The sequence below is a fragment of the Vigna unguiculata genome, chromosome 3, assembly GCF_037176805.1.
Source record: "Vigna unguiculata cultivar grain cowpea cultivar isolate G323 ecotype 2 chromosome 3, ASM3717680v1, whole genome shotgun sequence".
Taxonomy (NCBI): domain Eukaryota; kingdom Viridiplantae; phylum Streptophyta; class Magnoliopsida; order Fabales; family Fabaceae; genus Vigna; species Vigna unguiculata.
In genome coordinates this window covers 52426817-52498905 of record NC_140794.1, presented here as the reverse complement: position 1 = coordinate 52498905, position 72089 = coordinate 52426817, and the positions used below count along the sequence as shown (strand labels likewise).

Here is a 72089-nt window from a genome sequence, read left to right as displayed (position 1 = left end):
TATTTATTTTCATGAAAATGTTTGACTCTTATTTTGTAGCTCTTCTTTTTGTTACTTTGGTTATACACTTTTTTACTCTCTTTTAATTGTTTGGCTTGTTCTTTAAGGTTTAAGCAGATCTTCAAGGTACTTTTCCTTTTATCATAATCTTAATTATACATTTTTTTTTTCCGTTATGTTATGTTCAAATGGATATTCTCAAATTTGGGTCACACATTTAATTATCTTTACTCCTTTATGATAATGAATCTGATGAAGAAGGTACATTATATTCTAGTAATTAAAATTTTCAATTTCAATTATTATATCATATCTAATTTTTCATTTTTTTTCTATGTGTAGGTGGATCGAATGCAAATGAAACCACTGATCATTTGTAAAATTAATAAATATTTTGGTTATTATAAAATTTTAGTAATGTGTAATTTTTTAGCTTTTATATAATTATTTGAATTTTATTTAGTTGTTATTTGATACTTTAATTTGAGATTTATACTATTATAATATTTTTCTTAATATTTGACATCATGAAAATCAAAAAGAGTATGTTATTTTAATATTGAATATTTTGATAGTATCATGATTCTGTTGGTGTGATTTTTAAATTTTTTTTATAAAAAATATTTAATTGATATATGGAACAATAAAAAAATGGGTATGGGTATGGGTATAAGAAAATACCCGTTACCCGGTGGGGATGGGGATGGGTCAAAAGTTGTATACCCGTTGGGTTTGGGGATGGGGATGGGGATGAATTTTTATTATGGGGATGGGGATGGGATCATGATACCCGTACCCGCCCCGCCCCGTTGTCATCCCTACTCATACCTATACCCATACCCGTTTTCTTACTACTTTAATATTAATTTTAATTAATTTTTATAAAAAATTACGGTAAAGGAAATATAATATTATTAAATATTCAATATTAGGAGTATGGTTGTTTCTTCGATATCAAATACTTTGAAATAAATTATAATTGTTTACATTTTAGATTATAATATCAAATAAAATTTGATGAGAACCAAAACATTTATTAAATTTGTAAATATTAATGAAACCTAGTTGATAAATTTTAAGAATATTTTTTAAAAAATATAAAAGGAAAAAAATATTTTTTTAAAAATATAAAAGGAAAAAAATATTTAAATTAAAATATATTTTAAATGTTTGTTTACTTCAATTTTTTAAATTATAATAAATCTATTTTTATACACTAATAAAAGTTATAATACATCACTTGATCAAAATGACGCAAAGAAAAAATAATAAACATAATAATAAAATTTTAACATAGATCTTGTATCTTTTGAACCACAATATATATTGGATGGTTGTAAAAAAAATTCATGGCAATTACATTAAATTTTTATATTGTAGTAAATAAAAATTATTTATACAACTATAGTGAAAAAAATAAAGTATGTATGTAATGAGTTAGAAAATAAAAAATAATTAGATAAAATTTATCGAAATAGTATTCTACGTGATGAAAATAAACAAAAAATAAAAATATTAAAAAATTAACAAATGTGTGTCTTATAAACAATTTGGAGACTATTGGAAGGAATCACACAAAGGAAAACAAATATATAATTAATGGTATGATAAGATGAAAAATATCTTAGAGATCTAAGAAAACTTTTCAAATATCAACATATATACTCAATGGTTGATAAAAAATGACGCAAAAAATAAATAATAAACATAATAAAATTTTATCATAGATTTTGTATCTTTTAAACTCCAATATGTTGGATGGTGATAAAAGAATATTCATGGCAATTATATTAAATTTTTATATTGTAGTAAATAAAAATTATTTATACAATTATAGTGAAAAAAATTAAAGTATGATTGTAGTGAGTTAGAAAATAAAAAATAATTAGATAAATTTTATCGAAATAATATTCTACATGATGAAAATACACGAAAATAAAAATATTAAAAAATTAACAAATGTGTGTCTTATAAACAATTTGAAGACTATTGGAAGGAATTGCACAAAGAAAAACAAATGTATAATTAAGGATATGATAAGACGAAAAATATCTTAGAGATCTAAGAAAACTTTTCAAATATCAACATATATACTCAATAGTTGAGAAATAACAAAAATTGTTTTAGCGAAATAAAAGAGTTCAAATAAAACAAAAATTAATAATAATAAGTAAATAATTTTTTTTATATTACCTAGTCAATGAAATGTTTATCCTATTAAACACTTAAATTGAAAGTATTAAACATTTTCATGTGAAAGGAAAATATACAATAAATAAAAATATTAAAAAATAATAGAAATATTCAAATGTTAGACATAACTTTTTTTTTAATTTATACATCATTTTAACATAATTACATAAAGGTTATGATAAGATAAAAAATATATTGGAGATGTGAATGAGTTTCATGACAAACCAAATATTTATAAGAAATAAAAAATAGAAAGAATATATATATATGGGTACTTAATTAATTGTGAATATTTTAATAATTTAAAAGAGGATGGAGATATGGCGGGGACGGGTATTATGGCGGGGATATATTCATCCCCATCCCCATCCCCATACCCAATCAAAAAAATCGGGGATTCCCTATACCCATACCCAGTCAATGCGGGGATTCCCCGTCAAAACAGGGACGGGTTCGGGCAATACCCACGGGGACGGATTTATTTGCCATTTCTAATTGGAATTTGTAACTGTGTCTATATTTCAGTTTGTACTATAAAATATATTATTTAGATGACTATAGTAAAAAATTTAGTAATTTAACATGTTCATTTATTTGTATTTGATTTCTTATTTTATTTTAAAAAAAGAAAATAAAAATAATATATATATATATATATATATATATATATATATATATATTATACACCATAATTTCATGTCTTTGAAGTCGTCAGAATTTGCAACTATGTGTCTATATTCCAGTTTATACTACAAAATATATTATTTAGATGACTATAGTAAAAGGTCTGGTAATTTGATACTTTAGTTTAGTAAAAAGTTTATACTAAACTATAGTAAAATTTTTAGTAAAAAGTTTGTACTACAAAATATATTATTCTCATTTTTGTTTTTCTTTCTTCTTGTACAAAATAGATGACAAATTAATATTAATAAATTATCTAATTACTAATTTTTTTATTATAGTCATTTAAATAATATATTTTATAATTACAAATTTGGACGACTTCAAAGATATAGAATTATGATTTGTATTTTTTGTTTTGAATGAACTAATTATTGGATCAAGAACACTTGCATCTAATTTTTGTCTTTAATCCTATTAATAAAAGACATAATTTTATAACTATTTTTTTATGTTAATGAAAAAAGTATACATTGAAATAAAATTATTGAAATTATTTTATTTCTTAAAATAAAATTGATAATAGAAACATATATTTTATTTAAAACTAATTAATAAATATATATTCTTATTTATTTTAGCTTCACACAAAGGAAACTTGTGTATATATAACTTTAATACGCATCGACATCCATATTTATGTAATTTTTACTTTTATATATATATATATATATATTAAAATACATAACTATGGACATATTTTTTCATAAAATTATAATATAAAAGATGAATAAATTAAAAAAAATGTAAATTGTAAAGTTTATATCCATGAAAGAAATGAGTGGGTTATTTAAAGAAAAAACAGAGAAAATGTAAGTGTCATTTAGAAGGAACTGGAAAAAGTGTGCAGAAATGTTCATACAAAATATTAAATAATTAACACTAAATGAATTATTACAAATAATTTAACTAATATAACCGTAAGAAATCGAAGAAAGAAAAGGATTAACTTTTAAAGAGAGTTGAAAGACCAATATATCCAATAACGCTGAACCAATAACGCTTAGCCAATCAGCAACCCTTTCTTTCTCTTTTTCTTTTTTATTTTTTTCATCAAAATCCAATTTATCTTCCGTCTTCCTCTTCACCCACTATCCCTCGATCCTCATCTCACCATTCTTTAATCAAGCTCCGATCTTGATCTTCTTTTTCCATACCCAATCCTTCGTATCCCTGCCCCTGTAATCACCTCCCTCTAAAAGTCCACAAAAACGCAGAAATTGACATGGGTTGCACCATGAGAGAAAAACACATCAGGGCTAATCGGAGACCGCGATCGGCGAAACCGGACCCGGATTCTTGCGACAAAGATGCGATATCCAAATCCATAGCCGAGTCTGGTCTCAAGCCCTTCAGATACCATACGGCTGCCAACGATTCTTCCCCGAGCCTAAATTCAAACCCTAATGTGGAGGAAACCGGGTGGGGTTACTGTACAGAGGAACAATTGGAAGAGATTCTGTTGAAAAACTTGGAGTTTATTTATAATGAAGCTGTCTCGAAGCTTGTTGCGTTGGGTTACGATGAGGATGTTGCTGTTAAGGCCATGCTGCGAAATGGGCATTGTTATGGTGGCATGGATGCCCTGACAAATATTTTGCACAATTCCTTAGCGTATTTAAATAGTAATAGTAATAGTCATAGTGATAGTAATAGTCATAGTGACGGTGGTGGTGGTGGTGGTGGTGGGAATATGAATGAAACTCAGCCTGTATTCTCTAATTTGAGGCAGTTAGAGGAGTACTCTGTGGCAGCTTTGGTGTGTTTGGTTCAACAGGTGAGGCCACATTTGAGCAAAGGTGATGCCATGTGGTGTTTGCTCATGAATGATCTTCATGTTGGGAGGGCTAGTTCTATGGATATTCCCGTGCCAGGTACTGGGAACACTGCTCCGGCTACCGGTGAGGCTGGTGGCAATTCGGTTGGTGTTATGGGGTCGGCTTTTTGTAGGTTTCACGGAGGGTGGGGATTTGGAAATGGGGGAGGCTTGGATTTTCCTGTGAATGGGGTATTCTCTTGTGGGACAGACATGAATTTGCAGCTACAAAGAGACATTGAGTTTCCGAAGAGGTTTAATCTTTCTCCTTCAATGAAGTCCTTATTGAAAAGAAATGTTGCAATGTTTGCTGCTGGTTTTAGGGCAAACTCCAAGCAGTTGCAGGCTCAGGCAAAGACCATTTCTGGACGGAGTACTGCACATAGTTTGGATTCTTTTGCTGCGACCGGGACAGGAGTCCCGGCTGAGCAGTCTGGAGTAGATTCACAGAATGGCGATAACCAAGATGCTGTGAATTCGGTGCTGAGTAAATTTCGTGATTTGAATCTTGACGAGAATTTGGAGCTTGTGGCGGAAGATCAGAAGGATGAGGTCATAGTCACTTTATTTCATCAGATTAAGGATCTTGAGAAGCAGGTCAATGAGCGAAAAGACTGGGCTCATCAGAAGGCAATGCAGGCAGCTAGAAAGCTAAGCAGTGATCTAACTGAGCTCAAGATGTTGCGGATGGAAAGAGAGGAGACTCAGAAATTGAAGAAAGGGAAACCGGCCCTTGAGGACACAACCATGAAGAGGCTCTCGGAGATGGAGAATGCATTGAGAAAGGCCAGTGGTCAACTGGACCTTGCGAATGCAGCTGTGAGGAGACTAGAAACTGAGAATGCAGAAATGAAAGCAGAGATGGAGGCTTCCAAATTAAGTGCATCAGAGTCAGTCACAGCTTGCTTAGAAGTTGCAAAAAGGGAGAAAAAATGTTTAAAAAAACTTCTAGCTTGGGAAAAACAGAAAGCTAAGCTGCAGCAAGAGATTTCTGGTGAAAAACAGAAGATATCAGAGACACAAGAAATGTTGGTTCAGATTAGACAGTGTCAAAAGGAGGCTGAGGTTTGCTCTTTATACCCCATTATTATGTTTAACATCGCCACATACAGTCCACCAAAAAGAAAAGAAAATATGGTTTTGAGCTTTTACCTATATTTGCATTGATTGGAATTGCGTTGCATCTCTGTCAGAATAAAAATAACGTACTTCAACCACAAAGTGTAGCCCAATTTTGCAAAAGTTGATCTACATATACGGGTGCACTTTACCTGCAGGGCAAAGGCTTGAAGTGGAAACCCCAATTGGAACCACCAGTGTTTTAAATCATGGATGGTGGCACATAGTGGTCAGCCCTAAAATGGTCACAGTGGGATAACTACTATATTTTATTTTTTATGTAGTTTAGATAATGTATACTGCATGATTTAAATTCTCAAAAATGGTAAAAAAATTAATAAATTAATGAAATTTATAATTAAAATAAAAAGTCATAGCTGTTATGTGCAAAACATATCAGTAAATACCAATAAAAAAGTTAAATACAAGTTTCTTAGGTTGGAATCAGCAATCATAATTTTCTAAATCCAAGACTTTTTTCTTTATCATTTTCACTACTATTACGGTTGTAGATTTCATAGGAATCTGGTCATAGCATCACTACAGCTACTATTTGGTCTGCTAAACTGCTATACTACACCGTCCGCAATTGCAGCCGCTGTAGAAGACAGGGACTGCTCTGTACTCTCGAGTTGTGTTATCTGAAAATCTGGAAAGCATCTTGTGCCCAGGGACAAGCCGACCCCAAACTGTGATCAGTCCACTGTCAAGGGGTGGAGTCACCTCATGGTTTCTCTGAAAAAAGAATGTAGTTTCAAATTTAAAACATCAACATGACCTAGCTAGTGTGACACAGTTTGCCATTGTCACATTGATATTGATTGTTTATGCGTAAAGAATTTTAGTCATTTTTAACCCGAGCAAATGAATGCATATCAAACATTGAAGACTTTAAAAATTTATATTTCAGTGCAGTTGTTAATAATTATGACTTGAATTGAAACTGATGAAATGTGGCATTTTTTCCTTTTTTTTTTATTCATACTATTGCATGTGCTATGTATGCTTTGAAGCATGGAGATTTATGAAAGTTGTGATCAGGTTGGATGCATAATTGACATTTGTGTCAGGATAGAGTACATGACAAGAACTCAATTTCTATGGACAATTTAAATTGTCCTCATCAACATTCGTCCATACCTTGTTAATATGTATATATGCACTGTTGTGGGATTGCGTGCTGTTAAAATACAACACACCACTGCCATTTAATGATACAAACCTTATGTCTTGCAAAATAATGACAGCTCAGGATACTACTGATAAAAGTTATCAATGGCATATTATAACTGCTCTATGGCAGTTAAGAAGCCTCTGACTGTTATGAAAATCTAGTTGTGTCACAATTTGCTATTGTAGCCTTGTGTTGCAGTCTCTGTCCTAGAAAATTGCAGTCGCTATATTGCATGAGGACAAATCCCTTCTTTACTTCTTGTTGTTATGTGCGTTATTGAACTTGTTTTATGGGTATTTTTTTCTGTTTTTTCCTGGTTTATTGTCAGAATTGCTTAAGGTTTTTAACTATAGTCAAAATCCTTAAACTCCCCCCTCTTGAGACAAAACCATCAAACCTGGCTTGTGTTTTGTTTCTGGTCACTGACCACAGTTTTCTGGCATAATTCTGGTCATTCCAAAGAAGTGTGCCATTTTCAGGCAACCCACGGATCTCTAGTGTTGTGTCCAGTCAACACTCTGTTATTGCATTATAATACAGCTCTGTAGTTTTTTTTTTCTTTTTATTATGATGCTGTGTTCTTTCTTCACACCTCACGGCCTATATGTTTCTTTAATTATTCCGTGTTCCTCTTTTTCCCACATAGATTAGTATGGGATGCTCGGTGAAATATTTAAGGTATTTGGTTCTCCTCCTTAATAGTTAGCTTTTGAGAATGTGTTCCTCAAGTACTTGGGTACTTGTCAATTGGTTTAGAGCTGGTTGTTGGTGTCTAAGGAGGGGCTACCTGTGAACGGTTGAAAGTTGGTAATAGTTGAGTGAAGTGTCACCAAGTAAAGTGGTAGGATGAAAGTTGTTGTGGACATTGACTCTGAGGGGGTGCTGCTATTAGATTGGAACATGGTTATTATGGGATGCTTAAGTTCCTCCACATTTTAAGAAGCTCTGTGGAGTATTTTAGTATTTGGTTGTCCTCAGTAATAGCTAACTTTTGAGGATGAGTTTCCCAAGTATTTTGGTCCTTATTGATGTGTTCTTAAAAGAAATTAAGTTCATTTGTTTTCTTCATTTCCTTTTTTCTGATTTTTCTTGGCAGCCATGGCATCATCCATTCAATTACAACTACACTTGATGTGTTCGTGTTCCTAAAAGAAATTAAGTTCATTTGTTGTTATTGACTTGTTAATCATACTTTTGATTGAGGATGGTGTTTATTTCATAAGTTTAAAGAACTCTGTATTAGGTCCTCTACAGTTATGTGGCACATTAGTACTTTACAAAATTTGATCATCAAATTAGTCCCTCTTCTCCAAATATTTTGTCATCAAAATTGGTCTCTCAAAGATAATTGTCACTAAATTCTTGTCACCATTTTTAGTCCTTTGATAAGGATTAGATTAGATTGGTTAAATTTTAGATCTTTTCTCTCGAATGTATAATCTGTCACCAAATTTGACCATGAAAGATTGTCTTTTCATAACTTCAGTCTTTTATGGGAACCAACATCATGAGATTTTAGATCTCTGAAAGACTAATGTGATGAATCAAATATCTGATGGGTAAACTCTGCAATCCAAAATTTTGAAGGACTAATGTGACACAAATGAGTTTAAGTACCAAATTGGGGGGTTTCTCTGTTAACTATTAATCCTGTTGTATTTTGTCCTCTTTGGTAGAGCAGCCATCCAATTAGTTTGGTTTTGAGGATTGGCAACATTCTGAATTAGATAAAATGCAATTGACAAACCTGAAAGATTCAAAATGTCTGGTCTTCAGGCTTATGTTTTGGAGCTGTTACTCAAAGTGAGTGGATATTGAAAATGCATATGTCCTGATGGAGAATGGGATTTAACTTCATCCCAGCGTAGAAAATGGCTCTATGATATTTTTACTGCAATCTCTGATAATATGATAATACTAATATTGGTGAAGCACTTATTTAGTGTAATAAATTGTTACAGGTGAAGTGGAAGGAGGAGTTGAAGGGCAAAGAGGAAGCCTTAGCAGTGGTTGAGGAGGAACGGCGCTCTAAGGAAGCAGCTGAATCTAATAATAAGAGGAGGATTGAGGCATTGCGTCTGAAGATAGAAATAGATTTCCAGCGTCACAAGGATGATCTACTAAGACTGGAGCAGGAACTGTCGCGCCTTAAAGCCTCTGCTCAGTCTGCTGAGTTGCATCACCAATCAAGCACTTCACCCACAAGCAACTCTGAGGGCACAAAGCCCCAAAGAGAGACCATTGCTAGGCTGCTTCAACAATTAGATAACCTGGACCATTTTTCAGATAAAGAAGTCAATAGCAACAGAGAATGCATTATATGTATGAAGGATGAAGTCTCCATTGTTTTCTTGCCATGTGCACACCAAGTTATGTGTGCTACTTGCAGTGATGAGTATGGAAGAAAAGGTGGTAAGGCTGCTTGTCCCTGCTGCAGGGTTCAAATTCAACAGAGAATTCGTGTATTTGGGGCAAGTTCCTAGCTCCATTAAAACTTATCTTACAATGGGACTTGGGCAGGTATACCCTATGAATTTTTACATAATTTTGTGCACTACATTGGTGGGGCCACTTGTCCCGCTAAACCTCACAATATAAATAAAAAAGAAAAAACTAAGTCCTGGCATTACAGTAAATGTCTCTTGGAATGTCTCAAATATAGTTGCTTGCTACCGTTGGCTTGAAAAAAAAAATGATATTGTGTTATTGTTTTATTTTCAAATATTCCCCTCGAGCAAATCTTTTCATTTGATCCCTATCTCCTTCTCTAAGTATGGTTTATATCATCATGATCTGTTTCCAGAAAACAAAGGCATTTTGCTTCTCATTTTTTTCCCTTTTTGTTTCTTCGCAATGAAGGATTTTACTGATTTATGGAGTTTTGTTTTATTATTATATACATTATTTTATAGCATGCCACGTTTTTATTATATCACTCCATAATTTGTTGACACACTCATTGTAGCGTAAAATAATGATTTGATAATCACCATTTGATCAAACGCCCTGACTGATGAGCTTCATAAGATAATATAAATTGAAATAATGCATTAAAATGCATGTAAAAAGCTAATTAAAATAAGGTGTCTTTAAAATAGTGATTTTTTAATTTGATTAAATATGTTTATAATTTTTTTATATTAAAATTTAATTAATTAGTCATCAAATTAAAAAATATGTGTATTTAATTCTCTTATCATTTTGTATTGGGGAAAAAGCGTTACTAAATGTTAAACTTAGATATAAAATATACTACTGCTTTTTCTTCAATAGTTTATTATTTATTTGTTATTTATGTAGAAATTTATTGTGAATATAATTACTACATGAATATATATATATATATATATATATATATATATATATATATATATATTATAAGTGGATACAAATAATTATATAATATAAGCAGACTAAATTTTACTCAAATTCGTCGAACTAAACTCGTTTCAATAATGTTTTTGTACAAATATGTTTAGATTTTGTAGTTCATTTTCTTATAAGAGATGAAACACTTTAACCATTTTTTTATGTTAAATACATTAGGAATGCATATAATGATTATATAAGCTTATTGTATTTACTATATATATATATATATATATATATATATATATATATATATATATATATATATATATATATTAGTGAAAACATCTAGAATGATGTTAATTTTTTTTTATGATAATAAAATAATAAAATTATAATTATTATTGTTATTATTACAATTATGGAATTAAATATAAATAATATGTATAATTTTATTATAAATAACTTTTATTTATTTTGTATGTAAGTTTTTAATAAAAGAATAATTATATTTGAAAAACAATCAAATTGTAAAAATATTAAATTTAAAAAATAATTATTTAAAGAATAAAATTAATAAAATAATTATTTTAATTTTAATTTATAAAATTGAATAATAAATGTAAATAAAAAAACGTATTTACATAAAAATAGATGATAAAATTAAGGCTTGGAATACGAACCAATAATTTCAGAAAACTAATTCACTGTTCTAGCCGCAATATTTTATTTTTTTCTTGTTATTATTCCGTCGACTTCCCTTGAAATCAACACTAATTATATATTTTTTTAGTAAGTGCAATTTTGTTTTATTGTTTTTGAAATAGTTTCATATTTTGTATAAAGCTTATATTTATTAATAATACATAAAGAATGAGAAGTAAATAAGTATAATGAATATTGTCTTGATGGAAGTGAATTAATAATGTAGTGTGAATCCGAGAAATTGTATTGTATCCAAGAGAACTTTTACACATAATATTTTTCAAAAGGTGAAAAAATGGGAAATGGAAAAATTAAAAATCCAATTGGAACCACAGAAGAACCTATCTGTTTTTTTTTTTGTTTGGTCCCAGGAGAATGAGGGAGATTGAATAAACAAAGGAAAAGAAAACAAATAATGATGACATTCACAAGAATATGAATTAGTTGCGTATATTACTTAAAGAGCATGACCAGTATTACTTGAAGAGAAAGAAACATATTATCAATCTTTGTATTGTTCCAGAAGTTCAGGTGTTAAATTTTCCTTACACCTTCCTTTTATCAACATATTATTAAAAAAACAGAAAAATGTGTCAAATTATTCGGAACCATTAATATATTATTATAATTTTTATTATCATTGTAATAATAATTATCAAAGTCTTGCAGAATTAAATATATTTAGAACTAATGTGGCATGATATTCCCCACTTTTTACATACTTAATATTTAACTGACAAAATATAACATACAAATAACTAAATATTAATAAACATCAATAATTAAAAAATAAAAAAATATTTAATTTTAAAAATAACAATTAACAAAGATAAAATAGTTAAATTATATATATATATATATATATATATATACATATATATATATATATATATATATATATATATATATATATATATATAAAAGGACTTTTTGTATCCATATCTGTTTTCTAAATTTATTCTATAAATAAAATTCTTTATAAATTTAAATAATTATTTTATAAATTCTTTAAATTTGACAGATCTTTTTTAAATTTAATCATTTTTAATTATAAAATTGCTTATAAAAGAAATAAAAATAATTTACCATAAAGTTATAAAAAATATTTATATTTAGTTTTATAATTATAGTAATAAAAATAAAAATAATAATAATTTTATCATTTATCATCATTATTTAAAAAAATTTAATATTATTTTACCTATTATATTGTGTAAGTTATTTTAAAAAGATTTATTCTAAAGTCAATAGATTTATTAAGTTTTTTTAAGTCCACAATCATCTCATGTATAATATTGAAGCAAAGTTTGAAAAATACAGTAAATAAATAATATAATTGAAATCCTGTAAAATATACATGAGTGAAATGGTTGAATTGTGTATTTAATATTCTTGAAAACTTTTTGTAGAATAATGTTTGATAAATTTAATAAAAGATGTTTAAACTTAACAAATGCATACCGTCAAATTATTTATCTTTTATGTTTGATGAAACTCGTCGAATACAACTTCACAAATTTTAATAGGCAACCTTGTTTAAAAAGTCTTCCAAAACACATTTTTGTGAAAATTATCCTCTTTAGATTAGTTTAGATCAGTTGTATATGAATAACATGTATATAAAAAATTAAGGGATCGGAAAGATTCACATAATTTATTTTTATATTGGTTTATTTTATAAATTTATTATGCTTTCTTTATTTATCAACATAATTAAAATCTCATTAGATTATGGCAAAAAATCAAAATTTGTGTTCTTTACCGAAACAAAATGTAAGAAGAACTTTCTCCACTTAGGTAAATTTAAGAGCAATAAGGCAAAAAATAGTTCTCCTTACATTTTGTCTTGCATGAGGAACACATGTTTTTTGTCAGGACATCGACGCCTATGGGATCGACGACGAGGTTCTGTTAAGAATCCAAATGTGAGTTTAAGTTTCATATTGGCTAAAAATGAGAAAGTGGAGCACTATACAAGGATAAAGACTCATAAACTCATTACTTTGTGGTGTCAATATCTTATGTAGTTGGGCTCAGATCTCATTGGTATTGTGTTTATAGACCTAACAGGTTCTACATATATCGGTCCCTTAAGTTTTCCATTGGGGATGATCCCCTCATTCCCCTTAGACCTCAAATAGGAGACTCGCATCCAATAATCCCACATTGCTTAGAAGTCGAGACCTAAGCTGGTTTAAATACCCCTTCCTCCTCTAATCATTTAAGATGCTTTTAAGGACAAAATCATAACTGAGTCAATATTATTTAAACTTGGTCATTTTTTGCTCTCGCAGAATCACTTCTATCTAAGTACAATATTCTTTAGACTCGATCACTTTTGGTTAAAACACTTTGTTTATACAAATGTTTTGATTTAAATAATTATAAGTTTTACTTACTAAAAAATAAAAGCATCTTAATACGGATACATGATGATAAACATTGTTTTAGATGGATATGAACACAAAAAATGTTCTTTATCACAAACAGAAGGCCAAAGATGGTTTACTTTTATGTTCGTTTGTAAGAGTTTCATCAACTTTTTTTCTTGAGAGTTATTCTTCACGGAGAGTTGAGAAGAAAAGAGTAATTGCAAATCTCTTTGACCTATGAGAGATGATGTATGGATACCTGAAATAGTGTCATGCCTTTGATGGTGGTGATAAACACAAAACTGATAGGTATTCATAATTGTTGTCTAGTCATGTGAGACATGATTTTAAGAGGTGAGAAATTGAAAGAGATTTAAATCTAAGTTGGTAACACATTAATATAACTGACATTGAGAATAAAAATCAACTAAGGTTGGTAGGTTAAGGATGTAAAATTTATAGTGAGACTTGTTTATCATAATTTAAGAATCTTTTAAAATGATGTATTTGGTTATGTTAATAAGTGTGATTAAATGAGTTCACTTATATTCATAGGAATGACCTCACTATATACATACATTTGATATAATTGTAATGACGTTAATGCGAAATACATTTAATATTTTACTTTAATCCTCAGTTGTATGCATATTATGTTAATGCTATAATTGTACTTGATGTTGGAACAAATTTTATTGCAAGTAGCCCAACCAGTGAGCTTCCAAGTAATATAGTAGTTATCACTGGCGTACCTTGGTGATGACAGGGGAGCCAGAGTTTCTTTATTTTGATTTTTATATATATTTATATATTTTTTAAAATTATATATATATATATATATATATATATATATATTATTTATATTAAGTTCATATTTTGGAAAATTATAATAAAGAATAAAATAAAGATAAAATAAAATTAACATGATAAATACTTTGTCAATAAAAAAGATTAGAGTTTTGTCTTTAATTATAAGGTAAATCATCAAAAAAGTGTGAAAAGAAAAAAAAGATAAAAAAAATAAATTGAGAAATATATATTGAAAAATAAAGATAGTAAAAAATACATTCTCACATAATCTCACTTAGAGATTGAATAACACATTCTCACAATAATTCATATCTCTCATAAAGAAATTGAATAACACATTCTCACGTGATTCCTTCTAAATTAAGTTTTTTCCCAAAATAGTATCAATCCTATTTATGATTTTAGGAATTCTTTTATAAAATTGAAATAAACTTTAATTATATTTTTTTCTCAAATTAGTATAATCCTAAATTTTGAAATTTAGAGATTTTGTGTTTATTTTATGATATGATAGTGAATAATAATTATATTTTTCTTAGTGTGATTATTTTGAGTAGCAAAAATGAAAAAAAAATTAAAGTATTTTTTTAATTAAAAAAATAATTTATATATAAAAGATCTAATTTGACATACTGTCTAAGTTCTGCCAAAACTATGCACATGTGCATGTATAACATGTAAATATATTATATAGTCTTCTTTATAATTTTGCAACTACATAATAAATAATCGTTTGAGGGTAATACATGTTATAGTGAGTGGGGTTTTCTTTATATATTATTTTAACAAAGGCAACACGGAAATTTAAGGATAATGATACACTAAAATAATTTCAATCATGTTTTGATTACTTCATATGTTAATTTGAAAATATAAATAGAAAAAAGAGAAAGAAATAAATATTTAATATAATTTCGAATTTTGTTTAAAGAAATTTCAAATTTTAAGATAATTAAGACATACTTAGTCTATTATATTTTTCACTTCGTCGTATTATCTCATATTATTATTAAATATTATAAAATTTTCTATATTTAGTTTTTTATTGCATCAACAAATTATTTTTATTTTTTACGTGTTCTATAATTATTTTCATTTATATAAATCTATCTCTGTTTCTTGATAATATCATGTTAGAGATCATTGTGAATTTTGACACATTAACTATATTGTCATCTAAAAAATATTAATTATTCGTCATCACATATTAGAAGGAAACAAATATTTAATATAATTTCGAATTTTGTTTAGAGAAATTTTAAAATTCAAGATAATTAAGACATACTTAGTCTATTATATCTTTCACTTTGTCGTATTATCTCATATTATTATTAAATATCATAAAATTTTCTATATTTAGTTTTTTTATTGCATCAACAAATTATTTTTATTTTTTAAGTGTTTTACGATTATTTCCATTTATATAAGTCTATCTCACTTTCTTGATAATATTATGTTAGAGATCATTGTAAATTTTAACACCTTAACTATATTGCCATCTAAAAAATTATTAATTATTTGTTATCACATGATTTTTATTAAAATAAAAAAGAAAAAGAAAATAAAAACTACGCAAGAATCACACCAAACTTATAATAAAATTTAGATTCGACAAACTATAACAATAATGAAAAATATCTAAATAGGCTATTTTTGCTCCTTATGTCACTTTATTAACATCGTTATTTAAAGTTTTTCTTTGTCAAAATTTCAAATAATGTTTGCTAAAAATTATCTTTTACATTAACAAAAAAAAATCCTAGTTAAGGTTGATTAAAAGTTTCATTCACATTCGAAAAAGAAATCAATCAACTTTGATAAAATGGTTAAATATGCTTTTTGTTTCACTTTTAATGAAAACTGTAATTTTTTATTTTGAAACTTTGAACCAATTAAGTTAAAAATGGGTGATGTTAGTCATTTTAATTAAATTTTCATAAGTTTAATTGATGTTTCAAATGTTAGAGAAAACAAAAATGTGTCGAACAGTGTTAACAATTCAAATGTTATCATTAAATACTCTTGAAACATCAATTAAACTAAACAAAATTTTGGTTAAAAAAACTAAATTCACGCATTTCTAAAGTTGAAGAACTAAATTGAGATAAAGTTTCGAAAGAAACAATCTCAATTTCCACTTCAAATAAATGACCAAAAACATATTTAACACGGGATAGAAATATTCTTGGAATCAAAAGAAAAAAAGGTGAATAGTCACTTGACATAACAAATATACAAATAATTCATTTTTAATACAATAAGAAAAACATATTTAACACGGGATAGAAATATTCTTGGAATCAAAAGATAAAAAGGTGAATAGTCACTTGACATAACAAATATACAAATAATTCATTTTTAATACAATAAGAAAATTACTGTCATATTTAGAAATATGTTAATTTAGTTCTTTTAATTAAATTTTATTAAATTTATTTGACGTTTCAAACGTGTGTTTATCAACTAATACTGAAACATATATGTGTTAAATGGGGTAAACAACTCAAATATTATTATGAAACATATATCAAATAAACTTAAAATTTGATTAAAAAAACTAAATCCACACATTTCTAAAGTTGTAATCTAATTTGAGTCATAGTTTTAAAAAGAGACTAATTCTAATTTTTTACTTAATATTTAAAACAAAAAATATATTTAACTATGGATTCGAATATTCTTGAAATCAAAAGAAAAATGTGAATAGTCACTTAGTATAACAAATATATACAAAAAAAAAATTATTCTTAATACAATAAGAAAATTTACGTCTTAACATGATATTTCTCTTATTTTCACTTCATATTAAAAGACAAAAAAAATATATTGACTCTCTGAATATAATTATTATTGGAATCAAAAGAAAAAAAATAAAGAGTTGTTATGAAAAATATATAGATGTCCATTGAGTTACTAGCAGTTACCTATGATTGATTGCTATTGATGCTATCATTAATGTTGTAACCACTGAGTTATATCCCTTGGGTTGCCTTTTGTATTTATAGATAGAGACTTCTCCTGTTGATAATGATACACAAAAAATCAGTCGTTATTCTTTATCCTCTCCTTTATACACAGAAAATAACAGAGTAAGAAGAAGAAAAAAAAAAGATCCTTGAAGAAAAAAGAATAAAATTAAGAAGCAGAAGAAAAAATTACCTACACCAACCAAAACTTCTGTCAACCTTCAACAATAACAAACAGAACAAAAAAAAAAAAAAAACTTAAGTTGGTATGAGGAAGAAGAAAGAAGAAGGATTGAAGAAGAAGAAGGAATACAGAAGAAGAAAAAAAAGAAATTACCTCGACGGAGTTGATTGCCTTGGAGAAGAAGATCCTACCGATTGTCTTGCAAAAATTAAATCTTTCACGAAGTAAAAATAATAACAGAGTAAGAAGAAGAAAGAAAAAAGATTCTTAAAGAAAAAAGAATAAATTAAGAAATAGAAGAAAAAATTACCTACAAACCAAAACTTTTGTCGACCTTTAACAACAATAAATAGAAAAAAAAAAACTTAAGTTGGTACGAGGAAGAAGGATTGAAGAAGAAGAAGGAAAACGAACATTCAACAACAACAAACCGAAAATTAAAAAAAAAAATGAAAACCTAACTTGGTACGAAGAAAAAGAAAGAAGAAGGATTGAAGAAGAAGAAGAAAATAAAAATGGAAGAAGAAAATAAAAGCTAACCTCGAGAAAGCTGATTGTCTTGGAGAAGAAGGATGTTGCTATCAGACAACGTCAATCAGTATGAAAAAAGACTTTCGAATGGTAAAAACACAACAACATCAAAAAGACAAAAATACCCTCAATTTTAAACACGTGTCAATAAATTAAAATATTTATTCAGTAATTTACCTATACTAAGAATTTTTTAGCGTAGATATCGGGAAATAAGGAAAAAATTAGCATGCAAATATAATCAAAGAATAATCACAATTATTTAGTTTGAAATAAATGATTAGTTAAATTGTAAATCTTTCATAAATTTAAATATATTGAGTCGCTAATTTTATTTTTCTGTTTTTGGTATTTTCTTTTATACTTTTAATTAAGTTTTTACTATTTTCTTTTGATTGATAATTAAATAAAATATTTTTTTTAAATAATTTAGTGTTATTTTATATTAATAATAGAATCTCATATTTTTTTAACTACTAAAAATTAAAAACAAAACTTTTAACCAAAAAATAATACGTACCACTCGATTTAAAAAAAATTATAATAAATACTAAATTAAAAAATATAAAAATTTTAAGTTTTAATTGTTAGAGGGAGTGCCACGTGTCAGTTCCTCGATTTTTTGAATTTTTTTATTAATTTTTTTTGAATTTTTTTAAAAAAATTAAAAAAATTGCCACATGTTAAACTGTCATTGTGCCACGTGGCAATGACAGTGACACGTGTCAGTATTATACCACATGTCATTTTCTTAGTCTCAATTTGGTCCCTTTATTTTAATTTGTCTCAATTTAGTCCCAACTTTTGTAAAAATTAGCAATTTTGTTCCTCTCCAAATTGAAATCAAATTTAATTTCGATATAAATGTACACAAATATTTCCATCAAAATTGATATTTCAAGTAAATATTTTTAACCAAATTAAGTTCATTTAATTAATATTTTACATTGAACTTTATTTAAAATGGTTTAAAAGTTGTTAATAGAAAATAATGTTAATAGAAAAAAAATTCATAAATTACCTAGTTCATGTTACAATAAAACACATATAAATTTAAAATTTTAAAACAATTTTAAGTAAAGTTGAATGTGAAACATAATTTTAACTAAACTTAGCTATGTTAAAAATATATAATAAAAATATCAATTTGAATACAAATATCAAATTTAATAAAAATATTTGTATAACATTTATATAAAATTAAATTTTGTTTCAATTTGAAGAGGGAAATTGCTAATTTTTACAAAAATTAGGACTAAATTGAGACAAATTAAAATAAAGGGACCAAATTGAGACTAATAAAATGACACGTGGCGTAATACTGACACGTGTCACTGTCATTACCACGTGGCACGATGACAGCTTGACCCGTGACAATTTTTTGATTTTTAAAAAAAATAAAAAAAAATTAATAAAAAAATTCAAAAAATCAAGGAACTGACACGTGACACTCCCTCTAACGGCGTCAACCTTGACTTAACGAGAAGGACAAACATGAGACGTTTCAAAAAAAAGGAGACGATTTTGAGACTTTTAAAAATTTGAGTACCATTTTGAGATTTTGACTCCAAAATGGAGACCAAAGAGATAATTAAACCAAATTTTAAATACTTAATAAAAAGATAATAAAAATTCAATTAAAAATTTCACACTTATAATAAACGTAAAACTTAACAAAACCTTCCATAAATAAAGCATTAAGTTGAGATCAAATTAAGAATACCATATCAGAATTAAAAAGTTTAATTTTAAATAGATTATGAAATTCTATAATTTAAACTGATTGAGTCATTATGATATACTGATGTAATTTTAACTTTTTATTAAATTTGTTGTCCGAAAACATATTTTAATTATTCAAGTAAAATATTTTATAAGAATCAATTACTTGAGAAAAAAATTCTGTACGGAGAGAGGTGAGATTCATTTTCAATTCCTTTCAGATTTTTCTTTATGAAAGTATTTATTTTCTATTTTTCTCCGAAGCCTGTCTGAGCCTGCAACGATAGTTTGTGTGTATACTAGAATAAGATAATAGCGAAATCCTGAAAGCACAAAGCAACACTATAATTGAAGCCTCTCTCCTTCTTCCATCATAGCAATAATCATGGCCCCGATGCTGGAGAGTGAAAAAGACCCTCCACAACCACCTTCACGTGCCTTTCTGGACACAGTTGAAGAAATCACCACAATTTATAGGTCACTGCCACCTCGACCTTCCATTGAAGAGGTGGAAGCTGCCACGTCCACTGTGGATACCCTCAACAACGACGAACAAACCAAACTTCACGAAATCTCAAAGCAAAAACCCCCTCACGATGTTCCCGAGGACCTCTTCTCTGTCCTGCAGCAACTCAAGAAGACCATGGTCCTTTTCCATACCCACCAACACAGGAGAGAGGCTCTTCAACTTCTTGAGCTCGAAAAAATGTTTCAAACATTCGCTGATCTCATTCAGAGGGCTTCTGAATTGGTCTCTGGAGATACCCAGAAGCAAAGCCTTCCCACTATACCCGAAGAACTCGTAGTGATCACTGACCAAAGTGAAACTTTGGTCAAGGAAGAAGAAGAATCGCAGAAGAATGATTCACAAGTGATACAGCGCTCCTTGTCTACAGGTTAGTATTATGGGAAATAAAAATAACCCAATTTCGTTTTTACTTGTTAGTGTTATTTCGTGATTATGTTCTGATTATTGTTCATGGATTATGTATGGTTAAGATTTGAAGCATCTTTTTGTTTTTCTCTCTTACGTCTAATTTTAATTTTGTAGGGGGTGGAAGCACTGAGAAATTAAGTCTAATGAAAGTTGCTACTGTTATTGAAAGTTGTGCTGGTAGTGGAGCTACAACCCTTGAACTCAGAGGGAAGTTGGAGGATCAGATGGAATGGTTGCCGGTGTCAATTGGGAAATTATCTGGTGTCACTGAAATGGACCTATCAGAAAACAGAATCATGGCTCTTCCTACAACCATTGTGGGTCTCAAGGCCTTAACAAAGCTTGATCTTCACTCAAACCAGCTTATAAACCTTCCCCATTCATTTGGTGAATTGGTAAACCTTGTTGATCTTGACCTCCACGCCAACAGATTGAAATCACTTCCTGCCACTTTCGGAAACTTGACAAACCTCATTGATCTAGACTTGAGCTCAAATGGGTTCACAAATTTACCAGAGACAATTGGGAATTTGAGCAGCTTGAAGAGACTGAATGCTGAGACCAACGAGCTTGAGGAACTGCCTCACACAATTGGAAATTGCTCATCGCTATCTGCGCTCAAGTTAGATTTCAACCAGCTCAAGGGCTTACCTGAGGCAATTGGGAAGCTTGAATGGTTGGAGGTTCTCACTTTGCACTATAATAGAGTTAAGAGGTTGCCTTCCACAGTGGGTAATCTACGCAATTTGAAGGAACTTGATGTTAGCTTTAATGAGCTCGAATTTGTACCAGAGAACCTGTGTTTTGCAACTAATTTGAAGAAATTAAACTTGGGGAAGAACTTTGCGGACCTAAGAGCCTTGCCAACATCAATTGGAAATCTTGAAATGCTTGAGGAGTTGGATATAAGTGATGATCAAATAAAATCTTTGCCAGAGTCTTTCAGGTTCTTGTCCAAGTTGAGAGTTTTTCGAGCTGATGAGACCCCCCTTGAGGTGCCACCCAGAGAATTGGTCAAGTTGGGTGCTCAGGTAAACCTTTAGATTCAATTGTTCCTATTTTGTCACCTTTTCTATTTACTAAAACCTTTGTTCATTGTTGTTCACCAGGAGGTTGTGCACTATATGGCTGATTTTGTCACCAAAAGGGACGCAAGAATTGTGCCATCAAAGAAAAAGAAGGGGTTCTGGTCCTGGTTTTGCTCCATATTTTGTTCAAAGCTTGAATGATGATTGGACAAAAACAAAATCTATGTTAATGTATGTTTCTTTTGCTTGTACTTTTGTGTGTCCGTTGCATATGATTGAAACACCTTGTTTTTCCCTAATAGAACTTTGATTTGCCTTGTAAACTTTGTTTATAACTTTGATTTTCTGCAAATATTTGTGTATACAAGGAGTATTTTTGTAACTGAAATCAAAGATATGGCAATTCCTGGGTTTTTAATCTGCTGTAAGCATGTCTTATTTTCAACGCTTTGAATTTCATGAAAAAAAAAAGATAAGAATTAATAGCGTAAACCTTTTTCTTTCTCTAAAATTAAAGAATGTGTCAAATCAGAAACCTGTCATGAATCATAATCCTTAATCCAGTCTCATATGGTTGTGCTTAATAGACATGAGCATCTTTGGTCTGCATATGACTATTTCTTTTTTTTCCAATTTTGAATAGACCGAAAATTACTCATTATTATTAATAGACGTAATATTTTAATCTATTGCTGGCTTCAAGAACGGTTGACTTTGTTAAATATGTAACTGCTGTTGGAATCCATGAAGAAATGTTTAATGTTAATACCATGGGCTTAAACTCTGGTATTAGTATTTTGGTGACATTCATTTCTTCAACCGCAAAATTTTTAAGAAAAGTCTTGACTTTGGACTGCTCTAAAATATCTTGATACTAATTAAATAACCTAATTAAGCTATGTCCACTTTAAGAATTATATTATGGGGTAATGTTTAATTTCATGTAAGTCTTATTGTGTCATATTATTTTAAATTTTTTTATATGTTTTGTTCTAGTAAAATAATTTTATGAAATTTACAGTTTACTAACATTTTATTTACATTTTAATTTTTCAAAACTCAATTTTTTTTTTATTCTTGTGATTCAGTTTTTTATAATTTAAAATCTTAAATTTCAAGGTATATTTGAATACTTCAATGACACGTTTAATCTTAAACCTGTGACTATGATTAGTACCTTGTATTATATATGCCTTAAATGTTATAAATTAAAATAATAATTGTGATAATCTCCCTCTCAACGATTGTTGATCAAGATTGAACTTGTAACATTGACTCTAATATCAATTGTTACGATCAAATGCTTAATACTAGACAAAAAAATTATAGTCATTAGTCATGACATAACTCTTTTTCTTTAAAAGTATAACATAAACCCAAGCCTCTGATGCCACAAAGATGAATTGTTGCCAACTTCTGCAACTGATATCATATCCTCATCTGCAATAATGCAAAAAGATCCTTGCTTCTTTCCACGAACAACAACAAGATTACCTCTCATTACCTTCCAATGTCCATCATCTCCAAAAGTGTCTTATAGATATTAAATTTTTCTTTAAGGCAGGAATTTGTATGACACTATTCAAAGTTCACACACTTCCATTAAAGTTCTGATATTAATATCACTTCTTCCTATAATATCAAAAGCCAATTTTTTCTTAGTATGCTTTGTGGTTGCAGCATTGTCTGATCTTCCACATAAGTAAAGATTTAATTTCTTTTTTCTTTTTGGGAATCTCAGTTTAGAGAAGTAGTGGAAGCTTAGTCGGCTCACATGTGTGCAGGTCCTTGTATCGAAAGTTTTCCTGACAAGAGTTCTAGATAAGTGTGTACCGTTAAGATCAACAGCGGTATGAGAAGGGGTATTCCTGGTTGGGAATTGCTTCCGCTGGAGGGGAAGTGTACCTATGTAGTGGAAGGGACTCATCTTTGAGGAAAAGATTGTTAAGAATCCAAGTGTGAGTCTAAGTCCCACATTAGCTAGAAACGGTAAAGTAGAGTAATATATAAGGATAAAGACTCATAAACTCATTACTTTAAGATTTTGGGTTGAAAGTGGTGTCAATGTCTTATGTGGTTGAACTGATGTCTCATAAGTATTGTATCTCTGAACATTAACAGGTGTTTCATGAGTTCATCGATTAAATTAAGTCAAATTTTTTTTCAGTAATTAATTAATAGTACCATAAAATATTTATGAATCTAATAATACTCTGTCAATTAAATTTCACCGTTTAAGAAAATGGAAATCCTTAATTTTTTATGGTACTTTGTTGAATTTAAAAAAAAAAAACATCAAAATTAAGTCTAATAGAAAATGTGAATCTTTTACAACGTGGTGAAATTGAGGTTGAGATGCACGTTTTACTGGGAGAAGGAACTTTTAGGGTATGTTCATTTCAACAGACGAATTTGAGACGATTTATTGTTAGCATAGAAAGCACAGTTAACGAAAAGAAAAAATTTATAAAAACACAAAAATCAATACAAATTTGTTACCGTATACTTTCTTCCTATAAGAGAAGAGATTTGCAGTTAAGTTTGAGAAAATGTCTTAAAAGACCTCACCATAATTTATTATATTATATATATAATAATTTATTTAACTTAATAAACTATTATGTTTATAATAATAATAATATAAATAATAAATAATATAATATAATATTATAAATAATAAATTATATAATATAATAATATAAATAATAAATTATATAATATAATAATATAAATTTGATAGTCGAGTTTACGGATTATATAATAGTGGAGTTTCATACTAATTTTTTATTTAAAATAAAATGCCATTCACAAATGCTTCGTAACATTTTTTTCAATACTATGGAAAAAATTAATTTATTTTATTAATTTTTGTAATTTATTTCTTTAAAGTGTAGCATTAAATAAAAATTTAAAAAATAATTATAACTTGTACAAATACTAATTTATACTACATATTACTTAAAGGGTAAAATGGTAATTTCTCTTTTATATATATATATATATATATTAAAATATTTTTTTATTTATCACATCAATCAAATCACTCACAAACTCTCACAAACTTTACTTCCAAATTCACTCACAATCACTTATAAATCCCTTAAAAAAAACAACACACATTTTACTCTTATATCCTCTCAAACTCATCTTCTCCCTCTCCCACAAATCCATCTATCCAAGTGAACAAAGCCATAGTAAAATGTGTCCAAATAGGATTATATTAAAAAAAAAAAACACAAACGAAAAACTATATTATAATTTCGATATCCTGTCAGAATCGTGACGATAAAAAAAATTCTATTTATTTTTTTATTACAATAAACTTATAAAAATTTAGTGGCAAAATTTATACACTAATATATAATTATATTTAAAATATTCACATTTATATATATTTACAATACTATATACATCTTGTATCCACATTGTTTAGTACATTTTATATTTCCTACACTAGAAGAGGAAGAAGGGTTATTTATTTACAGTTTCTCACTCATATGCGGTTTATCAAACAGGTGGAGGTAAAATGTTATGGATAGGATTCACTTGGATTGTTGGGGGTAAATAAAAGATAACTCTGATTTGTCCTTCGATGACAATCGGCGCGTTTGGAGCAAAGAGAAAAGTAATAGTAGAGTTTCCCGTTCCCTGAAATGTTATAGAATTATTTACTGCGTTGGTTTGCCATGCATTTCCTGGAAAAACAGCCACAATGTCAACGAAAAAGGGATTATGCATGTTGGGAGAAGCCATCTATGATAAGGTTATAAAATTTTGTTTTTCACACACAATAAAAAATGGGGAAGTGAGACAAATATCACATAAAAAAATACAGCATATCATAATAAAATAAAATGAAATGAAAATTCTCCAAAATCCATAAAACTAAATTTTATCATACTTTATAAAGATATTGATTAATTTTGTAGTGACTAGTCAGGATAAATGAGCTCATGGCCAACAAAGTAACTCAAGAACATTTCATCTTGAGTAATACTAACTCGTTTAAATCCCCAAGGTCATACCTCCAACTACAATAATCAAATCTTTATTTATCATAAGTTTCATTTTAATATTAAACCACATAATTATATAAATAATTAAATAGATAGGATCAATGAATAATAAATATAAATAAATAAAAAGGAGCAGTACGTAACTGGAGATAAATATAAATAAGTAAATGAGAGTAAATATAAATTGAATAAATAGGACCAGTGCGCAACTGGAGATGAATATAAATAAATAAATAGGAACGAGAACTAAATATAAATTAGAATGAGGTTAGGGGCACCTCACTTAAAGGTAAAAATAAAATAAAATTATGAGGAGATAAGAAAAATTAAAAGTCAAAAGATATAATGATAAATGTCTCCTTCCCTTACCTTAGAGATTGAAAAAAAAGTCTGAATAAATGCACGATTCAACTCTTATTTCTCCTTGGAGTCTCGCTATTTCGTTTCCTTTTTCTGATTTGCCTCTCTCGAATCTCTCTTTTTTTTTTCTCCTTTCTTTGCTTCATATGACTTTCAGTGGACCAGCTCCATATATATAGAGGCTTGAACATTAAATTCATCTAATCTTTGCAATACAAGAATGGAATATCATTAATTGAAACTCTATCTCTTTCTGAACAATGTAATTGCACCATTTATTCCAAGATAAACTTGTATTATAATTGTAAACGTAATTCTATTATAATGTTTATCTGATATATAATAATATATATATATATATATATATATATATATATATATATATATATATATTGAAGATTACGTGCTCATAGTCAAATATATTACGTGCATATATTACGTACATATATTCTGATTTATAACATTTATAATATTATGATATTAAATAATATATATATATATTTATACATATATACGTATAATTATTTATTTATATATATATATATATATATTTATGACTGAAAAAAATTATTATAACTATTTAACCATTTTTTTTTCTTTTTTTTTTCATATTGAAAACATTGTGGCATAAATTTTGAGATGTTACATTTTCTTCCCCAGATACATAAATTTCGTCCTCGAAATTTAACTTTTTATTTACTAAAACAAATGAGGATAAATTCCTCTTATTTTTTCTTCCAATTCCCATGTGGTATCTCCCGTAGTTTCATTCCAAATGACTTTTACTAGAGGGATTTGTCTACCTCTGAGTTCCTTGACCTTCTTGTCCAAAATCTGTATAGGCATTGCGTCAAATGTGAGGTTATTCTTTAATTGTACTATATCAGGTCTTATCACATGAGTTGGATCAGAAATATATTTTCTTAATTGAGACACATGAAATACATTATGAAGGTTGGAAAGGAACGAAGGTAAGCAAATTTGATAAGCAACAGGACCTATTTTTCTAAGAATTTGGTAAGGCCAATAAACCGGAGAGTGAGTTTCTTTGATTTCATCACTCTACCAATTCCAGTGGTTGGTGTTACTTTCAAGAATACATGATCACCTTCTTGAAATTCAAGAGGTCATCTTTTCTTGTCAACATAACTTTTTTGTCTACTCTGAGTTGTTCTCAATTTTTCCCTAATCATTTTGATTTTCTCAGTTGTATGTTGAATCATGTCAGGACCTAACACTGAATTCTCACCGGTCTCAAACCAACACAAAGGTGTTCTACATTTCCTTCCATATAATGCCTCATAGGGTGCCATACCTATGCTAGAATGGAAGCTATTGTTATAAGTGAACTCAATCAAAGGCAGACATTGATCCCAACTACTAGAATCTTCTAATACACAAGCTCTTAATAAATCTTCCAAAGATTGGATTGTCTTTTCTGATTTCCATCAGTTTGGGGATGATATGCTGAGCTAAGATGGAGTTTAGTCCCCAAGGCCTGATGTAAGCTTCCCCAAAACTTAGAAGTAAATCTGGGATCCCTATCAGACACAATACTTGTTGGAACTCCATGTAACCTGACAATTTCTTTTATGTACAATTCAATCAATTTTTCCAATGAATACCTAATGTTAATGGGTAAGAAATGAGTAGACTTTGTTAACCTATCCACGATAACCCATATGGAATCAAATTTTTGAATGGTTCGTGGGAGGCCAACTACAAAATCCATTGCTATACTATCCCATTTCCATTCAGGTATATCTAAGGATTGTAACATTTCTGCTGGCTTTTGGTGTTCTATTTTAGCTTTTTGACAAACTAGACATTTTGCTACATATTGTGCCACTACCAAAACATTTTCTTGAGATCTTGATACATTTTTGTTGTGCCCGGATGTATGCTTAATTTGCTTTTATGTGCTTCTTCTAGAATCATTTCCTTAATTTCCTCATTATTGGGTACACACATCCTGTCCTTAAATCTCAAAATTTTAGTTTTATCTATGCCAAAATTCTCCCCACCTCTTTGACCTATCAATTTCTTTTTCTTATTAATGAACTCATCTCTTTCTTGTGCCTCATGGATTTGCTTTTGTAAATTGTTAGTGATCTGAATAGAGTTTAATTGCATTTTATCATGGTTTAGGGTGACCGACAAATTCATGTCTCTAAATTTTCCTAACAAATTCATTTCATGAATCATTAGTGAAGAGACATGTAAAGATTTTCTGCTTAAAGCATCTGCCACTACATTTGCCTTTCCTGGATGGTAATGTAATTCAAAATCATAGTCTTTTAGAAATTTCATCCATCTCCTTTGTCTCATATTTAATTCCTTTTGGTCAAACAAGTATTTGAGACTCTTATGATCACTAAAAATTTCTCTTGTGTTCTTAGTTGCCTAGAACTATATGCCACTACCCTTCTATCTCTCATAAGAACACAACCTAATCCCATTTTGGAAGCATCACAAAATATAACAAAGTGTCCAGTAGAATCAGGTAATGCTAAAACAGGAGAAGTGGTTAATCTTTTCTTGAGTTCTTGAAAACTATTTTCACATTTTTCTGTCCACACAAAAGCTTGGCCCTTTTTGGTGAGTTGGGTTAAAGGCATAGTTATTTTAGAAAATCCCTCAATGAATCTTCTATAATATCCTGCTAAACCGAGAAAACTGCGAATCTCAGTCATTGTTTTTGTGGTTCCCATTGTAAAATTGCTTCTACTTTGGTCAGATCCACTGACACTCCCTTATTGGAAATCACATGTCCTAAGAATTTTACTTCCTCTAACCAGAATTCACACTTACACAATTTAGCATACAATCTCTTTTCTTTCAAGATTTGCAAGACAATTCGAGGTGTTACTTATGTTCCTCAATAGTCATAGAGTAAATAAGAATGTCATCTATAAAAACAACTACAAATTAATCTAAAAAGGGATGGAAGATCCTATTCATATAATCCATAAATATTGCAGGAGCATTGGTCACACCAGAAGGCATCACTTGATATTCATAATGGTCATACCTAGTTCTGAAATCAATTTTTTGTATGTCTTTTGCTTTTACTCTAATTTGATGATATCCCGACCTTAGATCTATCTTAGAAAATATAGAGGCTCCTCTTAATTGGTCAATCAAGTCATCTATTCTAGGAAGAGGGTATTTATTCTTTATGGTGAATTTATTTAATTAATGGTAATTTACGCATAACCTAAAACTTCCATATTTCTTTTTAACTAACAAAACTGGGGCTCCCCAAGGTGACACACTAGGACGAATGAACTGTTTTTCAAGTAACTCTTCTAATTGTTTCTTCAATTTTGCTAATTCAGAGGGTGACATCCTATATGGTGCCATAGAGATTGGTCCAACTCCAGGCATCAGATCTATGGAAAATTCAATTTCTCTGTTAGGTGGTAAACCAGGAATATCATTGGGAAAGACTTCAGGAAAATCTTGAACAATTGCTATATTTTTCAATTCAACTTCCTCTTTTATTTCCATAGAAGATAATAACAAGTACCCTTGAATTTCATTCCTTAAAGGCTCACTTTTTGAATTGGTAGGTGATTTTAGAAGATTCTCAGAGTTTGGAAATATCACTGATTTCTTACCACAATTCAAAAGGACTCGATTAGAAGATAATCAGTCCATACCTAAGATTACATCTAATTGAGATAAAGGTAGACATATTAAATTTACAAGGAATTTTCTATTTTCAATGGACAGTGGACAGTCTAAACAAACTCTATTGGTAATTACTGAGTCATTTGTGGGAGTTGAAATAACCAAACTAGTTTTTAGAAAAGAGGTCAACATATTGAGATGTTGAACACAATAATTGGAAATGAATGAGTGAGTTGCACCTGAGTCATACAATACATTTAAAGTTTTTCCTTTAATAAAACACATACCTTGAATTAGATCATGGTTTTCAGCAGCTTCAGCTCCAGTCATGGTGTACACTCTTCCTATGGTGGTAGGTCTTGTCTTGGTTGCAACTGGATTGAAATATGGCTTATGTTGTCCACACTCAGAGAATAGGTGACCAGGTTTTCCACACTTGAAACAGACTGGTCCCTTAAGATGACAATCTTTAGCATGATGACCTTGTCCGCATTTAAAGCATATGATATGATCATATACAAGTCTACTAGAATTTCCTGATGAAGATTGGTTGGATTGGGTCCTCCATTGTGGGCGATTGTAAGGTTTTCCCTCATTGCGTTTATTTTTATTTATTTGGGGTCCAAAATATTTTGGTTTGATATTTTGGTTGTTCTCAAAATCTTCCAAAAATCTACACTTGTGAATAAGCATAGGAAAGTCAATAATTTCTAGTATTCCTATTGCTTTTCTCAATTCATCTCTAAGTCCATTTTCAAATTTTATACACTTCATCCTTTCCTCTGGGTGATAAAAGAAAGTAGAGTATTTTCCTAATTCTTCAAACTTAGAAGCATATTCCCCCACTGTCACACTTCCTTGCTTCAACTGCATAAACTCTATTTCTTTTGCTCTCCTCACATCATTAGGGAAATATTTTTCTAAAAACTTTGTTCTGAATACATCCCAGGTAATAATTATTCTTCCTCCTTCAAGTAATCTCCTGGTACCATCCCACCAATATTCGGCTTCTCCTATTAACATAAATACAACATAATTCACCTTTTGGTTGTCAGCACAGTTCATAACTCAAAATATTTTCTCCATTTCCTTAATCCATAATTCAGCTTTTTCTGGATCATATCCTCCAGAAAAATGTGGGGGTTTGTTTCTCATAAATTCAGCTAAACCTTGTGATTCAGGGTTTCCTTCAAGTCTTTGATTCCTCACTAGAGCAGCAGCCATGTCTCGGATAGCTTGCATTGCTTTAGTTAATCCATTGTTCCTCCTAATGTTTGCCATCTGGAATCGTATGAGTTAGTAAATAATGAGCACATTTCACAGATCTCGCATGAAACGTGGCTCTAATACCATCTAATGTGATGATAAAAACAAATTCTATTTATTTTTTTATTACAATATACTTATAAAAATTTAGAGGCAAAATTTATACACTAATATATAATTATATTTAAAATATTCACACACACACACACACACACACACACATATATATACATATATATATATATATATATATATTTATATTTACAATACTCTATACATCCTATATCCACATTGTTTAGTACATTTTATATTTCGTACACTAGAAGAGGAAGAAGGGTTATTTATTTACAGTTTCTCACTCATATGCGGTTTATCAAACAGGTGGAGGTAAAATGTTATGGATAGGATTCACTTGGATTGTTGGGGGTAAATAAAAGATAACTCTGATTTGTCCTTCGATGACAATCGGCGCGTTTGGAGCAAAGAGAAAAGTAATAGTAGAGTTTCCCGTTCCCTGAAATGTTATAGAATTATTTACTGCGTTGGTTTGCCATGCATTTCCTGGAAAAACAGCCACAATGTCAACGAAAAAGGGATTATGCATGTTGGGAGAAGCCATCTATGATAAGGTTATAAAATTTTGTTTTTCACACACAATAAAAAATGGGGAAGTGAGACAAATATCACATAAAAAAATACAGCATATCATAATAAAATAAAATGAAATGAAAATTCTCCAAAATCCATAAAACTAAATTTTATCATACTTTATAAAGATATTGATTAATTTTGTAGTGACTAGTCAGGATAAATGAGCTCATGGCCAACAAAGTAACTCAAGAACATTTCATCTTGAGTAATACTAACTCGTTTAAATCCTCAAGGTCATACCTCCAACTACAATAATCAAATCTTTATTTATCATAAGTTTCATTTTAATATTAAACCACATAATTATATAAATAATTAAATAGATAGGATCAATGAATAATAAATATAAATAAATAAAAAGGAGCAGTACGTAACTGGAGATAAATATAAATAAGTAAATGAGAGTAAATATAAATTGAATAAATAGGACCAATGCGCAACTGGAGATGAATATAAATAAATAAATAGGAACGAGAACTAAATATAAATTAGAATGAGGTTAGGGGCACCTCACTTAAAGGTAAAAATAAAATAAAATTATGAGGAGATAAGAAAAATTAAAAGTCAAAAGATATAATGATAAATGTCTCCTTCCCTTACCTTAGAGATTGAAAAAAAAGTCTGAATAAATGCACGATTCAACTCTTATTTCTCCTTGGAGTCTCGCTATTTCGTTTCCTTTTTCTGATTTGCCTCTCTCGAATCTCTCTTTTTTTTTTCTCCTTTCTTTGCTTCATATGACTTTCAGTGGACCAGCTCCATATATATAGAGGCTTGAACATTAAATTCATCTAATCTTTGCAGAGATTCGCAGTACAAGAATGGAATATCATTAATTGAAAGTCTATCTCTTTCTGAACAATGTACTTACACCATTTATTCCAAGATAAACTTGTATTATAATTGTAAACGTAATTCTATTATAATGTTTATCTGATATATATAATATATATATATATATATATATAATATTATGATATTAAATAATATATATATATATATATATATATATATATTTATACACGTTTACAATTATATATATATATATTTATGACTGAAAAAAATTATTATAACTATTTAACCATTTTTTTTTTTACATACTGAAAACATTGTGGCATAAATTTTGAGATGTTACAAGAATAAATATCATAATTTGTATCGAAAGATGGGACTTTGGTTAATAGATCAGTAAAATTTTACCATTGTGAATTTCACCCTTACAAAGATGTTAAGGGTCTGTTCATTTCAATAGACGAATTTGAGACGATGTACTGTTAGTATAAAAAGCACAGTTAACGAAAAGAAAAAATCTATAAAAACACAAAAATCAATGCAAATTTGTTACTTTATACTTTCTTCCTATAAGAGAAGAGATTTGCGGTTAAGTTTGAGAAAATGTCTTAAAAGACCTCACCATAATTTATTATATTATATATATACTAATTTATTTAACTTAATAAACTATTATGTTTATAATAATAATAATATAAATAATAAATAATATTATATTATATTATAAATAATAAATTATATAATATAATAATATAAATAATAAATTATATAATATAATAATATAAATTTGATAGTCGAGTTTACAGATTATACAATAGTGGAATTTCATACTAATTTTTTATTTAAAATAAAATGCCATTCACAAATGCTTCGTAACATTTTTTTAATACTATGGAAAAAATTAATTTATTTTATTAATTTTTGTAATTTATTTCTTTAAAGTGTAGCATTAAATAAAAATTTAAAAAATAATTATAACTCGTACAAATACTAATTTATACTACATATTACTTAAAAGGTAAAATGGTAATTTCTCTTATATATATATATTAAAATATTTTTTTATTTATCACATCAATCAAATCACTCACAAACTCTCACAAACTTTATTTCCAAATTCACTCACAATCACTTCTAAATCCCTTAAAAAAAAGACAACACACATTTCACTCTTATATCCACTCAAACTCATCTTCTCCCTCTCCCACAAATCCATCTATCCAAGTGAACAAAACCTAAGTGTGAGATAATGAGAAAAGTGATTTTTTTAGTGTAATAGCTATCATACGCGTTTTAATTTACATTTTATGGATTTTATTGTCATATTACTTTTATAAAATTGTTGTAATACTTTAAATTATTTATGAAAAAAAAAATTCTAAAACAGAAAAGTATATCTTTTACTTATAAAACATTTTTTTTTATAAAAATGGGTTGTTTTGACCCATTTATTACAAAAATGGATCAGTTTACTAATTAATTACATGAGAAGATCAATTTACTAATTATTTGATTTCTCTTTATTTATTTTTAACTTTTATGTAATTTCTAAGGTTTTATATACTTTTTTTAAAAATAAATTTTTAATAATTTGACTAAAAATATTTTAAATAAAATTTTATTAAAATTTTGATATTTTAAAACTTAATATTTTAAATTTTTTTATTACATTTTATTATAAAATTTACAATAATAAAATTTGATTAAAAATATTTTAAATAAAATTTTATAAAAATTTTGATATTTTAAAAAATAATATTTTAAATTTTATTATAAAATTTACAATAATTAAATTTTATTTAAAATATTTTTAATCAAATTATTAAAATTTTATTTTTAAAAAAGTATATAAAATTTTAAAAATTATTATAAAAGTTAAAAATAAAATAGAGAAAAGTCATATTAGTAAATTACATCTGTAATGTAATTAATTAATAAATTGATCTATTTTTATTATAAGTAAGTTAAAATGATCTATTTTTTCAGAAAAAATTAGTCAAATCAGTAAATTCACCATGTTACATAATTAATTAATAAATTAACAATAGGTTAAAGCGACTATTTTATAAAAGATCATATAAAACCGAATCCGGTCTTGGTCCTTTCTCAAAATCTTGTTAATTCGTCCAAACACTTTATCACCCAAGAAAGAAACATAATTAAACACTATTTTCTTGCAGAGAAATAAGTGAGACTCATGCAACAGACAACTTTGAAATAAAATCTTACCCATAGGTAAACTGAACCGACCAACATAACGACAAGTGACATCGTGTGAGAGAGTCCAATCGAGTATAAGAAAATCGTTGTTTTAAAAAATAAATAAATAAAGGAAGAACTTTGTTAAAAACAGAACTTCACCTGTTGAGTTTCAATTAGATGATCATTTGTTTCTATTTATTTTATTATTAACAAGGAACCAACTTATGAAAATTTTATTTATTGAACTATCTAACAGGGACCAATTTGAATATTTAATATTTAGTGTTTGTTCGGTTATTTTGGTCCCTTTTGTTTTTGCGACTTTAGTTCCCAAACTTTCTAAAATATGTAATTTTAGTTTACTATACTGGGCTCGAAATGTGGGCTGATCATTTGGGCCTGTGTGAAAGCGCAATAAATGTAAACGGAAAACATTATAGTTGCGCTAGATTCTTGAACTTGATGGTTTCACTCAGTTTCACGTCACAACTTCATCGTCCTCCTCTTACTCAAGTCCTCTGCAACTTTAACCTAAAGTAAACAACCTCCTCTGTATCCACCTATTTCTCTACATTCACTTATTTTTTATACCTGTTTTTGTTGTTTGTGTATCAAATTAGCTCGCTGATTCGAATCTTACCGATTTTGGTTATTGTAATTAACAATATAGTATGTTTATCCAAGTAATCTTGATTTCTGAATTCATCACTAATTCGCATTCTCTTTATTTTGTTATTTTTTAAACTTTCGTTTATTTTAAACCTATTCGATTAATTTCAACTGTGGTTGTTTAAGTTTGTTCAACAACTGAATGAGTGTGAGCAAGATTGATCTATTTTAATTTGTTGTAAATCCTGATATTCTGAGTGTTAATTCACTTAATTACTGACACATTTCATTCTTCCTTGTTGAAGATGATCTCAGCACGCGTTGATAAAAGTGTTAAGTAACTTGCTGCAATGAATACTTAAACATGAACTTTTGCTGCAGTGCACTGCGACTGTGACTGTAGGGTGAGTTCGTTGAACACACGTAACAATGGCTGATGCAGTTGGCATGCCTGAGCAGGACACACCGATTTTTTCCGGCAACAATGTCCGTCCAAGGTTGGATGTCTATGTTTGGGACATGGATGAGACGCTTGTACTACTCAACTCCTTGCTGAAATCATCATATGCAGAGGCTTTTAACGGTCTGAAGGATGTGCAGAAGGGAGTTGAAATCGGGAGGATGTGGGAAAATCTCATTCTACAAACATGTGATGATTATTTCTTCTATGAACAAGTAAAATTTGGGTTATATGTTGAAATTTCCATGGATCGTTTGCTTGTGGAATGTCATTGATTGATTTGGGGTTTCTATGCTGCAGATTGAAAATTACAATAAGCCATTTCTTGATGCTCTGGCCCAATATGATGATGGGAGGGACTTATCTGATTACGACTTCAACAAAGATGAATTAGGCGCCCCTCAAGATGATGCGAACAAAAGAAAACTTGCATATAGGCATCGAGTCATTGCCGAAAAGTACATACAGGTTAAACTTCTGGAGCATTATTATTTCTGTATTCAACTTTTGAAGCTTAGTACTATTGTATGGAATTTTGTGTTATGTGTTATAATAATGTTGCACATTTATTGGTGATTCTTGAAATTAATGTATATAATTTATGTATGTATCTGACAGTACTTTCCTTTGTATTTTCAATTTTCATTTTTATCATGATGAAATGGTTCTCAGTTATGAAGCCATAGCATTGTTTTGATTTTATGGACCATGCCTATAAATAATAGTTTCCACAACACATTATCAATTACTTATAAGATTAAAGAGAGAATGATTGAGTTCACTTTTTATGCCTGCATGTTATAGTTTGTTGTAGTCTATAAATTCATAGTTGCAACGAGTTTTTGAACCTTATGAAACTTGTCTCAAAGTGCATACATGTTAAAATAAGTTATAAATTATTTTGTGGAGCAATTTTGGCAGTCTTACATTTAACATAAAAGGTTTTGATAGGCCATTGGCATGTGATTAGGAGGAGGGTAAAAGGGAGGGAGCCCAATGGTAGCACGAGCAGATGTTTATGAGAGGAAAAAGAAAAGTAAGAAAAGTTAAAGTAAGGGGAAAGAAATGGAAAATTCAGTTAGCAGATAGGAAAAAGGTTCATTAGTGAATTGTGATGGGTTGCTTGTTGTGGGGAAAGGAGGAGCTTCCGGAATCAGGATTAGTTGGAGGAAGAGAGCGAGAGAGAAGGGTTGCATAGAAGATAGTTTAAGGTCTTGAGTGTATGTTTGGTGGGTGGTGAGTTAGTTATGCTATTTAGGTTCTGTTTGGATGAACTTTTCTATGGACATATGTAAGAGAAGAAAATAAGAAGGTAAAATAAATTGAGTTTTTCTTGTAAGTTAAATCAACTAATAAACTTTAACTTTTTTACTAGATCTTTCTCTAATTTCTCTGAAAGTTTAAATGATAAGCTGATTTAGTTTATAGAAGAAACTTAATTTATTTTACTTCATATTTTCTTCCAAGTGCATATAGAAAAATCTCCTTTCTTTTTGTTGAGCGTTCTGTTTATCAGAAGATTTTTACTCAGCTGTAGGGAGCTTTGCTCCCCAATTTCTGAGTTAGTATTATTCAGTATATCTTGTTTCTATCAGTTTTTGAGTTAGATATTTTCTGATTTTTGTGATGCTTATTCTGAAATCATTTGATTTTTGTCTTTACTTATTTATTGCTGGATTTTGGATTTAATGTATATCTATTACTTTTCCAATATTCCATAGTTTGTATTTTAGATATTGAATAGTATGGCAATTGATAATTAACCCCGTTTTCATAAATTTGTGTCTAAGGTGATATACTTTTGTATTGTTTTCATATCAATCTCACATTTTATCTGGAAAATTATATCTTGACAATGGGACCAGTTGACAACCAATGATAGACAAGTTTTTTTAATATTAAAAATGCATGACAATGGGTTGTTGAAAGAAAATACCATAATAATTTTTTTCAATTAAAATATTACAATTGTAGAGTGGTTTTGGGTGTCCATATATCACTACCTGTGAAACACAAAAATACACAAGAAGGAAGGGTTGACTTTTGTATTTAAAACTCAATAACTTTTGCAAATCAACATTTGATAACAACAATCAGACAAAGTTTAAACTTGACAGACGCATTGTCAAGCAATTTTCCGCAGAGTAGCATCTAATGAAAATAGTCAGCTGAAACTTCAAGTTGACAATTGTACTATCAAAGTCTCTTTCTAAAACTCATTTAAGTAAAACTCTTCTTCTTTGATTAGTTTTAGATAAATAACATGCAATTTAAACAAATAAGAGTTGAAAGAGATTTACACAAGGTATTTTTATACTCATTCATTTGAAATCCAAACTACATCTAGTTGTTGATAAACACAATCAAGTTCCACTATCATGCTAATGCTACAAGATACAAGGCAAGTATTCTTTGGATCCCAACTAGTTTTGGCTAAACAAACATAAAGTATTAGTTAAACCGTCGCCATTGTTGGTTAGAACTGTGTATTATTTGGAATACAACCACTCATGACTAAGTTAGTGTATTCTTTGAAAAACAACCACTCTTGGCTAGTGTCAAGTATTCTTTGGAACATGACCCCTCGTGGCAAATTGAGTAATCTTTGAAACACAATCACTCCTAGTTAAGACCAAATATTCTTTGTAACACAATCACTCCTGGCTAAATAACTTCTTTGGACATACAATCACTCCTGACAAAACATTGAGTATTCTTTAAGCCTAGGTACTCTTAGCTAAACACTTTGTTTACACAAAGGATGTGATCTAAACATCATAGGTTTGCTAGCTAAAAGAGGGTAACATCCTAAGCCGGATACAAGATGATAAACACTCGTTTAGGTGGCTAAATGAATACAACAATGTTCTTACTAACAAACTGGAAGCTTAAGGATTGCTAAAGATATAAGAGCTTTGTTATCGTTCTCGTTATAGGAGTTTCGTCAATGTCGTCAACCTTTCTTCTTCAATGAGGTCTTCTTTATATAGATGTTGAGAAGAAAAGAGTCGATACAAATCCTTTAAGAGATGTTGTGAGGTCTTGCAAAGATCTTCTTCCTCTTGTGTTTGTCCACGTTCAAGCTGGTAGATGGATTAAATGCTTTTAATGCAACATTAAATGCATATAACTTCTTTAAGTTACATTTTTATACACAACATGACTTATTATACCTAGATTAGGTAGCTTCTTTCCAAACTTGAGCAAAGCATAAAGCTTGACATGGCTAATCTTTGTAGGTCTGACATTCTGCTTTTTCAGAAAAGTTGTTCATGGGAAGTAGCTTTGGCACGTTCTTTAGGAGATTTTTGATGTAGACTCTTCAATACGAGATTCTCTTGTAAGATGCCAAGAGATGAACATTCTCTACAAGCATAGAATAAGCATTTATGAGTATTCCACATTTATTATGAATACTTCAGACTATATGTCGTTATCATTCGTCCAAGCAAAAGCTTATAAGACGAACTATATAGGCAAAGCGTTGTGTGTTTGGTTGGCTAGGCGAAGCTCCGTAAGCAAAAAACATATGCATCTATTTGACCAGATGAAACACTTGTATCTGTCGAGACCCGATGCTTATAAAACATATTTTATAGTTTGTTGTTAAGCATATAATCAAAAATCAAATATAGGGTCCGTTGAACTTTGCTTTAACAGTACCCCTTTTATCTTCCATTAAAAACAGTAAAATGTCAAATGCTAAGACTTAGCAAGCTGAGTGCTTCATCTTTAAAGAATTGCTTGTGGATTAATGTTGAAGACAAACAACAAGGCTACGTGACTATATACACCTGAGTGCCGCAACTTTTTTTGTTAATTTATGTTTTAATTCCTATGCTAACAGATCAATAGTTGTAAAATAACTGAAACAAGCTTTGAAGTTTCAACAGATCAATGCTCATAATGTAAAACTTGATTATTGTTTAGAAAAAACTTCATGAGGTTTTAGTTTATTGGTGAGAGATGCTGCTTTCCCTTTTTTTTTCTGATGACTAAAGCTTTGTAGATATCATGAAGTGAGAATCTGAGGAGACTTGGAGAGTTACCAAACAAGTTGTTGTTTACTTTATTTGGTAGCTTTTCTATTGGTAGGTTAACATAAGATAAATCTTTTCTTGTTTGGTTTCAGGGTTTACAGAATATTTTAGATCAAGAGACAATAAAACACTGGGATGAATTGTATGATAAAACTGATGAATACACTGACAGGTGGCTTTCATCAGGTATGTTTTGATGCTTAAATGATATTATCTTTTGTTCACGACCTGTATTACTTATATCTTTCATGTTTAATATATTGTAGCACGAACCTTTTTAAAGGAGTGTTTGGGCGAAGATGAAGATGCAGTTTCTTCAGTTGCTTCTTCTGACATCAGCTATAACTCAACTAATGTAAAGCATGTTAATGTTTTAGTGACCTCTGGATCGTTAATTCCCTCACTTGTGAAATGTTTACTCTTTCGTCTGGACAGCTTGATAAGCCATGGAAATGGTGAGTAATTTTATCTCTTCGGGCTACTTTGAACTACCATAATTGATTGTTTTATGCCATATTTCTGAAAGCTCAAAGCTCACAATCATGTTATTAATGAACCTTTTTGAAAGCCTAAAACTAGTTGTCATTTCAGTAACCAGAGTTTAATCCTGATCCATGTTAATTATGTATGATGCGTTTCAGTTTATAGCTCATGGGAAGTGGGAAAAACTCAATGTTTCCGATGGATCAAGGAGCGTTTCAACCATCCTAATGTTCGCTTTTGTGTATTTGGAGATGGATGGGAAGAGTGTGAAGCTGCAGAAATCATGAGATGGCCATTTGTCAAGATTGATCCACGGCCAGGAAAACTTCACAGGTTCCCTGGTCTTACTTTGACAACAGTTAGCCACTACTTTTCTGTGGTGTATGGAAGGCCAAACAATGAGAATGAAGATGGTTGACTCAAGATCTTCATCTCATATACACTTTTCTGGTATTCATGTCTGTACCAATAATATAAAATGAATGCAGCAGCATAACCAGCAATTGTGTTACCAAGTGTATGCATTGCTTCCGTGAGATGGATATCAATCTCAGGTGCCAATTGCTTTTGAAGAAATTAGACAGAGCTATCTTTCTGACATGCGTGATGATAACTTCACGGTGTAGAAATGAATGTAGATCAGTCACCAATCACCACTTCTAATGTACATAAGATGTTTAAAATTCATCTATGTGCACATTCTGTAGGGCCCTCCACCCATTATATGTCGTTTCTACGCTTATTTCGCATAGAGAAAGGCAAATTTTAAAGCGCATTACTAACCACTACTAACCACACATGCATTACTTTTGCTGCACAAAACAATTCCTTCAAAAGGCCTAAAGTTCAATGGATTTTAGGCTTACGTGAATTCGGAGTTTTGCTCCATAATGTACATTCATAGCAAATCCATTACATACAAATTTTATAATTCTAAGTTAAAGGTTTTTCTTTTTTCTTTTTGGAGTATCCTAGAAATTCAGCATACACCTCTTTAACTCTTTCTGAAATGAAAAATGTTGGAACTTTTTTAGGGGACAGGAAGCCACTTCTAAGTTTTGTTTCATGATGCATTGCGGATGAATTGCTGACATCAATATTTATGTGCTTATGGATGGTGCTTCGCAATGTGTTAGTTTCATCTTCATTTGTAAGTTTAGATAATTGAATTTGGCCTCACATTCGCAGAGCAGTATCTGATGTGGAATGGCCGTCAACTATAACTACAGGATAAAAATCCTGATGTGATTTCTGAGGATTGACCAACAGATTATAAAGATTTTTTGAGGTCTTTGTCAATTTTTAAATTGCCGGACCTAACATTCATCTCAAAAGGTAGGTCCTCATTTGATTAAGTTTGTCACATTAATAGGAAGCTGCATGGCTGGTGTTAAGTCCAATTTTCCCTTCAGCACGCCTGTTTTCACATCAATTAAACAACTTGTCTTCTTGCTAAAAAGATAACTCCTAAAATGGTATTGGTATGGTATTCCTTGGGATTTGACATGCACTGTATATTGTTCTGACATTTGAGATATACACAGAATCTATCCTTTGTTGTCCTTTACTTTTGAGACTATGAATTGGTTCGAATTAAGGATAAGATCATTCGATAATCTATGTAGATCAGGTTCAGGCTATGCGTCCAAATGAACACTTTGTCCACTTAATCATCTACTAATGGAAGACAAATCACCACAGATTTATTTGGCCCTGCTCAGTTGGAGGACAGACACACTTTCATTATCAACTTTGGCTTGGTACGGTGACACGGACAACTTTCTTTCATAACTTTATACAGCAATATATTTTTTTTCTGCATACCACATGTTACTACAGAAAAATTAGGAAAAAAATTTCTTCTTTCAAATGCAAATAAACCCTTTAAATGTTTACCCTCAATAATATGTAAGGATTTGTATTTTTTTCCTTCTTCTAGCCAGTCATTAATTTATCATTAAATAAGTGGAAAAAAGAACTGTTCTTATCAATCACTGCCCTATTAAATGTGGAGCTGCTCTCGTTGTTTCTCTTGGAAAATTATATTAGAAAACATTTGAAAGGAATGCCACTATTGTTAATTCTCAAATTGCAATTCTTGATATTGGTTATCTTTGAAGACAAATTAAGATTTTAGACTTATCATTAGTGTAGGGTAGCACGTGATATATAATCAATGACAGTGGATTTTGTTTGCAAAACAACATATCTTTATAGGGGTCCATTGCTGCATTTTCTCACGATCAAAAGCATGGCCCGTGAGGTTTTCATTAGTAAAATTATCGTACTCAATTGAATAGAGTTAGCAATTTTATCTTCTTCTGCATGCCTATTATGTACTCACTCACATTGGTGCCCACCAAAGTAGTCTCTTCTCTCATATCATTGGATTTGGAAAGTATCTGAATTTTTCATGATAAATTTTAAAACCTGCAATGCTTCAACATAATTTATAAAGGCCCAATAAAACAATTGGTTGAGCACTTATCTTAAACCACGCATCTTTAATTTCTATGGTCCTTTTTATTGCTTTGTTTAGAGTTTGTATCAGAACATTGACAATGTTCTCTATTTTTGTCATGGTTAAATTAATCTGTATTACAACATAATATTATTATATTTTAATTAATTTTATATAATTTTAATCAAATCCTTATAATGCTAAAAGTTTATAATTGTGTCTTTTAAAGTTATTATTGTTAAAGTTCCGTTAAATGTTACTAATAATGGCAACTTAATCTGTAAGTACTTAACTTTATTGGATTTTGGCTTAATTTGTTATAGTTTTACATTTTTTAAAAAATTAATAATTATGAAATTTTGTATCTACATGACAAGTAAATACCGTTAAACTTCTATTAATTATTACTAATATTTTGAAGTAGTAACAAATTGAGGGAGAAGAAATAGCATGAGAGTAGGTGACAGAAACTTATTGGTATACTATATGAGATGTGTGGATAAAATATAAAATGAACACGGTTTAATCTATATTGCAATCACTTTTAGTGTGATTTTTTAATTGATAATTTATTTTTTTTAATAACAAAGGATATGTTTTTTTAAACTACGCACAATTACTTTCTCCAACTATAACAGTCCAACTTATCCACTTAAAATATTTAACACTTTTTTTAACATTACATTATTTAAAAAATCATATACACAAATATAAAAACGTAGGTGTTTATGATATATAGTAATATCTAATGGAAATATAGCATCATCAACTGATAATAAGGATTCAATTACAATTTTAAAAGTGCATAGATTTAATTAAAAAAATTAATTTTTGGACCTAATTAAAAATGTAATGAATGTGATGGGGCTACAGATTAAATGTTTTTCGCCATCATCAAGTTCTTTAATGTAGACTTTCAAAAAATAAAATAAAATTTCAACATTTGATATGGTTACTGAACATAAAAAAGAAAAATTACATGTTATAATTTGATCGAAAATTTTGGTAATGATAGTAGTAATACTGATATAGAGAAATAAATCTACACTTTGTCTTTTAAGTATTAACTTTTTCCACCTAAGACTTGTTTTCCTTTTTCCTAGTTCCTCGGTAAAGATGACAATGATTAAATTTAGAGATGATAAAACATGTTGAACCGAATTCGGCTCACATAACTCACAGGTTAAACCGATTCGAACCGGGTTGAAAGTGGATTGACTCACTTAATCTACCAACATATTTTTATAATTTTTTTTAAAAATTTTGTTATAATTATTTACTAATTTTAATTATATAAATTCACAATTTCATATTTTTAAATGCTAAAATGTTGTTCAATAATATTTGAATATTTGAATATTTAATTAATTTATAATAATATTTTGAAAATTATGTGAACATTTTGATTTCACTATTATAAAAAATAAATTAAGTCAATTCACTCTCATTGTAATGTAATAAACATATAAAATAAATTACAAAAAAAATATATTTAAGTAAGTTAACCCACAAACCCATCAACTTGTTGTGGGTCGGACCGGATTGCAAAAATTCTGGCTCACCAAAAAGTAAATTGGATTGAACTGACAATTTTTTAATTCAATCCTTGGTGAACCAATCCATAAAGTCGGGTTAACTCACTTTGACATCCCTAATCAAATTCAACATTCAAAAGTTAGTGGTTGGTATGAGATAAGTGGTTGTCAAGAATATAAACTATGATATAAAAGAAGGATTAAGGCAAACCTTAACACATAAATGCATTAATTGTCACAAATAAATAAATATATTAGTTAATTAGTACACAACTTATGATTTGTTTTTATCCATTAGTAGGTACACTGTCATAAAAATTGATATAAAAGCGTCTTAAAAAAGGTAATTTAAAAAATATATTTAAATAATAAATTAATTTCGATCCATTTTCATCTTAACCTTTTTTCCATCTTCATGCCAAAAGTTTCCCTAACATTAGAAGTTCTTCACTTATTAAAGTAATAATTATATTGAAACTCTTTTAATATTATCTAAACGTGGCAGCATGAAAATTATGAAACTTACAAAAAAACCATTTCCACGAAAGAAAAACAAAAATAGAGAAAAAAATGGAGGAAAGTGTAGTCATAAAAGCATGTATTGAAAAACACAAAATGTTGTTTCGTTGATCTTTTTCTCACTATATTTTTCTTCCTATTTTTTTTTCTATATAAAACTTAGGGATGTCAACCAGGCGGATAGGGTACGAGTAATAACTCTCGTACCCGTATCCATATCTCGAATATTCGTTATGTGGGTATCCGCTTATTTTATTCATATCCGAGGTATCCACGGGTTTTTACAAAATTATTTTAAAAACAAATATTTAATCATAAATTCAAATAAAATAAAATAAAATACATCACTGTCATAAATTTTAAATAAAGTTCACAAAAACTCAAGTTCATACAAGTCCAAATAATTATAAAAATAAATATAAAATGATCTTCAACATAATGAAAATTCTTTAATTAGTGCTTTGATCAACAAGTCCACTTTCTATATGTGTGTGCCAAGTATTCTTATTTTGATTCTATTATTTAACAACAAGTACCATAAACGCCACTGTTTATATAGAGTTTGATGTATATGCCCAATTTTAAAGAAGTGAAAGAGAAGAATGTCGAGGGATATACTTGGAAGAATGAAGACAAAAGACAAGATGTGCAGCCTAGAAAAAATTACGTTAGAATGTTTTTTACTAATATATATATATATATAAGGGTATTTTTGTTAATTAAAGTTTAGCGGGTACGGGTATCCACGAGTATGGATACTATGTTACCCGTACCCGCCCCGTTAACATGCGGGTATCAAAAATATCCGTACCCACAGATAGCAGATATCCATTTTTAATATCCATTTTCCTACCCATTGCGAGTTTTATCCGCAGATATCCGCAGGTACGGATATTTTTGACATCTCGAATAAAGCCTTAAAGTTATAGTTTATTTAGATAAACAGTAGCAGTGTAAGAAAATAAATGTTCCAACCCTCTGCCACAACAAGTTAACCGATTTTATCAATGCTCACCTCAATCTAAATTTCGTTTTCTTTTTTAGCCAACAAGTATGTTCTATACTAGAACCAATTTTGTTAAACCATTAAAATAAATAAAAGTGTGTTGTATTTGATTTGATCCTATTGAATGACTCAGAAGAATTAATGTGCTACAAGTAGGTGACTTTTCCATGGCCCATGCTTATAGAAAATAAAAAATAGGTTGAAAGATATATGAAAAATGAAGATGTATTTAAGAGAGGTTGAATGAGGAAGAGAAAAAAAAAATGCAGAGGTGAATAATTGAGTGACACATGTAGAACAATAATGGTAGGAATATCCAGTTAGGATGAGAGTTAGAACGCGGAGAAAATCCAACAAAACTACACTTTGTGGTCCCTTATGCCTCTCTAATGCTTATCTCTGCTTGTTTTTGGTTCTTTCTAATGTTGCTTAGTCCACCCATGCCTCACTTCCCAAATTTTCATTCTCTCTTCCTTTCTTCTCATTTTCTTATAAATAAACCTACTTTCCTCTTTTCCCCATACCGTATCTACAATGTTTGAGAGTATTCTTGTTCTATCCACTTTTACAAGAATAAGGACACTCACTTGAACCAACACCTGCTTAATTACCTTAAAAAAGATTAATTTTTCATGATGTCTGCATAGTTAAACAGTGCTTCTCCTCTCGAAGAAAAAATGTCTTGGAAAACAAAAACAGAAAGAACAGTGACTAGGATTCTATTTTTTTTTTTTTTTTGTCTTTAAAAGGGAGGTAGGGTGTGTGTGTGAGAGTTGAACTTGGTTGTTAACAAATCCAGTTAATGCACGTTTAACTAATTGAAAGTTAAGAGTGTTATGCCCTAAAAATATTAAAGAGTATTAACAGTGTGAGATGGAAGGAAGGTGCGAAAGTGGCTGGTCCAAAATCTTGTCTATTAACTGCATCGGGTTGTCCTCAGGTACATGGGCACATGGGTAAAAGGGTGAGAAAGCTGAACAAATTGGGCCACTCTACATCATAGCAAGTTGGAGCAGGACTATTTTCCTCTTACATAAATACCACACTCTCAGTGAAAGGCCTTAGCTTAACTCTTATAGTCTTCTATGAACTCTTTTCCTACAGTTTCATGCATAGAGAGAACCTCTTCATTTGACTCTTACTTTATCATCTGCTTTACCATTTGATTTGCTGGCACCTTCTACTTCACGGGTTTCCTTCTCCCTCTACATCATGTCTTTCTGTTCCATCACCATGTGCATCAAACTTTTTTTTTTTTTTTCTATCTTTCCCTCCCCAGATTGAGTCTTTACTATATTTGCTTACTTTTTCAGGAGCTGAAAAAAATGGGAGAAACTGCTTTGTTCTCTGAGTAGAGTTCAGCAGAGAAAGATAACATTTTTTAATCCTTTATAATGCCAGTTCCACTTGCCCCCTACCCTGCACCACCAACTCCTTATACACCACCTGCTAATGGTATCTTATCCGCCTTTCCTTTTCCTCAACTTCTTGCCAACAAATCTTCCCATCATCTCATTGCTTTTTGGTGATGGAATTATTGGAGATTTGAATTCTTACTTCTTTTGCATCATTTAGACAAATTCTAAAATTGAATGTAAAAGTAGCATAACTGAAAAGAAACAATAATTCCTCTTTTCCTTTGGCTAAGAGGATAAATGATGGATTAGGTATGAGGATTCTTAAGTGAGATTCCTTTGAGACTCTGATTTGAGTGGAATGTGTGGATTTGAGATGGTTCATTATATGCTTTTCCTTTTTAATTTTGGTTTTCTGAAATAGTCCAATTTCTCATCTGGTGGCTTGTAGTTTGTAGATTGAACCTCTCTTTGAGAGAGAATGAATGCTAGAGCATTTAGAATGTTGTGGCTATATGTTTGTTACTTAGAGTTATTTATACATGAAAAATTTTGTTGAGTGCCAGGTGCACAGAGTCAACTTGTCTGTTCTGGATGTAGAAACCTTCTGATGTATCCAGTTGGAGCCACCTCTGTGTGCTGTGCTGTTTGCAATGCAGTCACAGCAGTGCCACCTCCTGGTATGATGCAGTTTCTCCTCACTGAGTCTATTACTCTTTATGTAATTCCACTGGTGTGTATGTTATGTGAAAGTTGTGTGATTTCAATGACAGGCACAGAAATGGCCCAGCTAGTTTGCGGAGGTTGCCATACACTACTCATGTACATCCGAGGAGCGACAAATGTGCAATGTTCTTGTTGTCACACGGTGAATCTAGCTTTGGAAGGTATTTTAGTACTGATGTTTAAAGAATTGTGTATGCATGATGGAGAGAATTTAGGAGATGTTTGTGTTGTGAGCTAAATCATTGTGGTTTAAGTCTCTATTTTGTGGGTAAGCATCAAGTGTGTATTGAATCAGCAAATCAGGTGGCACATGTCAACTGTGGGAACTGCAGGATGCTACTGATGTACCAATATGGAGCAAGATCCGTGAAATGTGCAGTTTGCAATTTTGTAACATCAGTTGGGGCCAATGTAATCTCTTGTCCCTGCCTAACTAGATTTTCTTTTAACTTTCTTAGTCTCAATCTTGCAAGTGTGTGTTTCTGTATCAGTAGAACAAATACCTTTTCCTCTATGTTTTGGCAGATTAGTTTTACTTTTTGATTGGTTGCAAATCATATCAAGCTTTTGTTTTGTACACTTAACAAATAGAAGGAATTTGAGAATTGCTTTTCTTTTTGTATAACAAAGTTATTGACTCTGGTGTTTGTAAATGATGTAGGCGACAACAAGCACCACTGAGCAGAAGTTCAACACTGTAACCATACAATAGGAAGGTTGGTTTTGCTAGTTATATATCGCCCTTAAGGAATAAAGAGTTATGAGATTGGAGAGAAAACTCTTTTTACATGTATAGAGTTATTTTTCCCATGCGTGATTGTATCAAATATTTTTGTTAGATTGGGTGTATGAAAATCCAATTACTGAACGTTTAACTAATTGAAAGTTAAGAGTGTTATGCCCTAAAAACACGTATTAAAAGCGTGAGATGGAAGGAAGGTCGAAAGTGGCTGGTCCAAAATCTTTTCTATTAATTGCATCGGGTTGTCCTCAGGTACATGGGCACATGGGTAAAAGGGTGAGAAATCTGAACAAATTGGGCCACCAGAAAGAACTCTAGCATGGTTTTGAATCTTGATTGGCCAACAATAGTTATAATGATCATGAAAGTAATAATAATGCTTCTGCTAAAGCAGTGATTAGTTATGATACTGTTTGTTCCTAATTAGATGCTGAGAAACACGACCCTAAAAAAAAGTTACTAGAGACAGAGAGAGGACCACAAAATAAAAGGAGAATGAGGTTAAGGTGAGACGTGTGGTGCATGGTTGTGTCGTGAAGATGCAGAGAGTGATGAGTACGATTGTGAGGTTGGGTCCTATTGTCCAGTTTTGGCAACGTAAACGTGGCGCATCATGCACCATCTAAATGAGTGTGCCAAGTTTTGCATCGCTCACGTGTTTTACTGTACCTGCCATTGCATTGCATTTGCATTTGCATTACGCACCAATGGTGAGGTCTAAAAGAAAGAAAGATGATGAGTGAGATGTAGGACCCTCGTTGAACTGAGTTGTCAGTTTGATCTTGATATGCTACCTACAACTAATAGTATGGTGGAAAAGTAGAGAATCAAACTTTTCTGTATCTTGTTCGTGTCATCTTTTACTTTTTGGAATGTTACCAAACTACACCTCACTTTTATTAAAGTATATGAGTCACAACTCATACAAAATAATATTTTAGTTTCAATAAGTAATATATTTATTATTCTGCTTAATATGGTGAAAGAATTACGATACACCGATACTTCAATTTGTGTTACGTATCCGTGTCTGACACATATTGTATCTGATATTTTAAGGATAATTATCAATGAAATATCTAAGTTATAAAATTATAATACACTACGATAAAATCTCTCAATAGTAACCAATTTTAGTAAAAAAGAAAATATTAGTCACTATATAGTGACCAATTTAACAACTAAAATAGTTCCAAAAAATTATAATAAATTTCTAAATTGATAATTAAAATAGTATAGTTTCAATTGTGAATTGGTTTTTAAATTGGTCACTAACATCAGTTACCAAAATAATTGATCTCTAATTAGGAAATTTGGATTCACACATTAACAATCATATATTTATTATTTATTATGTTTGTAAGAATTATTGTAAAATTTTCAATATTCATATATTATATATCTATCATGTATCATATCCTATTATTTTGAAAATCCATGTATCGTATCTATGTATCATAGTTTGAGACAAACAAATATATATATATATATATATATATATATATATATATATATATATATAAAATCTTAAATACGGTGATATTTATATTTTATTAAAAAAAACAAGTATATCTTAACCTTTCTCTTTTTCATCATGAATAATAGAAAAGAAAAGGGTGTGAGATATGAAGGCGACGAAGGTCTTTTTGGGGGATACATGTGTACTCCTTCCTCTCCTTTTTTTCAACTCATGCATCCAATGAGAACTGTCCTTCTACATTTATATCATGTGTGGTGGAAAAAGCCATGTTAAATAAAACAAAGTCACATTTATTAATTTATGAAAAAGAAACTTGTATATGCTTTATATATATATATATATATATATATATATCAGCAGTATTTTGACATGCATTAAAACACAAAGTTATTAAATCAATTCTGGAGAAAAAAAATAATTACTATATTGAATAATTTAAATATAATTTTATAAATTAAAATTTATTAGTACCTAAAATAGTATGGATTATGAATAAAATATTATAATTATTTTGTAAACCAGAGTTTAAGTTGGTCTCCATTAACTGCTAAGCAATTAATATTTAAATTAGTTTCTAATTTAAAATAAATAATAATAAGTAATTGAAATATTGATAAATAATGATAGAAATTAATTTATATTCTAATTCACAAATAAATTATAATTTTTTATTCATAATAGATACTATTTTAGATATTAATATTTTTTAATTTTGTAAGATGATATCAAATTTAGTCTAACTTAGTTAATATAATAACTAAATATTTTGGTCTCTAAAATGGATTATTATTTAATAATTTTCTTGTGGTTTTTATAGTTTTACCAAAGTAATTTTAATTAAATCAAATACAAAATTAATTGTTGATAACACATTATTTATATATATATATATATATATATATATATATTATTGTATAGTAATTGAATTTTTATAGATTTATTTTCAATATTTAGTTAATTTCCTTCTTTAATACTCTAACAATATTTTTTATGAAACTTCAAAACGGACACATGATTATTAAAACTTCTCTACTATTATCTACAATTTTAGAAGATGAAGCAGGTTTATTGAAACTTTATAAAGAAAGTGCAAATTTGATTTTCCTTGTATCATAAACCTTTATAATTAGATTTATGGATTTGATTATAGTCCATGATTAAGTCCACATTTGTTTTAGTTTCTAAAGCATGTATATAAGCCTAATTGTAATCAAAACAACATTTTACAAATTTTCAAGAGTTTTGAACTTATATTTGTTTTTTTTTTCATTTTCATTCTTGATTGTTTTGTCTTGTCCTTTTTATTGCATTTTGATACTTCATCTATGGAGAACTAGTATTTGAAGATCAATTAACAAAATCAATATTAAACAAGTTGAATTAAATTTTGTACCGATGTTTGATCGATTCAAATCTTTTTTTTTTCTAATCTTAATTTTTATCTTTGTGTTTGTAAGTCACAGTTTTAATTTTAGAAATTAAATTAGGAATCAATTGAATATAAATTTAATAGTTAAATATAGATTAAATTAAATCACATTTCAATTTGATTTCTATAATTAATTTAATTATTAATCATCCTAGCTTGAATCTAAATTTTTATAACACTTTTATAAGATTTTTTTTTTGTTTTTTAATAGTGGATTGAATCTCTTTCCATTTTTTTAATTCCTTATATAGCAATTGAAAAAAATTTAGTTTCGATTTCTGGTAAATCCCTAATTTTAATTTCTTAATTCGTTTTATTGCAATTCTAAACAATTTAGTTTTAATTTCCGTTAAATTTCTAATTTTAATTTATACGAAAAAGTACTAAAAATTGAAAACAACAAATATATGTCCTTACAAAAATTGACCTAAGTTGTCCTATATTGAATTCTTTTAGAGATAATTTAATTTGTTTCATTTAAGAAACTCACTAAAAAAAATCAGTAATATACATTACATCATATTATCGAGAGAAATTAGAAAAATAATAACCAGATCCGTAGAGTGTATGAAAAAAAAATGTAATGAAATGAAATGTTCATGATAAAAAATGGTTAATTTTATAGTTTTTTTTTTAAAACTAAATCTCCTTATTTTTAATGGGAGAAAACTTATTTCTTAATTTAATGTATAGAGTAACATAACCAAACTTTATATTTCATGTTCCCATTATCCTTGAATATCAAACCATTATTTACTTATTAAGTTAATTTTTATCAATCTAACTGTCTTATTAAATTAGATTAATTATATTGAGTTTATCTAATGATCTAATTTATAGCCATGTTATATAATTAGGAAGTGTTAAATTCCTAAAATTAAATAATATACTCTTAACATTCTGAATTTGACGTTGTAAGGGAAAATAACGCGTGTTTTCACTTTAGTACGTAAATTTAGCTTGAAATTCAAATAAATTACCTTTATACGGCTCCTCCTTGTTTCTCTAATTGAAACAAGTAAAAAATATTAAAGAAATATGTTTTTTAGTTAAATGTAAATTTAGACACACTTTTAGAAATCTTCGTCTCGTTTAAGAGCATGCTTTTAAATTATAAAATTTTTAACCGGTTCACTAAAAAAGCATTAAATAATAATAATTTTAAAATTAAAATAATTAGTCATTATATTAATTAAGTTAGAAATCACTTTATAAATTAAAAAAATATTAATATATAAAATAATATTTATTATAAATAAAAATTATAATTAATTTATAAATTAGAATTTAAATTGTTCTTAATTATCAAAATTTTAACTACTTACAATTTTATATTCTAAATTAGTTTCTAATTTTAAATTAACACTAATTTAAACACTAATTTTTTTTAACTAAAACTTGAAAGCTAAAAATATTTTCCAGTTAAAGGATAGATAAATTATTTTTTAATATGTCTTATTTATCTAAAAAACGCACAAAAATGTAATATTATTTAAATATTGGTTGAATTATTTCTGTAATATTTGTTGTAATATGTTAAATCAATGTGTGTTATATGAATTATTAATTATTCTATTTAATTATTTTTTAAGATTATTGTCTAATGCATTTACCTTATTTTCCTATAAAAAATTATTTAATAACTTTCTGTTCTTTTATAAATTTATAATGTTTGCATATAGTCCTAATTTTTTTCTTTGGTCCTCATTGTCATTATTATAATAATAATAATAATAATTATTATTATTATTATTATTATTATTTTTAGTCTCTACCATTTATTTTCGTACGTTTAAACATGAGTTCTTCGTCAAGCACTAAGTAAAACTTGACCCATATTTTTGTTACTTATATTTTTATATCTGACTTTTGGTCAAAATTTTAATTTTTTGTGTGTCTTACATCTTTAGTGATAAATTATCTGATAAGTGACAAGTCAATGTTGGAGTAAAAGTAATACAAGTATTTTAAAAAATTATATTTTAAAGAAAAATAATAAGTGTGATATAATCAATGTTTCCCTTCATTTAGAGTTTGTATCTCCTTATTTTGAAGTCTTCTATGTTTAATTATGAAATTAAAGAGAAACAAAATTGATAGGTATAGGAAATAGAAAATGTATTTCATTCTCATGGTTGAACAATGAAGATTAAAATAAATAGAAAATGTAAACTCTAATAGAGAGAAAACAATAATGTTTAATGTTTATGTAATATTCATTACCCTTTTCCTTTTAAACAAAATAATTATAAAAAAGATGTGTGACAATTTTACTCAGTCATGAATTGCCACAACAATCATTCACTAACCAATGTAAAAAAAGAAACATAAATGATTTTTTTTATTCATTAATATATTATTGTGTATCAAAGTTCATGTTGATTGTATTTTGCAGTTTCTATTTTCATTTTATTTAAACAAGATTATGCACAATTTTTAAACAAATTAGTATTTAAATTAAAAATTAACTTTGATCATAATTTATTAGTTGTAATTAGTGTGAATGCTAGAGGATCAGAACTTATTTGTTTAGAATTTGCTTAGAACTTGTATATGTTGAAAGGAGAAAAAATGTTTACGAGTATTCATAAAATTATTTTTAAAATGGTAAGAAATGTGTTGATAAAAATAACACACTTAAAAAAAGGTTAAAAAAGTTTTATAATTAAGAAGTTTTATAATAATAGAGTTAAAGTTGAGAGTTGTTGATTCCATGAGCCTATGAATTACTCTATTTATAAAAGAATTAATCTATTTTAATTAAAATTTTAAGACAATAAATTTATGAATTTTTCTAATTACATCTTAGTTATCTTTTTGTAATTTATGAATTTTTTATATATTAGTTAGAGAAATTATAACAATGTACTTCTTCTTCAATGATATAATGTCATATAGAACAAAGTTGTTAATTATAATATACATGAGTTAAAAATTAATGTTTCGATTATCTTATCAAATCAGGGATGTATATTCCTTTTTTTTAACATTAGTTAAATGTTCACATGGCAAGAGCAATTGGTTATGTGACAATGTTTGTTTACAGTGATTTATCTCATTAAGCAATTGATGAACATATCTTAAAAGAATGTTGGAAGAATTCAAACTGACTTTGAATATTCTGTGTTGAAAGATATAGTACCATATACCCTCTTGAATGTTGAATTGACTACTTGCTAACATTAGAACATATAGGCTTTCTAAAATCTAAATCTCATTGCGTGGGTTGTGACAGTTTTTGAATCACATTTACACATCTTCAATAATAGTCATGAAATGCAACCTCACTTATCTTTTCATAAAGACATTTCAAATGAACAAGATAACATTTTTTAATCCTTTATAATGCCAGTTCCACTTGCCCCCTACCCTGCACCACCAGCTCCTTATCTGCCTTTCCTTTTCCTCAACTTCTTGCCAACAAATCTTCCCATCATCTCATTGCTTTTTGGTGATGAAATGATTGGAGATTTGAATTCTTACTTCTTTTGCATCATTTAGACAAATTCTAAAATTGAATGTAAAAGTAGCATAACTGAAAAGAAACAATAATTCATCTTTTCCATTGGCTAAGAGGAGAAATGATGGATTAGGCATGAGGATTCTTAAGTGAGATTCCTTTCAGACTCTGATTTGAGTGGAATGTGTGGATTTGAGATGGTTCATTATATGCTTTTCCTTTTTAATTTTGGTTTTCTGAAATAGTCCAATTTCTCATCTTGTGTGGCTTGTAGTTTGTAGATTGAACCTCTTCTTGAGAGAGATAGAATGCTAGAGCATTAGAATGTTGTGGCTATCTGTTTGTTACTTAGAGTTATTTATACATGAAAAATTTTCTTGAGTGCCAGGTGCACAGAGTCAACTTGTCTGTTCTGGATGTATAAACCTTTTCATGTATCCAGTTGGAGCCACCTCTGTGTGTTGTGCTGTTTGCAATGCAGTCACAGCAGTGCCACCTCCTGGTATGATGCAGTTTCTCCTCACTGAGTCTATTACTCTTTATGTAGTTCCACTGGTGTGTATGTTATTTGAAAGTTTTGTGATTTCAATGACAGGCACAGAATCTTGCTAGTGTGTGTTTCTGTATCAGTAGAACAAATACCTTTTCCTCTATTCATTTTGGCAGAGTAGTTCTACTTTTTGATTGGTTGCAAATCATATCAAATAGAAGGAATTTGAGAATTGCTTTTCTTTTTGTATAACAAAGTTATTGACTCTGGTGCATTAAATAACAACTACTCATTTACTTTTCTGTGCATATACGTTATGTGTGTATATATATCTACATATTTATTTATGAAGACCATGAATTTCTTTGGGATACTTTCTGACTTTTTGAATCAGAAAAGGTCCAAGTACGGCCACAAAAAGGTAAGCAGTGAGTTGAAACAGCCATATTCAAAAGGATAACATCTGGGTCCAAAATTCCAATATAGATATTTCAGAATGAAAATGATGTGAGAATTACTTGGCCAAGGGAGCATTTATTCTATGGTTTCCCATTGCTTATTTTGACTTTTCATGACTAACTTCACGGGTGTTCCACTTGGACAAACCTTGCAAATCAATAACCAGATAAACATTGGATACATCATCAAAATCTTAAGAGTGCTTGGAACGTACTTTTATCATAACTTCAAATTTATTGAAATCTCCCATCTTAGAATATACTTCATTTTTTTTCCAATTATACCCCTACTTGATAGCTACTATAGTTGAAATAGGAAGGTAATTGTAATATAATTCATTACTACCAATGGGATAATAGTAAATAAAGCCGTGTCTAAATTTGCACCATTGAGTATTTCTTAATCCGTGTGTATCACTGATAAACATCTAAAGATAAGGGAATAAGATAACACAAAATTGTTTGTGAAACTGATTAAATAAGAGTGAGATTTACAAGTTTTTTGATTAATGATCAATTTTAGCATAGAAAGTGTTACAAAGAGAGCAATGTTAACATCTGTCAAATATGAATAAGACTAAACTCTTAGCTTATGCCTTTTGGGTTTGACTATTATGTGATAACATTTTCTAGATACTATGTTTATTTATCCTTGTTGTTGGTGAGAAAGTGGGTTTGGAAATCATAGCATGTCTAGAATTTTCACAGAAGGAGTGACAGGTCAAGAAAACAGAAAAATTGTAGTTTTTTTTTTTTATATGTGCAGTGAACAGATTCAACATGCTGCAGTTGCAAAACGCAGACAGGATTGAGGCAACACCAACATCAATTTTAAGTCTCACACACAACATAAGCAAACATAGCAGATAAAAAAAATGTCTTTCTCAACCTCATCTATGCTCTGTCTTCCACTTAGCACTAGGAGTTAACAAAAATCATAGTGAGTGAATGACATGGACATGTCTTCTTACATTTCCAAGCATTGCCCCTTGATGTTGGCCAGTGTTCCCTATTGTCTTGCTTATGTCAACCATGCCGTTATCAGCACTCCGGAGCATATTTTTGATTCCAATCATTTTGTAAATGTCATGTTCAATTGAAAATCAATCGTGTAAAAGATATTTGGTTGTAACTGTCTCTCTTGATCTTGAATCCTTAGCCAGTTAAGCCTTTCCGTAACTTGTTGATAGATTAAAATAACAATAGTAATATCACAACAAGTGGCTGTGAATGATGGGAGTACTCAACCAGATATATGAGAGATCGCTTGTCTTTGTCAATCTGGACAATATTGGTTATACATAGAAGTTTCTCATTTTACACTTTTCACCGTTATCTTTTCTTTTTCCCCTACTTGTTATTGCATTTATCACTATCAACTTTTCACATTCCCCTGCATCATATATGGATTACTTGTATTTTTTCTCATAAAGTACTTCAGAATATCCTTCACTAAAAATGTGTCTAACGCTAGAACACTTACCTAAACAAGTTGTGAGTAGCACATTATTTCCAAATCAGACAAATTTGATCCACACAACCCCATTAAGGTAGGTCTGATGTGCCTTGGGTGAATCCAGTGTTACCAAGTTGACGATAAGCATGTATTTCACACTGGTTACAGAGTAGGACTAATAGCACCAAAGAATCAAACTCACATTGGAGATTTGATAACTGTTTTGGTACACTTAGTGATTTCATGCTTAGGAGTAGAAGTCAAGGAAAGTTTAACTATCCATTCTTCCTCCAACTCCAACCCTCTAAAGTGTTTTTTAAGAATAAGATTGTAACAGAGTTTTAGATTCCAAAACGAACACGAAAAATACCTCAGATGCGACCTTGGCCATACAATCTCATCGGAATTGAAATCGAAACACTATCTAAGATTGGCTTCTTCATCATAACAACTCCAACGATTTCAACTTGCTGAGAAGAGAACCTAATCTATCAATTTTCCATGCACGAGCAGAGTTTTGTTCACATTGAAGGCTTGTGGGACCGTGGGGTACTGCTGTTCATCACTCACCATCTTGTTCAAAGTGACTTATTTTTGTAGTAGAGCAAAGGACCACAATGGTATATTCTTATTTTGATCCTGAATTATTTGATCAACATTATGCCAGTGTTTTCTTCTCGAGCTGGACCAAAACAAATGTTGAAATTTCTATCATGGAGCCCAACCGAATGAAATTAAAGGGTAAATCCAATCCTCTTTATTCTTGGGTTTATCAGTATTCCCAAATGACAAAATGAAGGCATACGTTATCCTGACGCTGCATTATTTCATCTTCGTTATTTCTTCTTCAGCTGGTCCATCACCATAGGGCATATTTATATCATGGAGCCCAATTGAATCAAAAGACAGATTGCAATCCCAATCCTTTTTAATGATTCTATTCAATCGCTTTTCTAAATTGACACAACAGAACAGTGTTAATTTGACAAAAAATATTGCCAAATTCAATCCCGGCCCATTGCTCAATTCTATGGAGTCCATAAATAATCTTACAGAACAAGTTACTATTTTTTGTTTTTACATCTCGCGATAGTGCCATTTAGTTGAAAGGAAAAGCTTCAGAAGCTTTTAACATACTTCATAGCTAATCATTCTGTGTAAGGAAATTTTATTATTTCTATTAATATTTATCATATATAAAGCTAACATTATTCATATCATATAATTAAAATATATGTATATCAAATAACTACGACAACATAGTAAATAGACAAAAAAAATGATAATTCCAATTTAAAATCGGACTGTTTGATTTAGTCCACATGTTCTTCTTTAGTGGAAAAATCACAACTATGAACACAAAGACCACAATAATCAAAATGTCACGCCCACAATATAAAAATAGACTTGAGCAACTTTTCTTTCTATATCAGGGATCGCAATACTTAGTCAAAGATCAACTTTTCCTATGCCCGCAGCTAAGTAATGGACCGACCAATATAATACCTTTAATCTCTTTATAAATATCCTGTGTAGATTTTTAAAGCATTCTTCTTATTCTTGTGAAAATCTGTGGTTGACACATATTTTAAAAATAAATCTGAAAATCAACTACTGAATGATTGTTTTGAATCCACTTAAACTGAAAACTATCCATTAATTAAAAAAATTAATATTTCTTTTTATTCTATTATTATAATCATTTTTTTAAAATTTACTTAATTCCATCCATCTATTTTTATATATTATCAATTTAGTCTAGTTTTTTAAATAAAAAATTAATATAATTTATTTATCAAATTGAATGTAATGTAATTATAACAATAACAGATTATTTGTTATTTCCATTTTTGGTCAATAAGTCATAAATAACAAGTATATATTTACTCTGTCATCTCATGTTATTATGATAATCACAGTACTACTAATTTAGTGGAAATGATTATATTAATCCATCTTGTTAAGACTAAATTAAAAACACCCAAATTATAAGACAAAAATTAAAAATATCATTATGATACAAAAGAAAAAATAAAGAATTATGTCATTAAAATAATGTTGCTGACCGCATTTCTTTCTGAACATTTCTTGGCTATTGAATTAATGGTTTCAGTATTCTCTTTAACATTTTCACATGCGTTCTTGTGCAGGGGTCATGAAACAGTTAATAACATGCATATAGATAAACATGCTATGTTAACAAAGTATTTTTAACAAAATTTTGACAAACTTTTTCTTATTTAGGTAAAAAAATATTATTTTATTATTTTATTTTAATTAAAAATTAAAAAAGTTAATTTACTTTAATTCATTTTTAGAAACTTTGTTAAGTTTGTCAACATTTTTGTCAAAAGGTAATTTTCCTAAACATGCTTTGTAACCTCCCTCAGTCCCATCCACATTTATCAGGACTACATTGGAATGTTTGATCCCCACTGCTTCTGGAAAATATTGTGTTATTTATTTAAGTATGATGATTTGTGAATGGTTGTTGATCTACTTTACTACATTTCAACCGAAAAGTTTATTCAATATGGCTGAACTCGCTAAACCAAGCATGAGCACATTGTTTAACTCCATAACGAGGTCGGTGCAATTTATAAACTAACTCACTCTTCGTGAGCAACAAATTCAGCTGGTAGCCTTATGTATCTTTTTTTCATCAAGATTACCATGAAAAAAATAAAAATCTTGATATTTAGTTGATGGAGGGGGAAATGATGCATGGTGGTGAACATGGCAAAGAGTCTAACAATGGGAATTTTGATCATAGGAGAAAAAGTATCAATGTAATCAAGACTGTATATTTGTGTACCTTTGACAACTAATCTTACTTTAAGTCAGACAACTTTACCATCCGACTCAACTTTAATAGCATAAACTCAACTTCATCCCAAATGGAAGAGAAACAAGTTCCCGTGGGTAGTTTTATGTCAAGATTTTGCATTTCAACAATCATGGTTTATTGCCATTCAAGATGATCAAGTGATTCTTATACAATCTTAGGAATAATAAGCAATGATAAAGGACACAAGCAATGATAACTTAGAAAGTTGTAAATATGATGAGGATTTTGAGTAGAGCGGGAATTTTTAACGAAAGAACTATGGTTCAAGCAGGATCTTCACTATTGTAAGTTGTGGTGTGCGTCGATAGTGTTGAAGAGATGAAAGAAAAGGACTCGCCAAGTAACAACAGAGTAGTCTCCAATGTTCCACACTGATGAGGGATCAAAGGAAGGGATGAAGGCGTGGGTGGACTTGGAGGACGAGAGGGATTTTGAGAAATGGCTTGATTTGGAGTAAGGGATGACAACTATTCAACAAATGAAACAAGTATGACTTGTTAGACAAAACTGACATCGTGAAGTGAAGAAGGGATGACAAGGTGACACTAGCAGTATATGAAGTACCATTTAGTTTCTAAAGAATAACAATATACATACTTTTGGGGATGAGAATATCCTAAGAAAACATATTTAACAGCTCTTGCAAAGAATTTATCCAAACCAAAGGACATATGATGGACAAAACACAACTCCAACGGCATGAGGAGGGATATGAAAGAGGTTCATTTGGAAATAAGACAATATTTAGCGATGGAAAGTAAGTTTAAGCCTAACTCTACAATACCTGTTCAATAAAGTAAGATTTGCATCCACTTATATATATATATATATATATATATATACATATATATATATATTATAATTTGGCCTTATCTTTGATTGATGTTAGATTTCCAACACACACCCTCACGTTAAGTACATCAAGTGTGGGAATTGAAACAACAACCTAATAACAGATGACACGAAATGCTCAACAAATTCATCCTAGATAGACTTTTAATGATGTTGATACCATATTAGTAAGTGGGTTTATGTCTAACTCGACCTCACAAAATAGACTTATAAATAAGGATTACACCCACTTATAAGTATCATTTATGTTTGTCTCTAGTCGATGTAAGATCTCCAACAAAAAGCAAAACAAGACATAGAAGATTTGGATCTGAGGTAGTAGTCCCCTAGATTTTTGTCCCTTGCCAATGAGCTACCCCTACCACACTCAAGTATAACTAAAGAATTGGCACCAAAGTTTACTAAACAATTTAATAATCTAGTTAATTGACTAACATAAATGAGGTTAAAAGGACAAGCATGGACAAGAAGAACAAATTTAGGTTCAAGGAAAGAGAGAAGAAAACTTGACCAACAATTCGGGAAGCAACTTTGGACGCATTATGGGGAACTCCAGAAAAAGAAAGAGAAGAAAGCACAAAAGTATTACCAAAAAATTCATGAATGAAGAATGCATGGACTTTGACTTACCATGGTTTGAGAAATGTATTTGTTGATAGACCATATTAAGAGGAAGATTATGCTTGGCTGCTAGATTTAGCCTGAGATATTCCTGATATTCTTCAATAAAAAACTTAGGATCAACCTTCTTAGATTTGGAGACATTGGCTGCCTTTTCGAGTAAGCCATGTAAAGAAAAGCAATTTTCTTGAGTATGTCTCATCCTCTTACAGTAAGACCATTGAGGATAACCACAACTACTTTGTCCCCCCAATTCCCACGTCCACCCCTTTTGAGAGTAGACACCATGACAAATGATTTAATAAAATCATGCAGATTCCTAGTAGTGAGATTGAGAAGTTGTGTTATGAGACTATCCATTGATGGAATTTTCTTTATTAGCCATAATTTGGTTCTATACATGATCAAGATCAGGGTGCATGGCCGAGGAATCATAACCATGCAAAACTTATTCGACTTCTTAATCTCTTCCAAATTATCAACTTCTAAAAACATCCTTAATTTATGAAAGGTTGATTGTGCTTCAACAATAAAGAAGGTCATGTCAGGATTTGTTTGTTTCAAAGATGTTAGCTTATGTGCAAAATCATAGATGCCTAAATATCATTTACAAAGTTTATACTTAGCCTTTTTCCAAAGTAGTTAAAATGTTGTAAGAATTCTGAATATATTGGGTTCCACAAATTGCCACAATAGGGAACAAAGCTGAAAATCTATCTTCTTCCCATGTTCAACCTTGTTGAATGGCATTGTACTACCATCTTCCAAATGATTATGGAAGCCTAGGTCAAGAAACTAGAGATCAAATAATGTTGACCAAGATAAGTAATTTTTGCCATTAAGCTTCCCTGAAGTAATTATGGGAGAACCAGAAAAGGAATAGACAAGTCTTGAAGCAACTACTTTAGAAAAAGAAAAAACATAGTTGTAAAAAAAGGAACTCTCAAGGTGTTCAACTAAAGCTATGCTCGAACCAATAAGAAATGAAGAAAAACCAGTTGGAACAGGAACTAAAGAGGTCAGCAACAACAAGGGGATAAGTTGGTCTCTGAGACCAATTGGGTTTTCCATCACTCAGAGAAGCGCTTTAGATCTAATGTTTATCCACCGAAAACAACAACAATAGTGGTGTCGGACAGTGACGACATGGTATTTGAAGCGGTTTTTTTAGTAGATTTGTTATTCTGTTGTTTATTTTACTTCTGTTTAATAAATCCTATTCTACAGGATACTCCTATTTTGTAGTCTTAGTTGAAGTCATGTAGTCAGTTATGCACTATGTAGTGGTCTGTTACGCATTTTGTATTTTAGCTATATAATAGCTTATTTTGAAGCAATAAATAGAGTGTTTTGCACCAGTACATTCTATAAACTCTTCAGTATTAGTTCTGCGTCGCTTTATGAAATGAATGCAACCCTTAAAAGACAGAGCTGTGCACCAACCAGTGATGGTGAATGCACTGGAGAATGACAAAAAATGGGATTGACATGCTTCGATACCAACTTGAGACCGGAAAATATGAATTCTTACACTAGTAGAGAAACAAAAATTATAAGATTATTTACACATATGTAATGGAAAAGATCAGTTAACCTATTCTAATATGTTGATTCTTTTACATAAGTTAAGCAATTCTGACATGATCACATAAATCATTATAATTTACGCTATCACTTATCACCATAAAGAGAACACTTAACAAATTTCAAACATAAACTTATGGACAACTAAAAAAATTCACATTCAGGAGAAAAACAATAAAAGCTACAAAAAAGACAAAGTGCATAAGCAGAACAATATATCAAGCCCCTAACTAATTTGCTAACCATACCTAATGTCAAGAATCTACTGGGTAGCACAACACTTCAATTTTCAAACCAAAATAGTAGTACCTAATGGAGATAAGGATGATGGTCCAAAAAATGCAAAAGCCTTTATCATTCTTGGGTTTGCAGGGTAACAAATGGAACAGTGCTTGGGAGAGTGAAAAGAGAAAATAGTGAAAAGCGTGCTAATCAATTGTATGTCGGATATCATTTTAATTCCAACCACATACAAACACATGTATTTCAAATGTTATTTTAATCTCCGCCTCATGAAAGGCCATTGATACACTTAACATGCCATGTTAATTTGTCTAACAGTATTTAGTTGACAAGAGAAAATGATTGGACTAACTAAATCAACTATCTTCAATTTCAAGACAAAAATTAGGGGCGATGCTTTACGTATATAAAATATATATAGGGGGGGGAGGGGTGAAATAAACCAAGACCACAAGGTAGAAACATGAAAAAAAAAAGGGAGAAAAGAAGGGGAAACCAAATATTCACATTCTTTGCTCCACTAATAGTCAGATATTTACATTGCTTACTCATCAGCCATGGCCAACTCCAAGGCATAGTCATCTCTTTCCTGTAAAAAGTTTCCAGGGTAAAAGTCACATAATCAGAGACAATGAGCCAGATCATTCCAGGAAAAAAGAAGTTACAAACAGAATTTACCACTGGTCCTCGAGCAAAATAACGTCCAAATTGAAGCCAATATACCTGCACGAGCCCAAGATTAATTAAACTCAATATTAAATAAATAACAAATGATGTCAACAACAATAACCTTATCTCACAAATCCAATAAATGACAACCATGGCAACTTTATTTAGTCTCAAAAACACTTTACGAGAGCAAACTACACATTCTACAGTTTGTTGAGATTGAGAAAAAAAAAGAAAAAAAAGGAAAAGATGAATGCAACACTAAATATTAGGGTTCTAGATTGATAGTGGGTATTGTGGTGGGATACAAAATACTAACCGAAAGTTCTGGTCATACTAACAATTAGGTTCCGTCCTAGTGATTACAAGTCCAAGCCTATACTGAGGAAGACAACTAATTGATTCACAGCATATTTTAAAGAATTGAGATATTAAAAAATGTCCAGAGAAAAGCAAGATGTTGTGAAACATTTTGTAGATATTCTAACACTTCCTCGCAGTTTAAGTTTATTGCAAATAAACACTTCCAAGAGAAAATAACAAAAAATATAAAGCTTTCTCAACAAAACAAAAAACTCAAGATGATATAGGTGCAAAAGAAAGTGTCCATATAGTCCAAGAAAACATGACTAATATTACACATTTTCTGTCATGCTATTCAATAAAATATAAATAAAAAACTACACATTTTTGTCATACTAATTTAGAAAAATTTGTTTATATGACAGTTGCTTGAGTAATTTATTATAAAGATTATAGTTAAAGATGAAAGTATCAACGTATATAACTTGGCAATCAAATTAATTAAACATTCAAACTATTCAAATATTATTGAGCAACATTCTAACATTTAAAAATATGAAATTGTGAACCTATATAATTAGAAGTAGTAAATAATTATTAAAAAAAATATTGTAAAAAATGTTGGTGGGTTAAGTGGATCAACCCACCCTCAACCCGGCTCGAACCCGTTTAACCCGTGGGTTAAGTGAGCCGGGTTGAGTTCAACCTACTTTTAAAAAAATTGAATTTTTCTCAACCCAACCCGGCTCGAACCCGTAGTGAGCGGTTGGCTCACGGGTTGAAACCCATTTTGACATCTCTAGCTAACAAACACCAACATCTAGGTCTAGCACATGTCATCATTCTCACTGTCCTCCTTACATGCCAAGATTAGAAAACCAACAACAATACCATGGCAGGGAAGAACTCCAGCAAAGATGATGATTTAATATGAACATACTCAATAAAAGAAAGAAAAATGAAAAGTTAGCTGGAAAATAAAATATGGTGAACCAGTAGTGGGTAGAACGGAAAAATAAAAAAGGAAAAACCCTTGATTGTTGTAACTGGTGCACAACACAACTAATAGACAAATAGAAAATAACCAGAAATACAGACATCTCTGCAGTTGATACCAAATTTTAAGAACTCGACATCAAGAAAATGGCAGGACTGGGTCACAAAGGATGAAACTACTTCAAATCATGTAATAATTATAGTATTGAGGAGCTTATAAATAATATATAAATAATACAGGTACTGATTTACACTTATATGATGCATTACGATGTAATACAAAAGCCAACCCCAACACCCTTTTCATACTACTAATAACATCATTTACACTGAACTAATAATTATAGTATTTAGGATAATACAAGCTCTAGTCCATTGATACAATAACACCACTACTTAAATAGGGGGAAAGCAGGAAATATGATGAAAATGGGAAATAACTCCAAAGGTTGTTTACACGATTGATGATTTATTCTACATCAAATAAACAAAAGCCAACCCCAACACCCTTTTCATACTACTAATAACATCATTTACACTGAACTAATAATTATAGTATTTAGGATAATACAAGCTCTAGTCCATTGATACAATAACACCACTACTTAAATAGGGGGAAAGCAGGAAATATGATGAAAATGGGAAATAACTCCAAAGGTTGTTTACACGATTGATGATTTAGTCTACATCAAATAAAAATTATTCAATATTAAAAGGTATAGTACAGATATTAAGAGACATTTTATTGATATTCTAGCAATATCAAAATAAAAAGTCATCTCCCCATAGTGTCACAAATGGAATTAAGGAGAGGGCAAATATGTAAGAGAATGTTGAAGAAAATGAGATGGTTGAGCCAAATGGACAGATGGAAACTGATATGAAGGTTGGGGAAATAAAAAAGGCCAGAAAACAAATAACCAGTTCTAGTTTGCATGATTATGAGTGGGGTGGGAAGTGAGCCTATAGTGGGTAGTTGAGGAATGTTTGGATTTTTGTTTTGCATTCTATCATAGAACCTATTAGGAATTTAAAGTGAGTTGAAAATCTCACTTTAGGTAAAAATGAATAATATGAACGATAAAAAAGTAGAAGAATGCACAAACCTATTGTTTTGAAGTTTAGGATTGAAAGTGGTTTCTTAATTTTTTATAAGGGTTTGTTCATGAGTCAAATCTCCGTAGTGTTTGTTTCCTCTTGAAGAACCTATAAGTAGTATTAGAGCCTATGGTTCATGATGATCAACTCACATGAGTATGACATTTGTGAATTTCTTGAATTGAAAGTCCTTCGTTTCAAGAAAGTGTCTCGTTGTCGAATGGCGGTACAAAGAAAGGTCCCACAAGAGGGAGGTGTACCAATGTGAAAGGAAATCACACTTGAGGGGACAATTGTTAGAAATTCAAGGTGAGCTCGAAATTTTACATTGGATAAAAATGAGTAAGATGGACAATATATATGTGGAAAGACCCACAAACCTATTGCTTTAAGATTTTGATTTAAGGTAGTGTCTTGGTCTTTTAAATGAGTATGTTCAGAACTCGTAGAACTCATTGGTGTCAAACATCTTATTTGAGTATTATAATGCTGAAGGTGGGATTCTATATTTCTGCTTAAGAAAATATCTCTATTACACAGTTGATCTGACTGACATCTACCTCATGCAGATATTTCAAAATGCTTCAAACTACAATTATAGTCTTGCTCATTACCTCATCTTCATCTTGAGTTTCCACTTCAACATCAGAGGTTGGGAAGCCCACACAAAGAAGTGCATAACCCTGAAATGCAATTAAAACTTCACATACTTGCCCAGCATAGCAGTAAAAGATGGTGGAACCCATAAGCTGGAATATGTTCTGTTGTATGTATATGTAAATGTATATGTATATGTATACAATTAAATATATTCATTTGTGGAAGGACTCTGGAATAGAAACACTGACCAAGAAAATAAAATGCAAACTATGCATTCAAACACAGCAGGGATATACTAGAAAGAAGAGTCAAATAGTTGCACTTCTAGGTTTTAACTTAACCCTTATTTTGACTAAGTCAATCTCGTTGTTCTTAACATTACAGGAATGAACCAAAAAAGTAGTATTTTGTATTTTTTTTTTGCTTTTCTGAAAATTGTAGTTCAAATAGTTGTCCAGGTTAATATATAAAAAATCCCATTAATAGAATGATTTGTGTAGGTACAGTGTTTCATTGTCAGTAATTAAAGTTTACTTTTATTTTGGTCATGAGTCATAATTACAAGTTATGAAAATAGTTGAAGAAAAATAGTATGTTGTAGTTCAGTGCATTGAAACTGAAAAAAGATAAAACCTTCAATGTGTTCTTATTCTCTAAGTGAAGAGGGTAAAAACTATTCACATGTCTTTGGGTGCTGGCATCTGAAAACTTGACAAGCATATTGGTGCTAAACTAACAATTCATCCTCCTCCAGTCTAGTAACATGCACAAACTTCTTACAACGATACAATAAAGATAGTGTTGAGAAAAATTACATAAATAATCTGTCTTGGGAGGTACAGCTTATTGCTATTTAAATACTACTATAGTTGGTTAGATTTAAAGAATTATAGTAGTCTATAGTAATAAGTTGAAAAATCATGATTCATGTCCAACATTTTGTTTTACCCTTAATAAAATAAGGATGGAAAATGCTGATTATTCGGTCTACAATGAGAAAATTGTGCGTTGGTACTTAACAGGTTGAAATTACCAATTCAAGCACGTAATAAAAAAATCATAATCATGGAGTATAGATGAGCTACACGTGCCTTCTCTTTCAATTCGGCAGATATCCCAAGTGCCTCTGGTTGTCTAATCTGTCCATTCTTTATACGTACAGCACAGCTAGTACAACAACCTGCAACAAAAGGTTTTAAAGAAGCAAACGTGATCAGGAAGCAAGAAATATCATCACAAAATTCCAATAGATTTCAATGACGATGACCATAGAAAAAGCAGAGAGAACAAGTGTCCAAATTCCTTGCAATCATCTACAAAGACAAACTTCACCAGATTTAAACAATTACCATATTTTCTTTACTCCCAATAAGAGTAAAACAAAACATCACACTAGTTTAAAGTCAATAAAACCCATGAATAAACGGAATCTACCGTCAGCAATGACCATTGGTTTGGTAATAATATAGATGGAAAAAACAAATATTATAGGTTTGTAAAATTCTTCCCATGACTTCCTACGAAAGGTTACGGAACTATTTGGACAAGTTTCTCCATAAACACTTTAAAAAATTAAGAAAAATTAGTTTCCCCATAAAGTAAGATTAGTTTTATGCATATCCTAATTTGTAAAAGCTCTTTCATATGGTTTCTCCAAATTGAAATTTTTAACTTATGCATAAGTTAATTTTAACTGGTAGAAAAATATGTTACATTTTTTTCTTGTTTAACCAAATATACACGCACTTACAGATTTATTAGGAACTACTTTGAAAAGTATATCATCTCCCACATGGTATGGTAAATATGTCAAATTTGGCACTAATTAAATCTCTCTTTTACATGACTGAGTTGGGCAGATCAGAAACATACTCAAGATAAACGCCGTCAAGTCTAAAATTCTTCTAGTCCAGTTCTATCAAATGCAAATGGTGAAATATTAACACTTAGATAACTAGAGAAATCCACCGCCAAAGAACGTCAATAAACGTGCACTGAAGCATCAAAAAGCAATATAACATAGCAATGAATGAGTGTGTAAGTGTGAATTTTCTATTGGGATTTCTGTGTAGATTTTTTACAAAAGCAGGGGAGATACATTATGCAGAATTTAACTCCTGTATTCTGAGTGTAATTCAAAATTCAAATACTAACGATATCCTAATCCTAACATTTAAATTTAAACAGCATCCAAGAAAAAAATTATCCATTTTCAAACTATTGATATTTAGGCATAGTTTCAGCATTCTCCTGTGTGAGAAAATAACTGAAAAATAAAAATAAATTGGATAAAAGTAAGTACCATGCCTGCAGGCGAACGGAAGGGTAATATTCTGGGACTCAGCAGTGTGTAATATATACTGGTCCTGCATTTCATAAAACATAGTAACAATCACATGTAAATTTTCAAAATATTAAAAAAAACAAGGATCGCTAATTTCTTTGTTATATCACAAACAAAAATCAATTTTCAACAATGATATAAAAAAAGAATAAGATAAAGTATTAATAACATGCAGCTGCAACATAATGGAAAAGAAAGAGGTTATCACATCGATGGAAATGATGTACAGTGAAAGATATTACCTCAGGTACAACAAATTCGTGAACGATTCCTCTCTGTCTGTCGTGAACGGTGACCTTATGGGTGGGAGCATCAACAGACGGAAACTGGAAATCGGTTCCACCTGTCCGCACAACCGCTGTCTGGAGCTCCGCCGTCACCGTGGTGGCTCTGCGGCGGATATTGGAAGAGAGTGATTGTTGTTGCTTGGGAAGTGGAATGCCGGGAATCGGAAGAAGGGGAAGTGCCATCTTTGTCTTCTTGACGCAGCACTCAGAGACAGAGTGACGGGATAACGTGAGAGAGAGGGACTGAGGTGAAGAACCTAAAGGCGTTCTCCACCAACGGATAGATTTTCTTCCAACCAAAACGCAACACGTGTACGGTCATCAGGACTCCTCTATGCGCTTCAAGGAACTAAGTATTTAATGGTTCGAAGATGAATTTTTTAGAAATATTTATTTATAAAATTGATATGATAAAATTATTAAATAGATTAATTTTTTATTTTTTAATAAAAATTAAAAAATAAAATAATAAATTTGTAGATTTTTTTTATTAAAATAGTTATTTATTAAAGTTTGTCGAACAAAACTTAATAATATAATTGTAATCGAATTATGATTGATTATTTTTTAAAAAAATATATAATTGACCCAATCCAATTACTTGAATGCAAATAGAATTTGAATGTACTTTTAATCCTGACAAATTTATGATAAGAGACGTAAAATAGTGGGGAATGGGGATAACGTAGAGCATTTGTAAACACAGAATGAAAACATTCGAGCAATTGTGAACATATAATGGTATGAAAATAGTAATAATTGTAATGAATTAATGATTGTCCATTAATTTGATATATTTATTCATATGATTGATACTCATATTATTTATTACTTTTATGTAAATATTTGTATTAACTATGTCATTTATGGATTACATGTTATATCTATACATAAGACTCTTCCTAATAATAATAATAATAATAATAATAATATGTATAGATGAGTTGTTCCTTATTCTCTCATTTTCTATTTTCTATTATTTCTTCTCTTCTCTATTATTCTCTCTTATCTATGTTATCCGTTTTATTTCATAACACGTTATCAGCATAATGTTCCAACCAATTGAGAACTAATGGAAGTTTTTTCTCTCTAACGGTGTTTTGCGTGTCTCAATCCAGGCTCTTTGTAATATTTTCTCAATTTATAATTTTACCTTATATTCTTTCCTCTTGTGATAAGAATTGTTTGACTTTATCAATTTTTATTTTTGTCTTATTATTTTGATTATGATGGTTATTATTATTATTATTATTATTTTATGTGCTAGTTCTAAACACGCGAAACATTGCAAAATTTGGATTTGTGACCCTTGATATTACAAGGAAAAATTCCTTATATTGGATTTTAAATGTTGAAATATATTTAGATACAATGGATATTGGAATACCATTAAATAAAGAAATAAAGCATCTAAGCAATTAATTTGCTCATGCGACAAAAATATTGTGAAAAGAGATTTCACAACTATTATGAATTTATTTCATGTCTATGTATGGTTGGCTGGACAAAGCAATAAAGCTTTTGATGAAAAATCATGAGATCCGCCTAATCTGCTCCATTCTCAAAAGTGAATGCAACAATAAATATTATGAATTTATTTCATGCCTTTGTATGGCTAAACAAAGCAATGAGCTTTTGATAGAAAATCATGAAACCTGTCCAAATTGGTTCTGCTCCATTCCTAAAAGTGAATGCAGCAACATTTGATTTATATTTTCATGATTGTGATATTGATTATGGACATGGTTATATTTTCATGATTTGTCACCAGAAGTGGCACAATAATGTGAAAAAGGGAAAAGAAAAATGTAAAAATATTGACAAAAAGATGAAAGTATATATTATCATTACGGTGGTAAAGGTCATTTGAGTTGTACTTATTGTACACCAAAACATCTTACAAATAATGAGAAGAACATATAAACACATTTTGCTTATGAAGATGGTGGTGATTTTGGTTATGGTCATATGGATGCTACTCATCTTGATATTATTATTTTCTTTGTTAAATCAAATGGAAGCATTGATCACTTCATTAGTTATGAGAGTGTTAAAAAAATTATATTGATATTTACATTTATATGAAGAACGAACGTTGGCACTAGTACCAAAGGTTATGTGTCTTATTGATAGTGCAACAACTTATACAATTCTCAAGAGTTATAAATTTTTCTCTTGTTTGATAATGTGAGACATAAATGTTAGTATTATTTATAGTACTACAAATATATTTGAATGCTGTAGAAGAGCTATTATACTTCTATCAAGAAGTTGAATAGAAACTTATTAAGTTTCAAGGATATTATTTCATAACACGCCTGAAGCATGGTAGGCTTGTTAGTTCCAAAGACACGTTTGAAGCGTGGTAGGCCTATTGGTTCCAAAGATAAAAACTCTTGAATGAGACAGGGAGCTAAAATGCAAAATGACTTAATCGAAAAAGTTGAAATCCCAAAAGATTCATT

At 29.8% G+C, this 72089-nt stretch overlaps 5 protein-coding genes across 9 annotated transcripts; 4 read left to right on the top strand and 1 right to left on the bottom strand.

Moving 5' to 3' along the window:
- Positions 1–3873: 3873 nt before the first annotated feature.
- On the top strand, positions 3874–9708 carry LOC114175773 (RING/U-box superfamily protein). Its single transcript, XM_028060567.2, has 2 exons — positions 3874–5758; positions 8948–9708. Exons 1-2 carry the CDS (start codon positions 4103–4105, stop codon positions 9467–9469), a joined length of 2178 nt encoding a protein of 725 aa, XP_027916368.1. The 5' UTR covers positions 3874–4102; the 3' UTR covers positions 9470–9708.
- Positions 9709–19846: 10138 nt separating this feature from the next.
- LOC114179384 (plant intracellular Ras-group-related LRR protein 5-like) lies at positions 19847–21968 on the top strand. The gene is made up of 3 exons (XM_028065711.2): positions 19847–20481; positions 20637–21553; positions 21632–21968. Exons 1-3 carry the CDS (start codon positions 19971–19973, stop codon positions 21749–21751), a joined length of 1548 nt encoding a protein of 515 aa, XP_027921512.1. The 5' UTR covers positions 19847–19970; the 3' UTR covers positions 21752–21968.
- A 12893-nt stretch (positions 21969–34861) lies between these two features.
- EYA (eyes absent-like protein) lies at positions 34862–40749 on the top strand. Of its 3 annotated transcripts, none has more exons than XM_028060352.2 (6): positions 34862–35006; positions 35461–35754; positions 35840–36007; positions 39672–39765; positions 39846–40034; positions 40221–40749. In XM_028060352.2, the coding sequence occupies exons 2-6, from the start codon at positions 35509–35511 to the stop codon at positions 40478–40480; spliced, it is 957 nt and encodes a 318-aa protein (XP_027916153.1). In that variant the 5' UTR covers positions 34862–35006; positions 35461–35508; the 3' UTR covers positions 40481–40749. The 3 variants fall into 3 exon arrangements, with proteins under 3 accessions (XP_027916153.1, XP_027916152.1, XP_027916154.1); XM_028060351.2 differs by having other exon boundaries at positions 34863–35006; positions 35385–35754; XM_028060353.2 differs by having other exon boundaries at positions 34991–35006; positions 35395–35754.
- Positions 40750–46585: 5836 nt separating this feature from the next.
- Positions 46586–48573, top strand: LOC114175844 (protein LOL1-like). Of its 3 annotated transcripts, none has more exons than XR_003602929.2 (6): positions 46586–46774; positions 46897–47038; positions 47505–47618; positions 47712–47825; positions 47919–48075; positions 48326–48573. XR_003602929.2 is itself a non-coding variant. In XM_028060673.2 (6 exons), exons 2-6 carry the CDS (start codon positions 46978–46980, stop codon positions 48374–48376), a joined length of 456 nt encoding a protein of 151 aa, XP_027916474.1. In that variant the 5' UTR covers positions 46586–46774; positions 46897–46977; the 3' UTR covers positions 48377–48573. The 3 variants fall into 3 exon arrangements, 2 of the variants coding, with proteins under 2 accessions (XP_027916474.1, XP_085527757.1); XM_028060673.2 differs by having other exon boundaries at positions 47960–48075; XM_085671631.1 differs by lacking the exon at positions 46586–46774 and having other exon boundaries at positions 46841–47038; positions 47960–48075.
- Positions 48574–63513: 14940 nt separating this feature from the next.
- Positions 63514–69866, bottom strand: FDC2 (2Fe-2S ferredoxin-like superfamily protein). The gene is made up of 6 exons (XM_028062117.2): positions 69580–69866; positions 69296–69359; positions 68085–68173; positions 67008–67076; positions 64006–64050; positions 63514–63916 (listed from the first exon to the last, which is right to left on the bottom strand). Exons 1-6 carry the CDS (start codon positions 69805–69807, stop codon positions 63872–63874), a joined length of 540 nt encoding a protein of 179 aa, XP_027917918.1. The 5' UTR covers positions 69808–69866; the 3' UTR covers positions 63514–63871.
- Between the last annotated feature and the right edge of the window lie 2223 nt (positions 69867–72089).

Excerpts from the sequence above, each read along its gene's own strand:
- LOC114175773 (XM_028060567.2), top strand. The coding sequence starts at position 4,103 with ATGGGTTGCACCATGAGAGAAAAACACATCAGGGCTAATCGGAGACCG. Across the intron at positions 5,759-8,947 it reads AGTGTCAAAAGGAGGCTGAG|GTGAAGTGGAAGGAGGAGTT; the intron begins GTTTGCTCTTTA and ends AAATTGTTACAG.
- LOC114179384 (XM_028065711.2), top strand. The coding sequence starts at position 19,971 with ATGGCCCCGATGCTGGAGAGTGAAAAAGACCCTCCACAACCACCTTCA. Across the intron at positions 20,482-20,636 it reads ACAGCGCTCCTTGTCTACAG|GGGGTGGAAGCACTGAGAAA; the intron begins GTTAGTATTATG and ends TTAATTTTGTAG. Across the intron at positions 21,554-21,631 it reads TGGTCAAGTTGGGTGCTCAG|GAGGTTGTGCACTATATGGC; the intron begins GTAAACCTTTAG and ends GTTGTTCACCAG.
- EYA (XM_028060352.2), top strand. The coding sequence starts at position 35,509 with ATGGCTGATGCAGTTGGCATGCCTGAGCAGGACACACCGATTTTTTCC. Across the intron at positions 35,755-35,839 it reads ATTATTTCTTCTATGAACAA|ATTGAAAATTACAATAAGCC; the intron begins GTAAAATTTGGG and ends TCTATGCTGCAG. Across the intron at positions 36,008-39,671 it reads TTGCCGAAAAGTACATACAG|GGTTTACAGAATATTTTAGA; the intron begins GTTAAACTTCTG and ends GTTTGGTTTCAG.
- LOC114175844 (XM_028060673.2), top strand. The coding sequence starts at position 46,978 with ATGCCAGTTCCACTTGCCCCCTACCCTGCACCACCAACTCCTTATACA. Across the intron at positions 47,039-47,504 it reads TTATACACCACCTGCTAATG|GTGCACAGAGTCAACTTGTC; the intron begins GTATCTTATCCG and ends GTTGAGTGCCAG. Across the intron at positions 47,826-47,959 it reads GGTGAATCTAGCTTTGGAAG|CAAATCAGGTGGCACATGTC; the intron begins GTATTTTAGTAC and ends GTATTGAATCAG.
- FDC2 (XM_028062117.2), bottom strand. The coding sequence starts at position 69,807 with ATGGCACTTCCCCTTCTTCCGATTCCCGGCATTCCACTTCCCAAGCAA. Across the intron at positions 67,077-68,084 it reads CTGCCGAATTGAAAGAGAAG|GGTTATGCACTTCTTTGTGT; the intron begins GCACGTGTAGCT and ends ATTGCATTTCAG. Across the intron at positions 63,917-64,005 it reads ATTTTGCTCGAGGACCAGTG|GAAAGAGATGACTATGCCTT; the intron begins GTAAATTCTGTT and ends AACTTTTTACAG.